General features: G+C 38.1%; 2 protein-coding genes and 1 long non-coding RNA gene across 5 annotated transcripts; 2 read left to right on the forward strand and 1 right to left on the reverse strand.

The window, feature by feature from the left end:
• Positions 1 to 8,128: 8,128 nt before the first annotated feature.
• On the reverse strand, positions 8,129 to 12,846 carry LOC144381622 (uncharacterized). Its single transcript, XR_013447204.1, has 2 exons — positions 12,717 to 12,846; positions 8,129 to 8,387 (listed from the first exon to the last, which is right to left on the reverse strand). It is a non-coding gene; the product is annotated as an uncharacterized LOC144381622 (long non-coding RNA).
• BBS5 (Bardet-Biedl syndrome 5) lies at positions 12,771 to 34,890 on the forward strand. 3 transcript variants are annotated; one of them, XM_036072005.2, is made up of 12 exons: positions 12,771 to 12,903; positions 14,998 to 15,080; positions 20,952 to 21,017; positions 21,706 to 21,755; positions 21,886 to 22,013; positions 23,993 to 24,128; positions 26,264 to 26,359; positions 27,785 to 27,847; positions 29,488 to 29,622; positions 32,722 to 32,805; positions 33,733 to 33,756; positions 33,910 to 34,890. In XM_036072005.2, exons 1-12 carry the CDS (start codon positions 12,845 to 12,847, stop codon positions 34,009 to 34,011), a joined length of 1,026 nt encoding a protein of 341 aa, XP_035927898.1. In that variant the 5' UTR covers positions 12,771 to 12,844; the 3' UTR covers positions 34,012 to 34,890. The 3 variants fall into 3 exon arrangements, with proteins under 3 accessions (XP_035927898.1, XP_035927901.1, XP_035927900.1); XM_036072007.2 differs by lacking the exon at positions 12,771 to 12,903 and adding an exon at positions 12,975 to 13,165; XM_036072008.2 differs by lacking the exon at positions 14,998 to 15,080 and having other exon boundaries at positions 12,777 to 12,903.
• Positions 34,891 to 38,228: 3,338 nt separating this feature from the next.
• On the forward strand, positions 38,229 to 54,888 carry KLHL41 (kelch like family member 41). Its single transcript, XM_036072004.2, has 6 exons — positions 38,229 to 39,346; positions 43,210 to 43,367; positions 43,491 to 43,598; positions 47,613 to 47,798; positions 49,454 to 49,600; positions 54,409 to 54,888. The coding sequence occupies exons 1-6, from the start codon at positions 38,237 to 38,239 to the stop codon at positions 54,518 to 54,520; spliced, it is 1,821 nt and encodes a 606-aa protein (XP_035927897.1). The 5' UTR covers positions 38,229 to 38,236; the 3' UTR covers positions 54,521 to 54,888.
• Positions 54,889 to 58,428: the final 3,540 nt, after the last annotated feature.

Below are 58,428 nucleotides of genomic sequence, written 5' to 3' on the forward strand. Positions count from 1 at the left end.
TGGAGGCCCACATTGGGCTTTCTGCTCAGTGGGGAGCCTGCTTCTCCCTCTCCCTCTGCTGCTCCACCTGCCTGTGTTCTCTTTCTCTCTCAAATGAATAAATAAAATCTTTAAAAAAAAAAAAAAAAAAGATTCGCATGGTCTACCGACTGAGCCAGCCAAGCACCTCGAATTTTAAGTTTTCTTAATAAAATGTGTTATCTCTTTATCTGTATCTCTTATCTGCTTGCTCTCTGGAATCATTTTAGAGAAGATTTAATAGTCAGTAAATAAATAAATCCCTGCTGTTTGTAACCTGGGTTCTGCCTGAAATGATCAAATGATAAAATTTGCTTCTTTTCCAAAATTCTTTTACAATAGGGACGACTGGGTGGCTCAGTCGGCTAAGCACCTGCCTTCCCCTCAGGTCATGATCCTGGGGTCCTGGGATTGAGTCCGCATCAGGCTCCTTGCTTGGCCAGGAGCCTGCTTCTCCCTCTGCCTGCTCTGCCTGCCATTCCCCCTGCTTGTGCTCTGTCAAATAAATAAATAAATAAATAAATAAATAAATAAATAAATAAATCTTTTATAATAGAAATTATAATTAATCTAATTAAAGAAACGTGGTATTTTTTACTAAAACTTGCAGATTCTTTTTTAGTCAATTCAACTTATTTTTCATTTTCATACAAACTGGTAAAATCATTTAGCTCACTGGTTACTTGGGTCCAGCCCCTGAGAGAGGAAGCTTTGATAAACTAGTCCCAGTTTATTCCAGGAACGCGGTTAAATTGTTTCTGGGACTTTTGATCAGGAATGAACAATACTGAAGAGTCAAAAAATCACTGATATCATCTGTAATAGGTGTTTTGTGTGGGCTGGTGAGGTGCAGATAGAGCTTCAACCACTTACCCCAATTCCACCTCCCCTGAGCTTAGACTGTGCTTCATATACTGCTCATCATCCACCTGACTCTCATTTCATCAGAAGGCTGACATTAAAAACCAGTGACTCAGTGAGAGAGGAATGAGTAAGAAGCCCAAAACATAAATAGAATCCTATTATGCTTGCTCCTCTTTCACATATGCCTCTGGAGTATGTGAGTGACTAAATAAGTGAGTGAGTGTAAAAGCATTTGAATCTGAGTAACAAAATAAATAACTATAGTACTGTATTATAACTCAAAGTGCAAGTTAAATATCCATGAGTTCATACTGACATGAGTAAATGATTGAAAAAATAAATACATGGAAGAAAAGGGAAAATCTTTCTTACAGAATTCCAAATAATAAATGTAGATATTTTCACCTCCACGATATGGAGCCTAATCTTCCTCCCTTTAGGTGTACGCTGGACTTAATGACTTCCAAAAATTGAGCAGGGAAAGAGAAAATAGTGACTTGATGGTGGAGAAACCTGGTGCAGACCCCACCTTAGCCAGGTGATCAAGGCTGGCATTATCGGTAATGTCATGTTGATATCATCTACCCCCTGATCCCATACCTACATCACAGAACTATCTAAATATATAAGGAAATTTAATCTTAAAAATATATTTAAAATCTCTTTTGTTTCTTTACACACTTGCCACAATTTAGGGATAGGTATGAGTGTGTGAGTATATTCAGGAATATACAGAAGAGGTTTGAGAGGAAATAGACCAAAGTGTTAACAATGGGTACTTCCAGGGAGAAAAGTGTTCTTGGAGGAAAGGGGACAGATGAAGGAGCACTTTCATTCTTTATTCTACATATTTCTGCATGGTTTTAAATTTTTTCACACTTTTGTGATTTTATTAATTTTAAAAAATAGAAATGGTCAAAAAGAAAGAGCTCTAGGGAGAAATTTGCAACTTTACACTCCATAGCTCTGGTCTCCTTCCAAACATGAAGAAGTGCTCTCATAAAGCATCTTTTGAAGATCTTCTCTGATTTGTCATTCTCTACTTTCATTGATTTTCAAAATACTTAATTACAACAATATAATTTAATGCTATTCTTAAATTTGAATTCTCCTTTCTCAACTCTAAACTCTAGTGTCTTTTTCCAGCAAGAGTGTTAAGGCTTAGTTAGATGGTGAGTGCCTATATGTCTGTGGGTGTTCTATGTAAGTGATGAATCACTGAATTCTACTCCAGAAACCAATATTGCACTGTATGTTAACTACCTAAAATTTAAATTAAAAAAAAAAAGAGTAGCTCCCAGGACTACTAATCTTTGCCCGTTCCCAGCTAAGGCAAGTGGCAAGTGGGTGAATAAGAGAATACATGTCTTACACACCAAAGAATCACTGGAGTTAGAATATGAAACCTATGAGAATGACTATAAGAAAGGGACAGAACATCACATCTTCATTGAATTCCCAAGATATCATTATTTTCGTATGTGAAAGCAGGTATTAATCTACATGAACTGCAGATGTCAGCACCATCACCTTGACTCTAACAGTAAGATTGGGTAAAACATCCTCTCCACATTCTATTCAATATCCAAGGTGTCTGTGATATGTCAAAGGGTTTGTCTTCTCATGGTTACCTACAGCTCCAAGCTTTGACTTCCTCTGAATTAATTGGTTAAGATTATGGATGGCCCCTTCTTAAGAAACCCCATCCCTGTTCTGAGCCACGAAATTTGGCATCACTTTCTGATTCCTACCGAGGGAGAAATACTCACACAAAGCCTTTGTGTTTTAAAGTTTTGCGAGATGAATGGGGTTTACATCACAATTCTACAGATAACTTAAAATCCAGAGTTAGATGTCCATGCCATTCAAATGACCTGCCATTATGTTGAAATCACAATTTCTACTTTAGCCTCCCTCCAGGCTTCTCACTTTTCCTCTCCCTCTCTTCCCCCCTCCCCTCACAATGTGAGTATCCTAAAGGTATATAAGCTGAAAGCCTTTTGGAAAGCATTTTTCGTACTGTTTACTTTTTTATTAGTACAGATAATATTAGAGCTTACAAAATGGATTTTTCTAAACTTTACTAGTTGTTACAATCAGCAGAGAATAGAAATTCTAAGAAATAGGCAATAACTTTTTTCTTCTTTCTATACCCTCTTTAATCTTTAAAATTAACCTGATCCTTAATGTACTGTAAATAGCCCCAACATCATAAGATTGTTTTTATGTTTTGGACTTGCATGAAAGAACAGTAACGATTAAACCCATTCCATTCATAATGTTTATGCTTAATGCTGTGAGGAATTGCTATTTTATCAGCCCATTGAGCATTGAAGCTCAATTTGAGTGTACAAATCATATTGTAAAACAAAATAATAACCTTCTAAATGTGTTACTATGTACTATTAATGGCATGCTATAAAATAACTTTGGGTACCATAGTAAATCTACTTTGGAAGTGTGAGTTAAAAATGTTTGTAAAATGTTTTATAAACATAATTAATAATGAAATACAAATAATTACAGACATTTTCCTTGTTCTTTTTTATACAGAAGATACACAGGAATTATGATGTAGATCAACTTAGATCAAGGCCATGTATGTGTGCAATACAATTGTATTATAGTATGGATATAAATGACTATACTTAGTTTTGGTAAGGTGGCTGCCAAAGAAATGTCTATCGTTTTGGTGACAATGGTCAATATATAGCGGTTTACCCAGTTTTTAGGGGAGGTTGCAGTAATATACATAAATATGAATTTTGGAGTATAACTTGATAGTCTGATAGGTTTAGATTGGGAAGGATGGTGTACACAAGGAACAGCATAAAGAAAAGTACAGGCACATACTGGGAATCAGTTCAATGGTTCAGAATTCCTGGCCATTGGTAAATAATGAGAGGCAATGCTAGAATTTTGGGGTAATCTGGCTTGATAATGATAATGATAAATAGAATTCATCCTTTTATTTATTTTTTTTTTAAAGATTTTATTTTATTATTTATTTGAGAGAGAGAATGAGATAGAGAGAGCACATGAGAGGAGGGAGGGTCAGAGGGAGAAGCAGACTCCCCGCGGAGCAGGGAGCCCGATGCGGGACTCGATCCAGGGACTCGATCCAGGGACTCCAGGATCATGACCTGAGCCGAAGGCAGTCGCTTAACCAACTGAGCCACCCAGGCGCCCTAAAATTCATCCTTTTAAAGTTCAGGGAAGAGGTGCCTGGGTGGCTCAGTCGTTAAGCGTCTGCCTCCGGCTCAGGCCATGATCCCAGAGTCCTGGGATCGAGCCCCGCATCGGGCTCCCTGCTCCGCAGGAAGCCTGCTTCTCCCTCCCCCACTCCCCCTGCTTGTGTTCCCTCTGTCGCTGTGTCTCTCTCTGTCAAATAAATAAATAAAATCTTTTAAAAAAATAAATAAATAAAGTTCAGGGAAGACACACTGACGTATGGTGAATGGAACTAGGGTGATTCACTTCGGAGTCTTTGGTTTGTTTCCAATTTGACCAGATCAGTGGAGCTGTTAACATTGGGAAGAGAAGAGGCCTGATACCTCCTATTACTAGTAGCATCAAAACAGAAGGGCTATAGCTATTACCATGAGAACTAGGTAGGAAGACACAAGGTGAGGAGTAGATAGCCTTCCTCTCTTCCCTACTCTACTCTTTGCTGTCCCCATTAAGCTGAGATTCGCCTCCTCTGCATAATCCCAACCTTTTACACTAAACTCATCTCAATCTACCTGAGCAAGAATACATCTACTTTGGATGTGGCACGTTAAGAAAATGAACAAGTTTTGGGGGTGCCTGGGTGGCTCAGTCAGTTAAGCATCCGCCTTTGGCTCAGGTCATGATCCCAGAGCCCTGGGATTGAGCCCCACATTGCACTGGGCTCCCTGCTCAGCAAGAAGTCTGCTTCTCTCTCTCCTTCTGCCTCTCCCCCAGCTTGTGCTCTCTCTCACTCTCTCTCTCAAATAAATAAATAAATAAATAAATAAATAAATAAATAAATAAAAAAGTTTTTAAGCATGGCATACTGTTCTTGACCGCATATATTAATTGCTGATGAATATTCACAAATTGAGAATTTTTATGTTTCACCCAGTTGCTAAGCAGTACATTCCTTTTCAGTGATATAAGGAAACATCATTTCTTAATGCATCCTCTATGATGTCTAGGAATGCATCTGACAGAACATCTTATAAATAAACCATGTTTCATTTTATTTTGCATAGGCTTAAAGTCTTTATTTTTTTTAATTTTGTTATGTTAGTCATCATACATCATTGGTTTTTGATGTGGTGATCCATGATTCATTGTTTTCATATAACACCCAGTGCTCCATGCAGTACGTGCCCTCCTTAATACCCATCACCGGGCTAACCAATCCCCCCCTCCCCCCTCCCCTCTAAAACCCTGTTTGTTTCTCAGAGTCCATAGTCTCTCATGGTTCATCTCTCCCTCCAATTCCCCCCCCATTTTTCCCTTCCTTCTTCTAATGTCCTCCATGTTATTCCTTATGTTCCACAAATAAGTGAAACCATATGATAATTGACTTCCTCTGCTTGACTTCTTTCACTTAGCATAATCTCCTCCAGGCCCATCCATGTTGATGTAAAAGTTGGGTATTCATCTTTTCTGATGGCTGAGTAATATTCCATTGTATATATGGACCACATCTTCTTTATCCATTCATCTGTTGAAGGGCATCTCAGCTCTTTCCACAGTTTGGCTATTGCGGACATTGCTGCTATGAACATTGGGGTGCATATGGCCCTTCTTTTCACTACATCTGTGTCTTTGGGGTAAATACCCAGGAGTGCAATTGCTGGGTCATAGGGTAGCTCTATTTTTAAATTTTTGAGGAACCTCCACACTGTTTTCCAAAGTGGCTGTACCAACTTGCACTCCCACCAACAGTGTAAGAGGGTTCTCCTTTCTCCACAACCTCTCCAACATTTGTTGTTTCTCTCCCTGTCCATTTTTGCCATTCTTACTGGTGTAAGGTGGTATCTCAGTGTGGTTTTGATTTGGATTTCCCTGATGGCTAATGATGATGAATATTTTTTCATGTGTCTGTTAGCCATTTGTATGTCTTCTTCAGAGAAGTGTCTTTTCATATCTTCTGCCCACTTTTTGATTTGATTATTTGTTTCTTGGGTGTTGAGTTTGAGAAGTTCAGATTCCACAACTTCTTTATAGTATGAACATCTTTGTTCAACAAAAGAACAAAGGATTCCATAAACTCAGTATTTCAGTATATACATTAGTTCAAAATAAAAATTTTTATAGGAACATTAAAACCATCTAGTAGCTCTTTTACATTTTAAGACAGCTTATAGTAAATGCTACTCAGGGACTCGTGACATGTATTTAATGATTGTCTTCACATAGAAGCTAAGGAATAGACCAGAGTTAAGGAACAGATCAAACACTTGGAAAAGCACAAATATAATTACTTCTTCCTCTAAAGGCTTTTTGCTTAGTACCCATTTTCTAGTAGTTGGACTTGGAAATTCATTTCTAAGTGCAATAATTTTATTTTGATAGAAATACATTTCAATCAACGTTGATTGCCACCTAATTGAACAGAGTAACATATTTGCACTAATGCATATTTTGTTATATAAATTCTAGATTTTATATTTTTTAAATATTAAGGTTATAAAATATATTTTGGCCTACTGAATGTCTTCCTAGTAAGATGTGTCTTCTTGGCAGAAAGAATACTGGGGTATCCAACATATTATGAACACGCAATAAAAAGTAGAAACTAACACCTTGAAGGAAAGATTATCATTACCTATGAACTCTCAACATTAATAAAAGTAATCATTTTAAAAAGGAGATGAGTGGAGTAGAGGAAAGAAGAAATGAGTCAGTGACATAAAGGTAACAATGAGTTTTTATTCACGTTTTGACTTTACTGTACTTCTTTGTTACCCGAGCTATGTACTGTCTTTCACTGGGCTCAAGGTCATCATATATTCCCCCCTCCCCACGCCCTCATGCCCTTAAGTTTGCTTTTAGAAATAAATATAAATAGGTATTCTTTTTTATGGAAGTACAATTGACATACAACATTATATTAAAATAGGTGTTCTTGGCCAACCCTAAAGGCCCTCATTGGCAACCCTGTTGGGACCCCTCTCACTCTTGAAAGCTTTTTCTGTATCTTCACTTAATAAACTTCTATCGCTTTACTCACACACACACACACAAAAATAGTTCTTGAAAGAAGTGAGCAGGCAAGAGTAGATCAACAAATAATACTAGAACAACTGGATATCCATACACAAAATAAAGGAACATTATGGGGAACAAAAATGAACCTCTACATTTCCTCACACCATATGTAAAAATTAACCTTCCTACCAGATCATAAACTTATATGAAAATCCAAAACTCTAAGACTTCTAGCAGAAAACAGAAGAAAAAATTTGCGATCTTGGGCTGGACATAATTTCTCTGAGAGGATACACAAAAAAACATTATTAAATAGGAAAGAAAAAAGTGATAAATTCCATTAACATTAAAAACTAAAAACTTCTGTTCTGTGGAAGACAAACATTAAGAATGAAAAGGCAAGCCAGAGATTGAGAGAAAATATTCACAATACACATATGTAGCAAAGGACTTTACTCTTACAAAATTCAATTATAAGAAAACAAACAACCCCATAAAAAATGTGAAATGACATAAACAGGCACTTTATAAAAAATATTTACAAGTGCCTGGTAAGCACATGAAAAGATGCTCAACACCATTAGTCATCAGAGAAATACAAGTTAAAACCACAATGAGATACTACATACCCACTAGAATGGCTAAGATGAAAAAGACTGACAAGTAATGGAGATGCATTGTTGGTGGGAATGTAAAATGGTATAACTGTTTTGGTAGTTTTTTAAAAAGTTAAACATACACCTATCATATAACACAGCAAATCCACTCCTAGGTATATTTACCCAAAAGAAATGAAAACTTGAAATCGGAGGGGGAGACGAACCATGAGAAACTATGGACTCTGAGAAACAAACTGAGGGTTCTAGAGGGCAGGGGGGTGGGGGGATGGGTTAGCCTGGTGATGGGTATTAAAGAGGGCACGTATTGAATGTAGCACTGGGTATTATATGCAAACAATGAATCATGGAACACTACATCAAAAACTAATGATGTAATGTATGGTGATTAATATAATAAAAAAATAAAATAAATAAAATAAATTTTTAAAAAAGACTTGTGCATGAATATTCTTAGCAATTTTATTAATGACAAAAACTGAATATGACCCACATGTCCAACAGGTGAAACAAAGTGCAGCATATCTAAAAAATGCAATACAAGGGGCGCCTGGGTGGCTCAGTCGTTAAGCGTCTGCCTTCGGCTCAGGTCATGATCTCAGGGTCCTGGGATTGAGCCCCACATCGGGCTCCCTGCTTGCCAGGGAGCCTGCTTCTCCTTCTCCCTCTACTGTTCTCCCTGCTTGTGCTCTCTCGCTCTCTCTGTCAAATAAATAAATAAAATCATTTTTAAAAAAAAACGCAATACAAGACAGCAATAGAAAGGAATGAACTGTTGACACATTAACAATATGGTCCTGGGTGGCTCAGTCGGTTAAGCATCCCATTCTTGGTTTCCGCTCAGGTCATATCTCAGGGTTGTGAAACTGAGCCCCGCGTCAGGATCTCTGCTCAGCACAGTCTGCTTGAGATTCTCTCTCTTCCTCTCCTTCTGCCTCTTCCCCCTCACACTCTCCCTCTCTCTCAAATAAATAAATAAATTTTTTTTAAAAATGGATGAACCTCAAAACATTATGCCAAATACTGGATGTTGTATGTAAGTGATGAACCACTAAATGCTATACCTGAAACTAACCTTACACTGTATGTTAACTAACGGGAGTTTAAATAAAAACTTGAAAAAGAAAAAAAATTATGCCAAATAAAAGATAACCAGATACAAAAGAGTACATATACTAGTCTTATGTAGTATATATATAATTTATTACACCATTTATATAAAATTCTAGAACATTCAAAATTAGTTTACCAGTATGGCAAATTTCATGTTATAATTATTTTATCACAATAAAATAATGAAAAAGAAAAACAATCTACAGTAATAGAAAGCAAACAAGTGATTTCCTAGGACCTGGAGTTGACTGCAAAGCACAAGGAAACTTTTGGGGGTGACAGAAATGTTCTATAGCTTCATTATGGGAGTGACTACATGGATGCATACACTTGTCAAAATTCATCGAAGAGCACAGCTAAGTAAAATAGACGCATTTTTTAAAAGATATTATTTATTTATCTGACAGAGAGAGAGTATAGGCAGGGGAAGGGGGAGAGGGAGAGCAGACTCCTCGCTGAGCAGGGAGCCAGATGCAGGGCTCGATCCCAGGACCCTGGGGCCGTGACCTGAGCCGAAGGCAGATGCTTAACCGACTGAGCCACCCAGGCGTCCCATAGATGCATTTTTGTATGTAAATTATATATTTTTTTAAAGATTTTATTTATTTATTTGACAGAGAGAGACACAGCGACAGAGGGAACACAAGCAGCGGCAGTGGGAGAGGGAGAAGCAGGCTTCACACTGAGCAGGGAGCCCGATGCGGGGCTCGATCCCAGGACTCTGGGACCATGACCTGGGCCGAAGGCAGATGCTTAACGACTGAGCCACCCAGGTGCCCCTGTATGTAAATTATACTTAAGTAAAATTTATTTAAAAATTTTAAAACAACAAAATTTAAAAAATTTTTAAAACACACACATACACACACAAAACTTTCCTTACAAAGGCAGGAGAAAACGAAAGTCTGGGAAACAAAGTATATGAAGTTCCAGTTATAAGCACATTGAAATAAGTCTTCATTTCAGTCTCTGTTACAAAAGTCCTACTGTGATGTCAGTGTATTAATTTAATATTGCTGCACAATAAATTTTCACAATCTTAGAAATTTAAAACAACACAAATTTATTGTCTCACAGTTTCCATGGGTTGGGAGTCTGGGCTGAGTTCATTGCTTAGGGTCTCACTTGAAATCAAGGTGTCAGAGGGACGTGATCTCATTTGAGGCTCAGGGTTCTCTTCCAGGCTCATTCAGGTTGGCAGAATTAGGTTCGTCGTGATGAGATGGCTGGAGTTTGTTTTCTTGCTGGCTCTCTCAGCTCCTAGAGGCTGCCCTCAGTTCCTAGCCTTATGGCTTTCTCACAACTTGGCTACTATTTCAACAAATCCAGCAGAAAAATCTCCTTTAAAGGTTCACCTGATAAGTCAGGCCCACCACAGATAGCCTCCGTTTTTGATGAATTCAAAGGACATTAATAACATCTGCAAAATCTCATCTTTGCCACATAACATAATCTCATGAAAGGGCTGATATCCTATTATATTCATAGATTCTTCCATGTTCAAGAAGAAGAAGACAAAGTCATCTATCATGACTAGATAAGGTATGCACATAAGGAGGGCAGGAATCTTAGGGGCTATTCAGAATTCTGCCTACCATCGTCTGCCCTCTGGCACTCAATAATTCATGCCCCTCCCAAAAGAAAAAGAAGTTCACTCCCTCCCAAGGTTCCCTTCCCCTGCCATTACACTGGCAGCTCAAAATCCATGATCTCATCATCTAAATCATCTATATGTGGTACAAATAACGCTCCTGGGTATAATCCATTAAGTACAGTTCCTCGAAGCACAATTCCTCTTGGCAGACCTGGGAAACTAAAGAGACCAGTTGTCTGTCCCCAACACTCCCATCACAAAATGGTGGACCAGGCATAGAAGAACAGTTAGATATATTTCAGTTCAAAACTTCCATCCTTGCCTTTTCATGAAAGGTATAACAAACTTGCAGGTGAGTAATTTTATCAGCCTGCTTCCTAACAGAATTTTGCTGGGTCTTAGCCTCTGCTGTTTGTTAGAGTAGCACCACCCTTGATTCTAAAACCTGTCTTAGTTCTCTGTTGTTGCATATAACAAATTACCACCAATTCAGCAGCTTAAAACAACAGACATTTACTATCTCCCTGTTCCTGTAGATCAGAACTACAAGCATGGTTTATCAGGTTTTCTGCTTATGGTCATTCCAGGCTGCAGCCCAGGTATTTCCTGGAGCAAAGGGCTTATCAGAAGAATTGCTGGAGAAAGATCTGCTTCCAAGCACATTCAGGTTGTAGGTAAATTCCCATTCCTTGGACTTATATAACTGAGGCTACTGGCCCTAAAGGCCATATCATAGCAACTGGCTTCTTCAAGGCAAGCAGGAGAGTCTTGCTGCAGTCAGCTAAGATCAAGTCTTACATAACAACATAATCATGCAAATGATCTCCTGTCACTTTTACATCCCATCACTTTTGCCATATTCTATTGGCTAGAAGCAAGTCACAGGTTCTGCCCACATCTAAGGAGAGAGGATTATACAAGGGCATGACTCATTGGGGGCCACCTTAGTATGTTCCTTTGTCTCCATTATTTTCTTCAACCTGAGAAAAACTCCTATGGTCTTTCACATTTCTAGTATTTGGCACAGAGCCTAACACAGAGGAGCTCTAGATAATTTAAAGCTGCAGTTATCAAACCTATGATTTCAGGACCCCTTTTATACTCTTAAAAACACTATTGAGACTTCAAAAAAATTATTGAGGACCTGAAAGAACTTTTGTTTATATGGGTTATATGTATTGATTTTTAGTAAAACATTTAAAACTTCATTTACTGATTCATTAAAAAGTAGTAAACTCATTATATGTTAATGTACATAACATTTTTAAAGATTTTATTTATTTACTTGAGAGAGAGAGAGAGAATGCACACAAGCCAAGGGAGGGAAAGAGAAGCAGACTCCCGGTAGAGCAGGGAGCCTAGCACAGGACTCCATCCCAGGACTCCGGGATCACGACCCGAGTTGAAGGCAAACGCCCAACCGACTGAGCCACCCAGGTGCTCAACGGACATAACATTTTTTTAAAATAATTATATTATCCAAAAAAATGTGAGAAGAGTAGCATTGTAAAACAAAGATTTTGCAAATCTTTTTCATGCCTGGCCTAATGGAAGACAGCTAGACTCTCATACCTGCTTCCACATATAATTACACATCATACAGCCTCTGGAAAATGCCACTGTACATTCAATGAACAAATAAGTTACGAAGGCAAAGAATGTCTTCATATTATTGTGCATATAGTTTGACCTTATAGGTGTCCCGAAAGGATCTTAAAGAACTCCAGGGATCCCCAGACCACACTTTAAAAACCACTGCTTTAAAGAATTGTCATAGGTTGAGGGAAGGAAGGCGTTTTAATTCATTCGAAAAGTTTCCCAGTGCCTACTCTGCGCCAGCTACCGTTCAAAGTAAACTAGATAGATCAGGTCCTGTCCTCGGGGTACTCAGGGTACGGTGACAGAAAGATCAGGGACCGCCTCTGTTGACATCTGAGCTGAGACTTAAGTGAAAGAGGTCACGCCATGCAGCGATCTGGGGAAAGAGAGTTCCTGGCAGAAAAAGGGGGCCCTGCCTCTCTGGAAGGTAGGCAGAAGGATCGGGTCGGAAGAGGTCGGACAGGTGGGCAGGACCAGATCTGGCGGGGCCAGGTAAAGAATTAAGAGTTTTAAGTCTAAATTTCTTGACTGTAGCAAAATGGGGGAAGAGGGTGGAATGGCTTAAGGATGTGTGTTTGGAGCTAGGAAAGTCACTCAGAGGTCAAGCACATGCTCCTGGGCCGCGACCAGTTTGGCTTCTCCGAGCCGCCCAACCCGGCCTGGAGCGTCAAATCCGCTTAATGACGCGACTGGGGGCGGAGGGGGTGGGGAAGAGCGCGCCCTACCTCAGGAAGTTTGGATCTCGGCGCCCGCCGTAGACGTCGTGGCAGAGGCGGCCCGTTGCCTGGGAGCCAGTGAAACGCCACTCGGCCTCCGCCGCTGTGGAGAGTGCCAGCGTTGGTCCTCGGTCACCATGTCGGTGCTGGACGCGCTTTGGGAGGACCGGGATGTCCGCTTCGACGTCTCCTCGCAGTGAGTCGCTCCCGGGGCCTGTAGAGGGCGCCGCAGCGCGGTTTCAGGAGGAGCCTGCGCCCCCAGAGCTCACGGCCCTCGCGAGAGCGGGAGGAGGTTTGATCCTGTGGTCTGCGCCCCGGGAGACCCCGGACGGGCCCGACCGCTGAGGGAATGCATCTCCATTAACCCGTTTCAGTCCAGTGCGATCCCCGGCCCGCCGGGGAAGCTGAGCCCAAATACGTCCGGGACCATGTAGCGCTTGGGCGTCCAGTACCCCCAAGTGAGCTTGGAGTGCCGGTTTCCTGTGGTGGAGGGACGTTGGGCAGGGACTTAGGAGACGAGGGTTCTGAAACTGGGTCTGGAATAGCGATACACCTTGTGGGCCCTTAGGCTTCGCCATCCTAAGCTTGAGCCTCTCTGTCTGTAAAACAAGGGAGGTAGGAATAAGGATTCTCCAAAATTCCTAACCACGTAGACTTTATTTCCATGATAAGCTTTCATTCAAATCACCAATGGAAAGAAGGAGCTACTTTTTGGAACCTCTCAACAGAAACTCTGGGGGTTTTGGGGGGGGTTTTGTTGTGTTTTTTTTTTTAAGTTCATGCTTTAAAGAGAGAATACTTAAAATCCTCCTACCCAAAGACCAGGGGAAAAAATGCCCATTGAGATATTAACTGTTGGAAGACCGTGAAGCTAAGATTCTAGGGTTAATGGAATGAATGAAGCTTCTTAGCCATTTCTTACGATTCCTTATTATGACCAAAACCTTAGAAAATGAAATAATTTCCCAGGCTTAGTTGTGGCTAGATATCTAATAATAACATGATCTTAGATCCTTTAAAAAGTTGTGAGGGAAGGGAATTTATAAAATTATAAACGATGGTTACATATTGCACACATTCTATGATTTTTTTTCTATTGTTCTTGGAGGGTTCTTAATCCAAGCAAAAGTCCATTTCATGAATAATTCCATTTTATTGAACATTTATCAAAAGCTTACTGTGTGCTAGTTACTGTGCTGATAGCTAGAGATACAAAAATAATAGAAAATTATTATCTGCCCCCCATTTTAGTGCAGGAGATACACATAGACAACTAACTATTTTTAAAAATGTGGTAAATACCATCCTGAAAAAAATGAACAAGAAGCTGGGGTATCATAGAACCAGAATAGTTCATTTTGCCTGGGGAAGGCCTTGAAGAAGAAATAATATTTGAGTTCAACCCTGAAGATTGGACAGGGCCTTGTCAGGATAGACAGGAGGAGAGTATTCCAGAAAAAAAAGAAAACAAAACAAAACATTAGGAGCATAGTCTTGGAAGTATAAACGTCATTGGCTGGAAGGCAGGGTCGGCAGGTAGAGGATGGAGGAACAAACAGGTAGATTAGCCAAAATGTTTAGTTGAGGATTTTGGACGTCATTTTCTAGGCAGGAAAACTCTTAAGCAGGGAAGTTATATTATGATTATATCTGTATTTTCAGTAGGTAATTGAGTCAGCTGTATGGAGAATGTGTTAGAAGGCTTTACCACATATTCTGCTAGGTTTTTGTTTAGAACACATTTAGAATGTATTCTGTCAGTCAGCAAACTATATTTCACTCTTTATTTCCTTTTATCTTCTGTATCTAATTGTTTGCCAAGTCCTGATGATGCTTTGCTTTAACTAGCTCCTTCCATAACTGCCTGACTTCCTTTCCTCTACTCAGAAACCTCTGAGGGCTCTCCATTGTCCAGAGGACAAGGCCCATACCTATCCGACTAGCATTCAGAGGTCGTGGCATATATTTCTCACTACCTCGTAACATGGATCTTCTTCCCTAGCCAGGCCCATCTTTCCACATTCCCATATCATTTCTTTTTTCTGGTCTTTAATCATGGACTCTCCTCCCTCTCTCTCTGACTTCTCCAAATCCTACCTCTCCTATTTCAGGCTTCTCTACATGTCCCTGGTCACTCCAGGCCCCAGTGGTCTCCATTTTCCAATGCATGAGCATTTGATACTATTTCATTTATACTGTTGGCTGTTTTATGTGCATAAGTCTCTTCTCTCCTTAACTAGATTGTAAGTGGGTATAGTTGTAGCTATTAAAGCCTTGATATTTACTTTAGACAAATGAAAACAAGACCTGGAGAAGTCCTTATTGATTGTTTAGATTCAATTGAAGACACCAAAGGAAATAATGGGGATAGAGGTGAGTATGTTTCCTAATATTTTTTATATTTCTGGTTTGATTTACAAATGTTAAATCATATTAGCTGGAGAATAAGATAAGCATTATATGTAAATGTAATTGTGACAGTCAAAGAGTTAAATCCACATAAGACTTTTCTCAGACTTAAACAGGAGAAAAGGTGGGTATTAAACCTGTAGCCAGGGAATGCAGATTCTTCCTCGGAACTTTGGTCCTTCAGTAAGTCCCAGTTTTGACATCAGCTTTCTCCAACATAACTGTTAAAACTCCAGGATCCCTGTTTGTAAGGGGCGTGGGATAGTTCTGACTTTTGAATCTGCCTCCCCACACAAAGAATATGAGGTCATAGAACATAAGTAGGTCATAGCTGTGCTATCTGGAGCCATGCTTCCTTTTAAGAAATTCAAGAGTAATTCACAATCCCCCAGACTGACACCTGGAGATGGACATGTGGAGAGCAAATTTAGTGCTGTATTGTGAAGTCTATTTGTAGGTTAAGCACTGAAAAGTCCTGTGAGACATGTATGTATGTCATTGAGGAGCTGCCAGAGTTGGACTCTAGAGTCCGTCTCAAACCAAATTTCCCAAAGGCTGGAACTTTGAAAAGTCCAGGCTGCATACAACAGCTGTACATAGAGCCAGTATCCAGGGACCAGGTCTTATAAGTATCACTACTGTTGTTTTTGGAAAAAAAATAGGGGATGAGTGGGCAGCCTAGTATATCTGAGAAGGTTTTTTAGAGGAAAGGAGGTTTAGGAGGATGGGTCATAAACCTCTTATTGAAAAGAAGAGTAAGTGGGGGCAAAGGAGCAGACCTCTTTCAGGTGAGAAAGATCAGTAAATCCTAGAGTCTGCACAGTAACCCTTATTGGGAGAACATGCTCACTGCAGCCTTTCAAGTGGCCACTTGCTCTCTTAGTCTTTCTTCTGGTCTGCTCTGGGGTGGAATGTGAGCAGCAGGTTTAGTTGTGGGCCTTTCTTCCCTGGGAAGGGCACCTGTCGTCACCACCAGCTACAGGCAGATCCTGTCAATGGCAAGGGCCCATCCTTAAAAGAATGCTTAGATCACGTTTATGAAATGCTTCCTAGTGTCGGGCAGGCCCAGGTGAGAGTGAGGTATGAAGGTTTAGCAGCAAACAAGAAGTCTTAGTAGCAAACAAGAAGTCTTAGTTTGTGCCTTTGAGGACCTTTGAGAGTGGAATAATAATCTCTAGATATCTGGATCTTGACAAACCTGAATTAACTTAAGGAAGCAGGAGAAAATTCGGTTGTTCTCATACAGACTGGCAGGAACTCTTATGTGACAGTCCATCCAGTAGTCCAGACAAAGACTATGGGTACTAGAACATTTTTCAATTCATTGAGTACTCATTGAGTGCAGAATCTTATACTAGGACTTTGGAATAGGGGGGGGCAAAACACCTCCCTGGCCAGAAGTATCCATCACAGTGAGTGCCTGAAATCTTCCTATTCATAAAAATAACTATGTGTACTCACCTCAGAAACAATTCCCCAGAAAATAGAATATTATAGGAGGGTATAGAGCTTCTGGTTAATAAGAAGGTAGAAAAGAGAAGGGGACTCCTGCCTTCTCCTGCCATCTTCCTTCCCAGCAGTTTGAAAATGACCAAATTAAGGCATCCATTAAGTTCAGGAGACCCGTATTAAAACTATAAATACCCCAAAAGATTAGCACATCTAATCCATTTCAGCTGTAAATACCCTGACATGAAATTATCAGATTAGCTTTATACATTGAAGCTGTATGGGAATGAAACAGCCGTATTTCAGTGTTTGAGATTAGGAAAAACAGGGACAGTTATTATTTTGGTGTTTGGAAAGACAGACAGAAAGTCCATGCCTAGGACACTGGGTTTGTAGCGATAGGATGAGGCCTTTCAGCAAGAAAGAGGCAACATAAGAATGATAGAGATTTGTAGGAAGTGTACCAAGAACAGAAAAACAGGTAATCAGACTTGTTCAGTGACTTTACTTACCACTCCATAATTTTTCCTGGAATCCTCTAATAGACAAATAACAAAAAGAATCAAAAGATGTGCTGGGCTGATAGTCCAATTGTGGAGACATGTTACTTACATGAAATGGTGTAAGGAAAACATAAATCAGTGTATCTATAATAACAAAATAAATCATAAAAATTGGTTTGTAAAGAATTAAAATATTAAAAAATAATAGTTAACATTTTGAATGTTTACTCTTTGCCAGTCACTGTTCTGAATCTTTTACATAATATGTGTAATATCATTTAATAATAAAATTAATAATAAAAAATGAAGTGGATGTTGTCACCCTTTTTCTTAATAAGGAAACTAAGGAACAGAGGTTAATTAACTTTTCCAAAGTAACATAGCTACCAAGTGATGAACCAAACAGCCTACATTGCTTTCCAAACTGCTAGGATCACATTATTCTCTTCTCAGAAATTTTCAATTCTCTCCAATCCCAATTCTAAACCCCAACTCCGCCTCCATTACTAACAGATCTAAGTCTGAATTTCTCTCTTTTTTTTAAGTTTTTATTTTAATTCCAGTTAGTTAACATTCAGTGTTATATTAGTTTCAGGTGTACAATATAGTGATTCACCAGGTCCATACATCACAGGTGCTCATCACAACATGTGCACTCCTTAATCCCCATCACCTGTTTCACCCAAGGCCTCCCCACGCTCTTGGTAACCATCAGTTTGTTCTCTATAATTAAGAATCTACCTCTTGGTTTCTCTCTCTCTATCTCTCTATCTCTTTTTTCCCTTTACCTGTTTGTTTTGTTTCTTAAATTCCACTTATGAGGGGCGCGTGGGTAGCTTATTCCTTAAGCGTCTGCCTTTGGCTCAGGTCATGATCCCGGGGTCCTGGGATCGAGCCCCACATTGGGCTCCCTGCTCGGCAGGAAGCCCGCCTCTCCCTCTACCACTCCCCCTGCTTGTGTTCCTGCTCTCGCTCTCTCACTCTCTCTCTCTGTCAAATAAATAAATAAGATCTTTAAAATTAAAAAAAAATTCCACATATGAATGAAATCATACGGTATTTGTCTTTCTCTGACTGACTTATTTTGCTTAGCATTATACTCTAACTCTGTCCACGTCATTGCAAATGGAAAGATTTCATTCTTTATGGCTGAATAATATCCCATGGTTTATATATACCACATCTTTATCCATTCATCAACCAATGGGCACTATATCTTGGCTATTGTAAATAATGCTGCTATAAACATAGGGGTGCATGTATCCATTTGAATTAGTGTTTTTGTATTCTTTGGGTAAATACTTAGTAGTGTGATTTCTGGATCGTAGGGTAGTTCTATTTTTAACTTTTTGAGGAACCTCCATACTGTTTTCCAAAGTGGCTGCACCAGTTTTCATTCCCACCAAGAGTGCATGAAGGTTCCTTTTTCTCCATATCCTCACCAACACATGTTGTTTCTTGTGTTGTTGATTTTAGCCATTCTGACAGGTGTGAGGTGGTGTCTCATTGTAGTTTTGATTTGCATTTCCCTGATGGTAAATGATGAATATCTTTTCATGTGTCTGTTGGCCATCTGGATGTCTTTGGAGAAATGTCTGTTCATGTCTTCTGCCCATTTTTTAATTGGATTATTTGTTTTTTGGGTGTTGAGTTTTACAAGCTCTTTACATATTGTGGATACTAACCCTTTATCAGATGTCATTTGCAAATATCTTCTCCCATTCCATAGGTTGCCTTTTGGTTTTGTTATTGTTTCCTTTGCTGCAAAGAAGGTTTTTATTTATATTTAGCCAGTTTATTTTTGCTTTTGTTTCTAAGTTTGAATTTCTTGATCTAGCATTGAAGAACTTCTAGTTTGTCCACAAACAGTCTTTCTTGGTTGCGCCACTGGCTTACATTTGTCACTACAGGTCCAGCACCCATCACCCTTTCCCCCTTGCCCTGGAAAAATGACTTGTATAGACTACGTCTAGGGGCTCCTTATGCATTCTAGCTTTGGGTTGGAAGAGCCATGCCAGAAGATCAAAGGGAGGCAGGAGAGTGAGGTCTGGGTATTTATTCCCCTGGTTCTTTCTTCTCAAGATATTCAGCTGTGCAGGACTTCCAGATTTGGCTAACTGTTCCCTGTCCTTGTCCCACTGGGCTTGGGGTGGTAACAGGTTTGCAGCACTCACTTATGGTTCCTGACACCCACCCATACCTTTGTCATAAGTCCTTTTATAAATAAACCTCAGTTACTCTTAATTTGAGTGTGCCATCTGTTGTCTGTTTGAGCAGTGTCTACTCTTCTGTGATCTTGAGTGAATCTTATACTCTTGCCATGCCGGGTTATTTATTTTTTGTCAAACATATTATGTTATGTTCCACAGTTTCTCTTCAGAAGGCCTTCCTTTATTTTGGTAACTGCCTTATATCATCTCACTCTAGCATTCATACAAGCTTAGTTTCTCTGATTTTGGATATTCTAGAGGTTTTCAGGGAGGAAGAAGTATTACTTGGCTATAGATTACTCATCAAAAGAATTCTGTGGTTATAATTTGTTGAAGAAATGTTGGTTAAAGTTAAGTGAGCTTTATTCAGGGTATCACAAAGTTATGCTAAAATGTTAATTACAAAGTCAAACAGAGAAAGACATGTATCATATGACCTCACTGATATGAGGAATTCTTAATCTCAGGAAACAAACTGAGGGTTGCTGGAGTGGGGGGTGGGGTGGGAGGGATGGGGTGACTGGGTGATGGACACTGGGGAGGGTATGTGCTCTGGTAAGCGCTGTGAATTGTGCAAGACTGTTGAATCTCAGATCTGTACCTCTGAAACAAATAATGCAATATATGTTAAGAAAGAAAAAAAGAAGAAGAAGAATGTAGCAGGAGGGGAAGAATGAAGGGGGGGAAATCGGAGGGGGAGAAGAACCATGAGAGACGATGGACTCTGAAAAACAAAGTGAGGGTTCTAGAGGGGAGGGGGGTGGGAGGATGGGTTAGCCTGGTGATGGGTATTGAGGAGGGCACGTTCTGCATGGAGCACTGGGTGTTATGCACAAACAATGAATCATGGAACACTATATCTAAAACTAATGATGTAATGTATGGGGATTAACATAACAATAAAAAATTAAAAAAATAAAAATAAAATTAAAAAAAAATGTTAATTACATTATAAATCTGTAAGACAGTTTACCATGCTCAGATTTACTTGACTTTTTTTTCTAAAGCATTTATAGGGACTACGGTTTCATAAGACACACTTTGAGAAATGAAGTTTATCTAACTCTATTTCAGTGTAAGAACATCAGTCTGAAGTTAGGAATGAAAAGCATAAAGCCTTAAGCAGACTTCAGCCTGGTCATAACTTCATATGAGCAAAAATTTTTTCCTTATTACAAAAAAAATGGGTTTGTAAGTGTGGCTCATGTAAATGAGAACTGTTAAGAGAGCAGTCCTGTGGCAGAGATTAGTGTATATATGAAAGTCCTTTGAGAAGTATGATTTCACTAAATGGCTTTGTAGTTATTCTATCCCATACTCATTCTCAGTTGTGCACATATGACCTGCCAGGACTCCCAGAACAGCTTCCACCAAGACAAAAATCCAAGACACAGTTCTCTCTGCTAATTTGAGTCAAACCAAGCTGTTGGCATTGAATACCTGTATCCCTTCTGTAACTATCAGATTTTGTTTCTCCAGGATTCTGAATCATGCATTGCATACCTTACACAGGATAGATACGAGCAATAAACATGTTCAGTTGATAAATGTATGAGAACATCTGTGGGGATTACTGCTATAACTGAGCTAGAGGTTCCATGTCTACCTCTTTCTGTACTGTAAAAATGGATCCTTACTTAAAGTAACCTATTTTTTTGTTTGTTTGCTCTTAGGTAGACTCTTAGTAACAAATTTAAGAATTATCTGGCATTCTTTGGCATTACCCAGAGTCAATCTTTGTAAGTATCTTTGTTAGATTACACTAAAGAAAAAAAATACTTTGTCAGGTGAACTTGCACAGTGGCTTTTGATAACCAAAAAAGCTATACCATGAAATATGCGGAAAACTTAAATTGATAAAAACTTTAGCAATCTTAGACTAACCACAGACTGTACCATTTTGCAAAAAAAATATTTTTCAGTCCATTTTGTCTCTTGGACATACACGAGATTAGTGCTTTTACACTGAATGGTTTTTGTTCTTTGCTTATCTTTGACAACTTGCTGTGACCTGTTTCAACTAATCCCAAAGAAGGAAGATCTAAATTGTAATAAAAGTGTAACCTTCCATTGTGTTAAATTTTGTTTTACTTATTTTTTAAAATCATTTTAGATTGTCCAGCTAGACTTTTTCTCTTGAGGTACTGGTGCTAAGATGTTCAGTAAATAATACTGTATAGGTTTTAGAGAAGCAAACTTCCTTTCTTTCTTCCTTAGAGAAGCTTTGAATGTTGTTTGTCCAAAGAAGCAGAATTTACTTTTAGTTCTTTTAATTATTTAACTTAAATTTGTAATAATTTATTAAAATGTTTTAAAGTTGTACTTTCCATATATTTAATTTTTAACACTTAAGGTTCTGTATGTAGAGGTTTTTATCTCTCAGTTTATTATATCATGTTCTTGAAATTCTTTGCTTTTGAATTTTAGCTATCGGTTACAACTGCATATTGAACATTACAACAAGGACTGCTAACTCTGTAAGTCTGAAAAACTTATTGAAATATATATAGTGAAGAAACATTAGATATTTGAGATTGGACTTTGTTTTCAGTGTAAATGGGAAATTGCTCTTGAAATCTGAACTTTTAAATAAATTTGTCCTTACAGAAATTACGAGGCCAGACTGAAGCTCTTTATATACTAACAAAATGTAACAGTACTCGTTTTGAGTTTATATTTACAAATTTGGTTCCTGGAAGTCCTAGACTTTTTACTTCTGTGATTGCAGTACACAGGTATGGTAATACTTTATGGATTATTGAATAATTTTAAGGCAATTCTATGATACAGAGGTTTAGAGGATAAAGTGTATAAGTGTGGTACTATTTTCCTCCAAGCTCAGAAAATTGCAATATCCTGAAGATAGATAGAAGAACATATTGCATTATCATTTAATAAGCACTTTGAAAGTATTTTTAAAACAATAAGACTACTGAAGATTCATAAAAATTTCTACTTGAAGATTCTATTAAATTTTTAAGCTACCAGGGTAGTTAACAGTGAAATAGAGAGTTCATTCAATATAGATAACCAAGTTGGATAATTCAATTAATGAATTTAAAAAGATTATTTTAGGGGAACCTGGGTGACTCAGTCAGTTAAACCTCCAACTCTTAGTTTTGGCTCAGGTTGTGATCTCAGGGTCATAAGATTGAGCCCCACCTCGGGCTCTGCACTCAGTGCAGAGTCTGCTTGAGTTTCTCACTTCCTTTCCCTCCCTCCCCCCCTCCCCGCACTCTCTCTCTCTCTAAAATAAATAAATCTTAAAAAATATATATTTTAGGGGCACCTGGGTGGCTCAGTTGGTTAAGTGACTGCCTTCAGCTCAGGTCACGATCCTGGAGTCCCAGGATCGAGTCCCGCATCGGGCTTCCTGCTCCTCGAGGAATCTGCTTCTCCCTCTGACCCTCCCCTCTCTCATGCTCTCTCTCTCTCTCAAATAAATAAAAATCTTTAAAATATATATATATATATTTTATAGATGTATATATATATATTTATATATATATATATTTTATATTATATATATATATATATATTTTACTAACAGTAGAAGGCATGTCTGGGTATTTTCCCTAAGGAGTTTTGTTGTTGTTTCCTTTGTGGTTGTTTGTTCATTTGTTTGCTAAATTATTTTCACTACCTTAGCTCTTTTTTTTTTAAAGATTTTATTTACTTGAGAGAGAGAGCACAGAGGGAGAAGGAGAAGCAGACTCCCTGCTGAGCAAGGAGCCCAATGTAGGGCTCGATCCCAGGACTCTGGGATCATGACCTGAGCCGAAGGCAGCTGCTTAAGTAACTGAGCCACCCAGGGGCCCCCGCTGTCTTTTTTTTTTAATTCTATAAGGAAATGCAAGTTGACATTTTCTCATTTCCAAGAGAACTCTCAGTCATTTAAGCATCCCAACTCTTGATTTTGGCTCAGGTCATGATTTCATGGTTGTGAGATTGAGCCCCATGATGGGCTCCACACTCAGTGGGGAGTCTGCTTGAGATTCTTTCTGTTCCTCTCCTTCTTCCTCTCCCTCTGCCCCTCCCCCTGCTTGTGTGTGCTCTCTCTCTCTTGCTCTCTCTCAAATAAATAAATCCTTAAAAAAACTAATCAAAACTAATAATAAATACAGAACTTTCTTCTGTATTTATTATTTATCAATAGGAAGGCATGGAGAGAAAACAAAGAGGGATTTTATATATATTTTATATATATATATAAATTGCATGCAGATACACGCTGTCCTAGGGTCCCTTTTGGAGTTGGTACAGATTCATTCCAATTTTCTGTATAGAGGTAGCTGTGAGCACAATGTTTGTAGTTGCAATGAGAAAAGTAATTGGACTCCCAATTGTGCCTTTGACTAAAACAGAAATGGAGGGAAGCATTTTGATAGGGAAAAATAATTGCCATGTCTGTTATATGCAAGCATTGTTTTTCAGCTTAAAGAGAAAATGTTTCCTCTCATTTATGCTGTATGATACACGTTGTCTTAAAAATTAGACCTCTAAAAATAGGTTACTGAAATACTACACTAAAATGATAAAGTCTATAAAAGACTGTGACACCAAAATTTATTGAAAAGCAAATTTTTAAATTTATTGTGATAATTACTTGAGTGATATACATAAGTATTAATAACTGTATATTTTGGTAGATAAGTAAACATAACCTAGGAAAACCACATTTTCAGTTTGGGTTGGTCTTTGTTCTTTTTTATAGAGCATATGAAACTTCTAAAATGTATCGTGATTTTAAATTGAGAAGTGCACTAATTCAAAATAAGCAACTAAGATTATTACCACAAGAACATGTATATGATAAAATCAATGGAGTATGGAATTTATCCAGTGATCAGGTATTGTGCAAAAAGCTAATGAACCTTTTGGGTCAGTACTTTGGTAATCATTTTTCCATTGTCATTGAGTTTGAATATTCACTTAACTCTGTTAAAATTAGCATTATATCTCCTGATAAGCTAGTATTATAGCTCTTGATATGAAATAATATTCTGATTTTCATATTTTTATGGTTTTGTGTTCTTTTTAGCAACATTTGTTGTACATAGAATTTACAGGTGGAGTGGTCCTTAGAGATTATCTACTTCAGTGTCCATTCACTTATAGACTAAAAACTCAGGCCCCAAAGAATTAAGTGACTTCACACATCTAGTTCATCTGAGAACTGTGTTCTTCCCCACATGCTGCACTACTCTCAACATCTTGATAACTTATGCTGATTGAGGATAGCCATGAGGTGGACAGTCATGGAAGACTTTTAATCTGGTCTTTTAGGGGTGCCTGGCTGGCTCAGTTGGAAGAGCATACAACTCTTGATCTCGGGGTTGTGAGTTCAAGCCCCATGTTGGGTGTATTTTATTTAAAAATAAAATCTTAAAAAAAAAAAAAATCTGGTCCTTATGGAATTAAACGTATAACTCATTTGGTGATTCCTACATCCATTATCATAACTTCTCATTTGCTCTTGAAGTTATGACCAGTTAAAACATCTAAGTTGGAATAAGTAACACATCAATTTCTAAAGAAAAATTTTCTCTTACCTAAGAATAGTTTCCAGCCTGTGTGTGTGTTACACCCTAGGTTAGACTGATAACCTCTGGGGTAAAGCTATAGCATTTGAATGAAGAGCTTCTTGCTGAACATTGAATCATAAACTTAAGTTGCAATTAAATTTTGTGCATTTGAAAAGTTCTAGTTTTGGGGTGCCTGGGTGGCTCAGTCATTAAGCGTCTGCCTTTGGCTCAGGTCATGATCCCAGGGTCCTGGGATCGAGCCCCTCATTGGGCTCCCCACTACGCAGGAAGCCTGCTTCTCCCTCTCCCATTCCCCTGCTTGTGTTCCCTCTCTCGCTGTGTCCCTCTCTATCAAATAAATAAATAAATCTTAAAAAAAAAAAAGAACTAGTTTTAAACAGTGATAATGGTTCTGTAGTATATAGACAGCTCTACATCTGAATAAGTCCTCATCAGGAATCAGCAAGCTTTTTACTCTAATGGTCCAGATAGTAAATATTTTAGGCTTTGCAGGTCATACCATTTCTTTTTTTTTTTTTTTTTTTTTAAGATTTTATTTATTTATTTGAGAGAGAGAGACTGAGAGAGAGAGCACATGAGAGGGGGGAGGGTCGGGAGGGTCAGAGGGAGAAGTAGACTCCCTGCCGAGCAGGGAGCCTGATGTGGGACTCGATCCAGGGACTCCAGGATCATGACCTGAGTCGAAGGCAGTCGCTTAACCAACTGAGCCACCCAGGCGCCCGCAGGTCATACCATTTCTGTCATAACTTCTCAGACTTGCCATTGTAGTGTGAAACCAGCCATAGGCAACAAATGAGCATGGCTATGTTTCAATAAAACTTTGTTATGGACACTGAAATTTGAATTTCATACAGTAGTCATGTATCATGAATTATTATTCTTTTGACTTTTTTCCAGCCATTTAAAAATCTAAAACTTGGTTTGTGGGGCCAAGAAACTTGGCTTCCTGGCTTGTGGGCCATATAAATTAGGCAGCAGGCCAGATTTGTCCCACAGACCATAGTTTACAGTTTTGTCTTTCTCTTACCACAACTTCCTTGTCTTAACTTATCCCAGGTTTTGAATAATAGTTGTAATAAGATCTAACACTGCAGAATGCTTACTATGTGTCAGACACTGTGATAAGGGCTTTATTTATAGGGGTTATTTTATCAGATCTCCATTTTACGTTTGACACAATGCACCAAGAACAAATTTTTGCCCATGGTCAGGCAACTGATAAGTACTGATGGTATAATGATTAGAGTCTAACTTCAGAATCCAGGCCCTCAGTCATCTAATTGTTCTTCGATCCAGTGAATAATGAAGTCATTAATACTCCATGATACTCAATTCTGGTATTCTCTGCTACTGTGATAATCAGAATCATTCTGATGTTTAGAAAATAAAGAGTAAGTAGTCAAGCAAATGATCATTGATGTATCTCTTATCTTTTACAGGGAAATTTAGGAACCTTTTTTATTACCAATGTGAGAATTGTGTGGCATGCAAATATGAATGACAGTTTTAACGTCAGCATACCATATCTACAAATTGTAAGTGCATGCATTTTGGTGACCTTATTTTAATGTAGAATAAATAATTTCTGTTCATTAGTTAATAGAACTTTCAGGATTAGATGAATTCTGTCTCCCTCTTTTTAAGTGGCAGCAGTGTAGCTGAGAGCAGACTTTAAAATGTTGATAATTTATAATTTCAACATAGAAAAGACCCAATAGTACTTACATTCAAGGGAAACCCCACCATTATCAACTCGCTATTAAGAGAGAAATATACTGGATTTAAAAATTTTTAATAGTCACCATACAGGGGCACTTGGGTGGCTCAGTCAGTCAAGCATCTGCCTTCAGCTCAGGTCATGATCCCAGGGCCCTGGGATCGAGCCCTGCTCCAAGGGAGGCCTGCTTCTCCCTCTTCCTCTCCCCCTTCCCCTCCTTGTGTTCCCTCTCTTGCTGTGTCTCTCTCTGTCAAATAAATAAATAAAAATCTAAAAAAAAAAAAAAGAAAGAAAACCATAGAATCTGATAGGAAGAAAGTGATTTCTGGCCATCTAAAGAAATACAAGAATTTATAATCCTGGCTGGGAAGATATGACAGAGTCTACATAAGCATTTGATAAACTGGTGTTTGTATTGTTCATTGCTGTTTTATATGGTTTACATGTGTTAACAGCTTGTCTGACCTAATCTCTATTATACTAAAAAATTACTGAGTAGTAAACAACCTTGTGCTTTTTATTCTTCAGATAGACACTTTTTGTTATTTAAGAATACAGTTACCGGGGGCGCCTGGGTGGCTCAGTTGTTAGGCGTCTGCCTTTGGCTCAGGTCATGGTCCCGGGGTCCTGGGATCGAGTCCCACATCGGGCTCCCTGCTCTGCGGGAAGCCTGCTTCTTCCTCTCCCACTCCCCCTGCTTGTGTTCCCTCTCCTGCTGTCTCTCTCTCTGTCAAATAAATAAAAAATCTTTAAAAAAAAAAAAAAAGAATACAGTTACCAAATATGGCCTCTGGAATGAATTCAGCCTGGTCCAAACAACTTGCAATCTGATATCACAGTCTGTCACTAGGACAGTCATATTCATGTGACTTTTAAAAACTAACCCAGCCTTGGGAACCACAAAAAACACTGGCTCTCCAGTACTAAAAGATTGCAGACCTTTGGTTTAAAATACTCAGAAAAGTTGTAGACTCCCTGATTGTGGGGGATATTCGAGTCAGATAATTTTGTGCATATTTCAGAGATGCCTTCTTTGTATTGCCGTACAAGTTTGCTGCCTCTTTCTAGTATGAACATTTTCATTTACTTGATCTCTATGGGAGTATAATGAAGGAAAGAGGGAGAATCTTTAAATTATGAAAAGCAGTTACTGTATAGAAGTTGAAAAACTTGTTTGTACTAAAGAATCACTACTATCCGATAATAAAAACATGCATTTTCTTCTTTTCCATTTTACATCTAGCGTTCAATAAAGATTAGAGATTCAAAATTTGGTTTAGCTCTTGTCATAGAAAGCTCTCAGCAGGTAAGATATTTTATGTCTGTATTAATCTTTAATAGGTTTTTTAAACTATGTGACAGTCTATATTTTTTGTTTTATTTATATAGTAACCAGTTTACATCCAAGAGGAATATTAGCTTGTAACATGTTAAATAAAGAGTTTAAAGTCATATAGTAATTGTCCACATAGGAAAAATCTTTTTATGTTTCCTTGTTGGGCAGACATAACCATTATTATCATTATGATTATCATTTTTAATGACAGAGTTAAGTCACTGTACTTTTCATGAATTCTCTCAATCTTTACACAACCCTATGATACAGTTACTATTTTTCCCCATTTTACATTCAAGGAAACTGAGGCTTGGAGAAGTTAGGAACCTTGCCCACAGTCTCACAACTAGTAAGTGGTGGGAATAGGTTTTGATTCAGGTCTGACTGACTCACCAGAATGTCATTGAGAAACACAGATATATACAAATATACACACACATGCACCCTATTTGAGATTTTAGACTCTCACATGCAGATTATACTATATCTAATTATAGTTGCTGTGCCCCATTAGGCCAGGTCTTTGCAGAAATACATTTGAATAAAACATTTACTTATTTGTAAAATCAGCGCTCTTCAAAATTCTAAATATAAATATGAATGTCTAGTCACACCTTTCCCCTGGCCTGCAGATTTGTAGCTTCCATTTACTGAGTGCTTACTATGTTCCAGGAACTGTATCAAATATCATGTGTACATTATTTTATTTAATACAACAATTAGATAACTTTTATGGTTAGAAGATTGAGGCTTGGATGGGGTAGCCGAGTGATGGGTATTAAGGAGGGCACATGGTGTGATGAGCACTGGGTGTTATACGCAACTGATGAATCATTGAACACTACATCAAAAACTAATGATGTACTATATGTTGGCTAACTGAACATAATAAAAAAATAATAATAAATAAATAATAATAACAAGAAAAAGAAAATTGAGGCTTAAAAGATTAAGAAAAGTATGTTTCCCAGCATCATATAGCTAGTAAATTTGTTGTAAAACCAGAATTTAAACTCAAAAGTATATGCTCTCAACCTAAAGCATATGCTCTCACCTTTCACAGTATGCTACTTAATTTTTCAACACTTTTCAACAACAACCTGTCATGGTCAGGTTTCTTTCTAATTCTTCAAGGAATTAGCCTCAGCTAGGCCATTCCCTTTCTTTTAATATATGGTCTATTCCTTTTCAAGGTCTAGCTCAAGAAAAACTTAGTTCCATTGGCCTTCACAATCTATAGTCTATTTTTTTAAATCTTAAAATATCATCTTTGATATTTACAGATGAAATGATGTGATATCTGGATATGCTTCAAAATAATCCTGAGTGTGTAAGGGGAGGAAATTTGGGGAAAGGGGAGGTTAAAGATGGAACAGAGTTGGCCATATGTTGCTACTTATTGAAGCTGGATGATGGCTACATGGACACTTATTGTACCCTTTTTTCTATTTTTGTATATGCTTTATGTTTTTCATTACAAAAGTTTTCATTAAAAAAATCAGCTTACCTATGGTGCTCTGAAATAAGGACATTAGAGCTATAGTTTTTATGTACTGTAAATACCTATTCCTCAGGCTTGTTTTTTGTTTATTCATTATTTTTTCTTACAGAGTGGAGGATATGTTCTTGGCTTTAAAATAGATCCTGTGGAAAAACTACAAGAATCAGTTAAGGAAATCAATTCACTTCACAAAGTCTATTCTGCCAGTCCTATATTTGGAGTGGATTATGAGATGGAAGAAAAGGTAATTTGTTCAGCATATAAAATACATAGTTTGCTGAGTTGCTTTTACAGTCTATAAAATTCAGATATAAACACATTGTATACAGTTTAATTTTGAACTATGTTTAAAATGATGGATATACAGACTCTGCTCAGAGAGCATGACCCCTCAGCCATCACTCATTTGTGCCATCTACCTGTCTTCTCACTGGCTGCTTCATCATTCATTCCTGCCCTTCTAGATGAGCAGTTTATCCAGAGAAGTGTCCATGTGCAAGGCTCCTCTGATGTGGACAGACTTCAGTCTCTCACTCTCTTTTATTTTTATTCCACTTCTGCCTCCCAGTAGCATTTGGGCAAACCTCACAGGCCTCACAGACACCACACCCACCCTGCTCTCCAGGTACATCAGCTCTCCTTTGACTTTACTCTTCAGCCTCTCCAGCTGGGACCCCTGTCATCTGGTCTGTCACTGGTGTCCTCACCAGCCACTCCATTAGAGATGACCTCACTTTCTGCTCTGTCAGCGGTATTCTGGCCAGAGGTTCTGTCTCAGGTGCCCTCACTGACCACTCATGACAGGTTCCCTTGCTGTCTGTTCTTTTGCTGGCGCCCTCACTGTACCCTACGATGGTGCCCTTGCCACCCACTCTTTCAGCAGCGTCCCTGCTGGTGCTAAGCATGTTGAGCCCTATCACATAGCACATATATTATCTATATCTCCTCTGCTCTTAGACTGCAGGGTGTGACCGGAGAAGATCGGGAAGTAGGGCTGGGCAGCTGAGTTCAAATTCACACCCTCTGACTTCAAACAGACCCTTGTTGCCTGGTAGCGTTCCTTGCTAGTTTTTTCTCTCCCTGTAATATTCTCTATATATCCCCCTTCCCTTCCAGCTGAAACTTCTCTCTGGGTTGCTGACACTATATTATATATACACTCATGTTTTTCACATCTTTAACCATCCTTTTCTGTTTTCCTCCCAACCTGCACTTCTTTCAACACTCTCCCTTTCATTCTGCCTTCTCTGTATTTCCCTCAGGAATATAAGCCCTCTTCCAGTTTCCTCAACCTATACTTCTGTAGATGACTCCCACATCTTTTATTCTGATCTTGACACATTCTCTCAGACGAGCATGGTTCTAAATATTCCTGAATATTTTCATGTAAATGAGCATTCCAAACAACATAAATTGAATTTCTCATTTAAAAGTTTGTCCTAGTAATTTTCCAAATCTGTAAGATACACTGGGACTTGAGTATCTCAAACTTGGTATACATAAAATGCTATCATTTTTCTCAAAAGCACCATCCTGCTCATCTATCTATTTATTTTCTACTGATTTACTTTTAGCATTGGCAAAGTCAGCTGTGCTCAAAACCTCAGAGATTTCATTTTTTATTTTCCTGATTGTCTTATTTTACACATTCAATCATACAGTCTCCTCCCTTTTCCTATCCCTTTCTTTTCACTCAAACCACAATTACCATTATTACTCTTGCTTGCATAATAATATTGTAAAACATGCCTGGTCCTTGGAACCTGGCAAACCTGACTTTCGTCCCAATTTCACCATTTATTTGTGATGCTAGGCAGATTTGAGCTTCAATTTTCTCGTTATAAAATGAAGATAATCTGGGTGCCTGGGTGGCTCAGTCAGTTAAGCGTCTGCCTTTGGCTCAGGTCATGATCCCAGGATCCCGGGATCAAGCCCTGTGTTGGGCTCCCTGCTCAGCGGGGAGCCTGCTTCTCCCTCTGCCCTTCCCCCCTGCTCGTACTGTCTCACTGTCTCTCTCTCTCACTCAAATAAATAAATAAAATCTTTACTTTTAAAAAAAAAAAATGAAGATAATCTCTCTCACAAAGTTATTGATGACATTCATGAAATGCCTGGCACATGAGAGACACTCAGTATATTAGTTCTCCTACCCATTGTCTCTCTACCTTTCATTTCTTTTCTTTTTTTGGCCCCCAGTACGTAATAATAACCAGCCATAATAACCCACTCTGTCATCTCATATAAGGCCCTACTCCAAAGCCACTTCTTCAGGAAGGTCTTCCCTGACCACCGTCTAAAACAGCAGCCTCCATCATTTTTTTGTTCCTTATCCCTGTTTGCTTGCTTGCTTTATTTTTGGTAACACTCATCAGTCTTCTCCACTATAAATAATCTCCATGAAGTCAGGGATTTTCATCTATTTAACCACTGTATTTCCAGCAGTTAGAACTAGCACATAATAGGCACTTTAGTGAATATTCATAGAGGTTGAATGACTGCATTGAACACCTACTGTTCCCATTCACTGCTCTAAGAACTTTATACGCATCATCTCTTTTAATCCTCCCAACCATACTATAAAGTATAGCATTATTATTATCCTTATCTCACAGTTGTGGAGACTGAGGCTTAGCTAGGTTAAGTTACTTGTACAGAGGGGCGCCTGGGTGGCTCAGTCGGTTAAGCAGCTGCCTTCGGCTCAGGTCATGATCCCAGAGTCCTGGGATCGAGCCCCACATCGGGCTCCCTGATCAGCGGGGGGCCCGTTTCTCCCCCTCCCACTCCCCCTGCTTGTGTTCCCTCTCTCTGTATCTCTCTCTGTCAAATAAATAAATAAAATCTTTAAAAAAAAAATTTGAAAAATGAATTAATATCAGCACCACATTTTATTCTGCTTTACCATTGGAATATTGCATGCAAATCTTAGTTCTTTTACTTTTCACAAATTCTATTTAATGACTATTTTGAAGAAAATTGAAAATTTGCTGTATCCAAACTTAGTTTTTTTAAACTATGTGAAAGAAAATCAAATTAAGTCCATTGAGAGTTTTTCTTTAAGGATATCTCCAAGTATCATATTAAGTTTGTGTAAATTTGTCATATTAATACTTTTGATGATATTGACTTCAGATTTAAAAGCTTAGGTTTAACTGATTTATTACTCATTAGTTTTAATAGAATATAAATTATACAATGATTTTTCTAAGACTTGAGTAGTTTTCAGTTGTTTTATCCTTTTACAAGTATTTACAATTCTCACAGCACAATTTACTAAAATTAATTAATATTGTCTCCTTGATGCATTTTTTTTCCTTGATGCATTTTAATATCTACTGATTTTTAGCCACAGCCCCTTGAAGCTCTGACAGTTGAACAGATTCAAGATGATGTAGAAATAGACTCTGATGATCACACGGACGCTTTTGTGGTGAGCATGACAAAGAAGAGCTACTAAATTTCTTATGATTTTTTTTTATCTGAGTCATGTTTAAGTAATGGCTTAAGTGCATAAAACACCATAGAACTTGAGACTTTTGAGAGTTATCTTAAACATGAGTTGGAAAGTAATTTTTTTTTAAGTTAAAGATTTTTTCTTTGTGTGAAATTACTTCTAAATTACCAAACTGGGAAATAGTTTTAGAACACTATTATTCAGAGGATTTCAGATCTATGAAAAATTTTTTATACCTTAGAATAATAGAACAGGTTAAATAGTTAATTAAATTAATTTAAAATCTATACTTTTCATTATTAATCCTTATGAGATGGATGTCCTTTCAATTTATTGGTATATTATCTTAAAAAGTGTATTTGAACTATGAGCTTTCCTGTTTCCAAATTTGTATTATTCATAGCCAAAATAATACTAATGCTTTCTATATAGTGTAGTGTATGAATCTGACCAGCATACCTCTCTGGGAATAAATATTTTTTTAAAAGTGTGAAAATAGTATAAAATATTTAATTATAAACTACAGCATTTGCTGACACATTGAAGCACTGACTGTTTTGTTTTGCCAGCACCTTCTTCTAAACCAAAAGTAGGGATGAAATTTTATAGCTTCTAAGTCATTCTTTTTATCTCCTTTCAAGTTAACAATGCTAATTGTATACTAAATTACAAAACACATTTTTGGAGCTCAAAGCATAACTCTTATAGTCATTACTAATGATTGACAGAAGAAGTGAAATCTACTACTAGCATAGTAAAGAGAGGTGTGAAGACCATTAGACACAGTAACAGAATGTAAAATACATTTAGTTACACAATTGTTCTGTAAATTAATTACTTGTTCCTTGGTCCACTGACCTGTTATATGTCAAGTATGTGAAATATAATTTCTTTGTCTTATAGGCTTATTTTGCTGATGGCAATAAGGTAAGGACATTTTATCTATAGTATATGAAATAAAAACTTTCTATATTCCAAAATTTAGTATTCACAACACTTATGTGAAACCTATTTTTTGTTTTTTTCCTCTTCCTTGCCCACCTTCTCTTTTCCCATCTCATCCTCTTATCTCCCAAAAAGCAACAAGATCGTGAACCTGTATTTTCAGAAGAACTGGGGCTTGCAATAGAGAAATTGAAGGATGGATTCACCCTACAGGGACTTTGGGAAGTAATGAGTTGATCTTGAGTTGAGCTGGATTTCTATTTAAAGATATCTCAAGATTAAAGATACTAGGCGCCTGCTATAAAGCATGGAATAGTTTCTACTTTTACAGAAAAAGCTTTTAAGAAAGAGTTTTTTAATGATTAAGGAAAAACTCATTTATCTAAGATTTTATTGCCACTTTTCTAAAACTTATATTTAAAATTGTAATCAAAATGTATCTGGTTTGGTGGCGCCTGGGTGGCTCAGTCGTTAAGCGTCTGCCTTCGGCTCAGGTCATGATCCCGGGTCCTGGGATCGAGCCCCGCATCGGGCTCCCTGCTCCGCGGGGAGCCTGCTTCTCCCTCTCCCACTCCCCCTGCTTGTGTTCCCTCTGTCGCTGTGTCTCTCTCTGTCAAATAAATAAATAAAATCTTTAAAAAAAAAAATAAAAAAAAAAAATAAAATAAAATAAAAAAAAAATGTATCTGGTTTGTAAATATGTTTATTTTGTACCTAATGCTTGTAAATTATTAGTCTGCAGATAATAAATGACTATCATGTTGGGTTTAATAAAGAATTTATACAGCACCATTTAATGTTTTGAAAGTGTTATTTAAAAGAATAAGACTATTCTTATGGAGTAATCAAAATACTGCCTTTTTAACTGTAAAAATCTGGTTTAAATAAATTATCAAATAGTTCCAAATGTAAGCCAACTCTAATATAAATTGTAGCCCTTAAACTTGTCATGTTTAAGTGACCATTTCTGTAAAACCTAAAAATTATGGTTAACTCTGGAGTATATCAACTCCTATGTAATGTTTTGGGCACTATCTTATAGTTTTGGCAAGAATACATTTATTTTGTAAGGAAATAGTTTTAAATAGTTTGTAAATAAATTGTTCATTTATTGACTTTCTCTTTGTACTCATTGAAACCTCTTTGAAGTTTTCAAAAAATAGGATATTCTGATTTCTTAGTTAGCTGTGATTTGGGAACCTCTCTGGCATCCGTGTTTTTTGCCACTGCTTTGGTATAAAGAAACATTGTAAGGAACCTTTGTCAAATCATTGAAATCAGCCAAAGGAGCCCTCTTTCTCTAGAGGGAAAGGAGTGAGTGTGTAATAACATATAAAATAAGATGCAACTGTATGTACAACCATAAACACATAGTAAAACCAAATGCTAGCGGGATGCCTGTGTGGCTCAGCCAGTTAAGCATCTGCCTTCAGCTCAGGTCATGATCCCAGGGTGCTGGGATCAAGTCCCACATCGGGCTCCCTGCTCAGTGGGAAGCTGCTTCTCCCTCTGCCTGCTCTGCCTGCCAGTCCCCCTGCTTGTTCTCTCTGTCTCTCTCACACAAATAAATAAAATCTTGAAAAAAAAAAAGGGAGGGGGCGCCTGGGTGGCTCAGATGGTTGGGCATCTGCCTTCGGCTCAGGTCATGATCCCAGGATCCTGGGATGGAGCCCCACATCCGGCTCCTGGCTCAGCGAGGAGCCTGCTTCTCCCTCTCCCTCTGCCTCTCTCCCTGCTTATGCTTTAACTCTCTCTCTCGCTGTATCTCTGTGTCTCAAATGAATAAATAAAATCTTAAAAAAAAAAAAATTAAAAAAAAATGCTAGCCAAGTGCTAACCTGAGTTTAATTAAAATCAATGAAGAAAAGCTATACATTGGTTTCTTTATTTAAAAAGGAAAGGATTTGTACATTTTTAAGAGATGGGGTTATAATAAGCAACCTACATTAAGGGGGGAAAAAGGTTGTTTGAAAAATTTACACAGATCACAAAATGCTGCCAGGAATATGTTTAAATAGTTTTTGAAGCAAAACAGACTTTATAATTGCTGACTAGTAAGAAATCTCAAATGTCCTATCATGGTGTTTGCATCTGACTCAGTAATCTTTTCAAATGTTAGTTGTTACGAGTAGAGAGAAATGAGTCATTTATTGTTTAAACAAGGGAGCAGCTGTTAGTTTTTTCTAGTGTGTTAAAACCTTTAGTGACATCTATAAATGGAAAAAAGAGTCAATGAGCTCTTCTTTCAGCTGTTGTTTTAGCAGCTGACAGTACCTTTGACTTCACTGTGATGTAAAATAAGAAAAAAACCTTTACTCATAGATAGAGACCTTGAAGTTTAAAAATACACAATTCACTGATCTGGGGGCATTTATTCATTCGACAAATATTTACAGAGCACACGAGGCCCTGGGGCTATAGCACTGAACAAAGCAAACCAAAAAAAAATTCCTGTCTTCAAGGAGCTTATATTCTTTTGATGTTTAAAAATACCAAACTTCGGGGCGCCTGGGTGGCTCAGTTGGTTAAGCGACTGCCTTCGGCTCAGGTCATGATCCTGGAGTCCCTGGATCAAGTCCCGCATCGGGCTCCCTGCTCGGCGGGGAGTCTGCTTCTCCCTCTGACCCTCCCCCCTCTCATGTACTCACTCTCTCTCATTCTCTCTCTCTCAAATAAATAAATAAAATCTTTAAAAAAAAAAAAAATAATAAAATAAAATAAAAATAAAAATACCAAACTTCGAGGGGCACCTGAGTGGCTCAGTCGGTTAAGCGACTGCCTTCGGCTCAGGTCATGATCCCAGGGTCCTGGGATCGAGCCCTGCATTGGGCTCCCTTTGCTCAATGGGGAGCCTGCTGCTCTCTCTCCCCCTGCTCATTCTCTCTCTCTCTCTCTCAAATAAATAAATAGAATCTTCAAAAAAAAAAGAATACCAAACTTCGAGGGGCGCCTGGGTGGCTCAGTTGGTTAAGCAACTGCCTTGGGCTCAGGTCATGATCCTGGAGTCCCGGGATCGAGTCCCGCATCGGACTCCCTGCTCAGTGGGGAGTCTGCTTCTCCCTCTGATCCTCCCCCTTTCATGCTCTCTGTCTCCCATTCTCTCTCTCAGATAAAAAAAAAAAAAAAAAAAAAAAAAATCTTAAAAAAAAAAAAAAAGAATACCAAACTTCGAAATTATACAGTATTTCTGCAGCCCCACTGAGTTCAGAAAATGTGACAGTATAATTTTGTAATAAAATAGTTCATGAAGAGGTATATATGATGGTCATATGCATATAAACAAAAGATCTTTTTTTTTCAAATGACTTCTGCATTCTGTAATTAATAGAGTGTTCTATTACAGTCAGCAACTTAGATTATTATTTCAGTTATATATTCTTTTTTTTCCTTGAATAAGCTTGTTTTCCAAATTATGCAGGTGATATAGCACTTCTTCCTGATTTTGCTGTGTTCTGTTGATAACATTGTTTTCATGGAGTTTCATCTGTTCTGTATTTTAACTTTTTATTTAATTTTTTTTATCTTCACTTAAATCACAGGATATCTTTAGTAATCATACGTGATTTTTTTCTTTACCTAGTGTTGACTTTTAACTATTTCTATTTCTTTCTGGACTTGATTCATTTTAACCTTTTGCCTTTATGCTACTTGTTTTATAATTGTTTGCCACATCAGATCCTTTGTAGAGAAAGGCAGGGTATGAATAACTTAAATAATTTTATAATGTAATTCAATACCAATTATAGTTTTTCCACTTAAGAAGGATAATTTAGAATGTCTTAGAAAATTAGCAGTTTCTCTGCATTTATTACTTCAATTATGATGGGGTATTGTTATTAAAGGTTTTTGTTTAATTATATTAATAGTACATCAATAGAAGTCTTTAGGTTTCCTACTTCTAAAAGAAAATTGTAAATACCACTGTTTTAAGTAGAAAATAAAAATTTGTATGTAACAGTAATTGGAAAAGGGGTTTTGCTTGTGAGTATTCAAATGAACTCACCTCATATTCTTGACCTTTGCAGCATTAATTCAGACAGCCAAGGAGTTTGCCACTAGACCATTTTTAGCGGACTGACTCATTTTTATGATTCAGTTTTCTGTCAGTTCAATAAACACTTTCTTTAAACATACCTTTATTGGCATATGTTCTCTAATGCTTTATGTATCTTAAAGCTTCCCACTTCATTTCAATCTCTTGTTTCTTAGCTGTTTCCTTAGTGATTAAGAGTTCCAGTTGTTCCCTTCAATCTAGAACAGCTGCAAGAACAACTCTTCTTTCCAAACTAGCTCTCCTGAATTCCCGTTGTTAGAGTTGGTGTCTATATTTAGCTGGTGGGATTAAATTGCAAAGGCTTCAAGCTGGGCAAAGCACACTGATCTGCCTTTTTACAGCTAGACCTGTGTGCTGCAAGGAGCTAAGGCCTTCAGTGTCCCCTTCCTTACCCAGGTTACCCACAAAATGGATTCCCAGCGGGAGCTCACAGAGGAACTGCGGCTTTACCAATCCACCCTTCTTCAGGATGGTCTAAAAGATCTCCTGGAAGAAAAAAAATTCATCGATTGCACCCTAAAAGCAGGTGACCAAAGTCTTCCTTGCCACAGATTGATTTTGTCAGCTTGTAGTCCTTACTTCCGTGAGTATTTTTTATCTGAAATTGATGAGGGGAAAAAAAAGGAGGTAGTATTAGATAATGTGGATCCTGCTGTACTGGATTTAATCATCAAGTACCTGTACTCCGCCAGTATTGATCTCAACGATGGAAATGTACAAGATATTTTTGCCCTGGCCAGCCGCTTTCAGATCCCTTCGGTGTTCACTGTCTGTGTTTCTTACCTTCAGAAAAGACTTGCTCCTGGTAACTGTCTAGCCATCTTAAGATTAGGACTTCTTCTTGACTGCCCGAGACTCGCCATCTCTGCCCGTGAATTTGTGTCTGATCGCTTTGTACAGATTTGTAAGGAAGAGGACTTTATGCAACTATCTCCACAGGAACTGATCTCAGTCATTTCAAATGACAGCCTAAATGTAGAAAAGGAAGAAGCAGTATTTGAGGCAGTGATGAAATGGGTGCGAACAGACAAAGAAAACAGGGTTAAAAACCTTAGCGAAGTGTTTGATTGTATCCGTTTTCGCCTTATGACAGAAAAATATTTTAAAGATCATGTTGAGAAAGATGATATAATTAAAAGCAACCCAGAACTCCAGAAAAAAATCAAAGTTCTCAAAGATGCCTTTGCAGGCAAACTCCCAGAACCCAGCAAAAATACAGAGAAGGCTGGGGCTGGTGAGGTGAATGGGGATGTTGGTGATGAAGATTTACTTCCCGGTTACCTGAATGACATTCCCAGGCATGGAATGTTTGTCAAAGACCTCATCCTCTTGGTTAATGACACAGCTGCAGTGGCTTATGATCCCACAGAAAATGAGTGTTACCTTACTGCATTGGCTGAGCAGATTCCCAGAAATCATTCTAGCATTGTTACCCAACAAAATCAAGTGTATGTGGTAGGAGGACTATACGTGGATGAAGAAAATAAAGATCAACCTCTACAGTCCTACTTCTTCCAGGTAAGAAGGGCTATTTTTATAAAAGTAGAGGCATAAAGAAAACTGTTATTTACCATCCCGTTAGCTGATGTGTGAATTATTCAGGCTGCTTGTGTTTTATTCTACTTGATATCCTATTCCAGTCCCTTGCACTTTTGCCACTTCGAGAGCTGACAGAAATATTTAAATCAGTTAATTTCACTTCAGAACCTGAAGAATGAGGTTCTAATTAATGTGTAAGTGATGACTCAAGATTTTCTTTATACTCTTACCCCAAATGTCAAGTTTATAGCTGATGGTGACTATGATCTTTCAAAACCCAGTGCTTTAGTAAAACTTAAATTTAATCTTGTACCTCTTTTCTGAAAAATAGGTTAATATATTTCCCTAAATCATAGTACTTTACACATTACAAAAATGATAATTGATCAGATTTTCAGCCTTTTTCCAGGTTTTCTTGAACCGATCTGAAGTTCTTAAAGGTAGCATTTTACGTGTCATTTATATCTACTGCCTAAAATATAATTTTGTTGAAAATGAAGAGAACTTATGTACTTAATTTACACACTTTCGGTTACCTTCTGGGAAAAAAGTACCTATACCAGTGTCACTAACTTGAATTCATTAATTATATTTAGAAATTTTTATTTATGATGATTTTTTTTTTAAGTAGGCTCCATACCCTGTGTGGAGCCCAACACTGGGCTTGAACTCACAACTCTGAGATCAAGACCTGAGCTGAGATCAAGACTTGGATGCTTAATGGACTGAACCACCCAGGCACCCCATTAATTTTTATTTATGACAAGTGACCCCATGTATTTGGATCAGAGTTGTACTTAGACATTATTACAAGTTAATCTGTTTTGTGAAACCACAGAAGTGTCCGAGAAAACAAATCCTCCAAACTAATAGATTCTTTGTGGTTTATTTGAAGAGAGTTTGTTTCATATTATCAACATGTTATATTTTATCAGTTTATGAAGGAATCAGTGGCTTAACCTTTATCTTTAATAATGCCAATACCAGGGGCGCCTGGGTGGCTCAGTCGTTAAGTGTCTGCCTTCGGCTCAGGTCATGATCCCGGGGTCCTGGGATCGAGCCCCGCATCGGGCTCCCTGCTCAGCGGGAAGCCTGCTTCTCTCTCTCCTACTCCTCCTGCTTGTGTTCCCTCTCTCGCTGTCTCTCTCTCTGTTAAATAAATAAAAAATCTTAAAAAAAAAAATGCCAATACCAGTACTTTGTAGCTTACAGCTAGCTCAGAGGAGTTTGTTTAGGTCATAGCTACCCATAGCCTGAGGTTTATGGGCACTTGAGTTGGAAAGGCCAAAGATAAGTGTAGAATGTCATATCACAGTCACTGTGTGCTCTGAGAGCGTGTGACATGCTGTGCATTCACAAAAATACTACCTTTAACCAGCTTTTTCTAATCTTGAAAAATGTAATAATACATGTTAATCATGATTCTTAATTTTCAAAGTTCTGTTGAAGAGTGTTAACTACGAAATATAAAAATAAAATAGAAGCCATAATCATAAGTATTTGAATGCATGCCAGAAAATTTCCTAAGCCCTAATTTTAAATTCACTGAAATTTCAGAAAAGCCAAATTCAAATTAAAAGGCAATAATTATATCTAGGAAGTAAAAATGACATCAAAACACAGATTGACAAAAACAAAAAACAAAAAATACAGATGGACAGATATCTAGAAATCATAGATCCAAGAAATACTTAGTCTTTATTCTCTTCCATCTTGTTACTAGTCTTACTTTTATTGGTACAGCTTCTCATTTCTGTTTTAAGAAACCTGTTTGATGCTCTTTATAGCTACAAAAACAGTTATACAAAGTTGAAAAGATCGACTTCCTGTCATTGCCCTTGCCTTGCTCCTTTAAAAAGGCACAAATATGGTGCCTGGGTGGCTCAGTTGGTTAAGCGACTGCCTTCGGCTCAGGTCATGATCCTGGAGTCCCTGGATCGAGTCCCGCATCGGGCTCCCTGCTCGGCAGGGAGTCTGCTTCTCCCTCTGACCCTCCCAACCCTCCCCCCTCTCATGTGCTCTCTCTCTCAGTCTCTCTCTCTCAAATAAATAAATAAAATCTGAAAAAAAAAAAAAAGGCACAAATAGTGAACAAGATGCCAGGATAAAAACACCTGACTATAAAAAGGGTTATTTATGACTCACAAGAAAATGCATGTATGAGAATATCAGGTTTTATATTGTATTTTTCTGCTTGGCCACATCTGTTTAAAATGTATTAAGTTAGGAATAATATGATCTTTGATTATATGCTATAAATAGACAATGAGAATTTTTTACCTGGGTAAGAGAGGGGATTTTTTTCATAAATTAATAGATTCATCAAATCTTTGAATAGCACCCCATCTTAAAGTAATCTTGGTCTAAACCCTGATCTGAAGGATGAAGAAACTAGAGCCAGAGAGGTTAAATAGCTTGACAGCTCGTCTGTGAAAGAGCCTGGTAGGCAGTCTCCTGTTACATTTGCTGTAGTAAGTGCCCTCACTGGGGCTGGTGTGGGATGTGGGCCGTACTGTCCAACATGGGCAGTGCACCCTCCAGTCTGAGATGACGATGGCTACTGTTCCCATTTAAAAAACAAACAGGGTATTTATACAGCTTCTATTTGAATATCACTTAAAAGCTCTGTGAGCATTTAGTATAAAGCCTGTCACAGAACCAAGACTTCATAAATGTTCATTATTTCTACTGGAGTACACACCGTCTTGATCAAAGGATTTGTTTTCAAAAATGAAAACATTAGGGCTCGCAATCTAGATGTTAAAATTCGTGAATGCAGAGCTAACAATACATATGTGAGGAGTAAACTGCTCATCATATCTAGTCTTAATTAGTGCTTTGCTTTAACCGGAGTTACTGGCAAGATATACACAGACTTCTACAGAGATCCCTCCCTTGACCGCAGCCTTTAATATCTGCACCTACTCTTGGTATCCAGTTATTCTCGGGTTTATTCCTTTTTCTTCTGCTACACAGAAGTAGCACTACAGAGAACAACAAATCTGTAACCGCACTCCCTCATGAAGCAGTGTTCTTGTGCCTTGGTGTCCTAAAATGCAAACTGGAAAAATCTTAAAATGACCAGTAGTAAATGCGGGAACCGACACCAGCCATACCAGAATGCCCTGTGGGAGCATGCGCACTTAGAGAGCTGTCTCAGGCTTGCACAAGTGGCAGTAGCAAAAACAAGCAAGTTGCTTCCTAAGATAATGTTTTTTTCAAAAAAAGAGACAAGGGTATTTCAAATGACTTCCAACAAAAGGCTGGGAGGTTATAGCTGTTAACACCTGCCTATGTCAGAAGTAATAAAGCGAAACAGAGAGAACCTAAACAAATTTTGAAGAAAAGAAAAAAGATGTTGCCTAACATCCCAGTTGTCTGTGGACTGAGCGACAGGTCCAGCTGTCCTGGGTGCTGGCTTGGGGAGCGTGTTAAATATAGCATTCGGGGGTCACTCACATACTGTGACCCTCCCTACAGTGACAACCTCTCTTTCCTCAATTCCCTAAAAGTATTACGATGCCTTTTTTGAACCTGAAGAAGGCAACAGGGGAAGAAACTTTGACAAGGAACCTCACAGTTCTAACTGACCTCTAGTGACTCTGTTCTCTCCTTCTTTTCTGCAGATTTTGGTATTTTAAGTAAGCCAAGTAGATGTTCTCCTTTTTCTTGGTAGTCCAGAGGGAAAATATGATACTTTCAGATTGCAGTTTTATTTCACCTGCAATATTTTTGACTATCTCCGTGTATTCTACACAACACGTAAAATATAGCATATTTCTCGGTACAACTGTAACTTTTTTCTAACAAGTTCCACAATTCTTCACATGTTTTTCTTTCAGCTTGATAACATAGCATCTGAGTGGATTGGACTTCCGCCTCTGCCTTCAGCCAGGTGTCTCTTTGGTCTGGGAGAGGTAGATGACAAAATCTATGTAGTTGCAGGCAAAGACCTTCAAACAGAGGCTTCGCTGGATTCAGTATTATGCTACGATCCCGTGTAAGTTGACATGATGTTCCTGTTTCCTAAGCATTTGGGTATATGAATGCCTAATACATATTCATAATTTTAGACCCTGGTACTAACTGAAAGCACAGAAATTCTATCATCTTTTCATTGCAGGGCTGCAAAGTGGAATGAAGTTAAAAAACTGCCTATCAAAGTCTATGGCCACAGTGTGATATCACATAAGGGGATGATATATTGTCTAGGAGGAAAGACAGATGACAAGTAAGTACCCTAAAATCCCCTTATGGCTTACATCCAAATGATTTTTTTAAACCTTTGTGTTTTTTTAAGTGAACTCTACCCCCAGTGTGGGGCTTGAATTCACAACCCTGAGATCAAGATTTGCATGCTCTACTGACTGAGCCAGCCAGGCACCCCTCCAAATGATTTTTTACCGAGAGAGTTCTTTCCTCCTTTCATTTGAATCTACATACTGAAATGGGACTGGGTTCTCACCCGTAATATTGTGGAAGTTAAAGTTTCAAAATAAAATTTTGAAAAGCTATTGGAGGATATTATAAATTATTTCTAAGGGAAACTGAAGGGAAATTTAAATAAAATTTAAAAGTTGCTAACATGGGATCCCTGGGTGGCTCAGTTGGTTAAGCATCCGACTCTTGATTTCGGCTCAGGTCATGATCTCAGGGTTGTGAGATGGAGCCCTGCATCGGGCTACACGCTCAACACAGACCCTGCTTGAGATTCTCTCCTTCTCCCTCTGCCCCTCCCCCTGCTCTCTTGCTCTAAAATAAATAAAATCTTAAAAAAAAAAAAGTTGCTGAAGTGAACTTGTAGATTCCAGGATATTGCTAGGAACTAGCATGATATCTCCATCATAAGCATTCTTACAGTGAAAAAGCAGCATTTAGGAGCATAATCAAGTCTTTAATTGAGCTAATTTTTAATTATATTTCACTACATTAAAACCAGTGGGTTTTTGGGACACCTGGATGGCACAGTAGGTTAACCCTCGGACTCTTGGTTTCAGCTCAGGTCATGATCTCGGGGTCCTGAGATCAAGTCCCTACTAGGGCGCTCCTAGTTGGGCTCCCCAAGTCGGGCTCCCTGCTCAGTGCACAGTCTGCTTGAAATTCTCTCTCCCTCTCCCTCTGCCCCTCCTGCTTGTGCTCTTACACTCTCTCTCCCTCTCTAAAATGAATTAATAAATCTTAAAAAAAAAATAGTGGGTTTTCTTATTCTTTTGGCCATAACTAAATAAAAATTAAGTGTACCTCTGTAATGTAATACTTAAAATATAACTGCTAAGGCAATAGTGCATAAAAATATTACAGATTTATACTTTACATTCATAAAAGAGAATTTAGATAGATGAGTTTGAAACTGAAAAGCATGGGGACTGAAAAGAGGGCAGTTATTTCCGAAACAATGTTTCACTGACTTACTGCTGGACGGAGGTGATATTCAAAACATTGAACAACTGGTCACAAAGAGGCAGTGATCAAACAGAACTACTACACCCGGTTCACTCACTCGTCCCCAGTCTCTTGTGAGGAAAACAGGATAAAAATCATATAACTTGATTTCTAGGCACTTCTCAAGGGATAGATCATTAGGAAAAAGATTTTGTAACTCAAAGGGAGAAGTGAGTTCAGAGTGCTCCAGAAGTCAGTTAATTAAACCAGTAGCCCATCTGGTAAAATGAAGATTTTCACTTTAAATAGAATTAATTTCCTGCCCCTGAAAACTGCCTAATTTGGCTTGTCCTCATTTGCGCAGATTCCTTAATAAATGAAGATGTCAATCCTGGAAAGGGAACCAGAATTAAGAAATTACATGGACAAAGCAGGAAAGGAGAGTAAAATATGGAAATGTGCTAGAAATAAAGATCTATATTCTGAGTGAATAATTAATGGTCATTATTAAATTAAAATGACAAATAGCACAGGAAATGTGATTTTAAAAAGCAATGGGAACCTTAAAAAACAAACAAAAAATGAAAAAACAAAACAGAAACATACTCATGGATACAGGAAACAAACTGGTGGTTACCAGAGAGGGGAAAGGTTGAGGATGGACGGATAATATTGTAATAACTTTGTATGGTAACTAGACTTACCATGGGTGATCATTTCATAATGTATAACAATATCAGATCACTGTGATATACACCTGAAAGTAATAAGATGTGGCATGTCAGTTATACTTCAATTAAAAAATAAAAATAAATAATTGTTTAAAAAAAATAACGGGCTTTTATACAGTCTATCCATATTCAAAGATAACATATTTTGAAATTTTGATATTTTCCTTAATCCCAGCTATTCCCATCAAATAAATATTTAAAGGAAGGCCATATTATAAACTTAGTGCAAAATCTTATTTTGGATATTTTTCCTGAGTAAATGGAATGGAAAATGTGTATTAAGCAGTGTTCTGACTTTGGAAATGTAGTGACCCTGCCAAATGATTTAAATTGTTTCCTTCAAGTGGTATTAGTAACTAGGAAATTGATATGTCAGTAAAAGCATACAGGTCTTGTCAGTAAGAATATATTAATCTTGAGAATATGATTAACCAAGACTACATTGCTTGACGAATGCCAAAGTCAAGAACTTTGAAATGAGTCATTATCTAAAAGTAAGCACTGAATTGCAGTAGTTAACACCACTGAATTTGAGGAACATGATTTTGTAATCATGCTCTTGTCAAGAAGTTTTAAAGTAGGGCACCTGGGTGGCTCAGTTGGTTAAGCGACTGCCTTCAGCTCAGGTCATGATCCCAGAGTCCTGGGATCGAGCCCCACATCGGGCTCCCTGCTCAGTGGGGAGTCTGCTTCTCCCTCTCCCTCTGCCACTCCACCTGCTTGTGCTCTCTGTCAAATAAATAAAATCTTTAAAAAAAAAAAAAAGAAGTTTTAAAGTAATACTTATAGTCAAATATTAGAGGAAATGCTTCTACTCCAAATACCTGGTCTTTCATAAGACTAAAGAAAAAAGTTGTCCTCACAGAAAGTTAGGGTTTTTGTTTGTTTGCTTTTTGGCTTTACCAAATATATCCAGGGGCGCCTGGCTGGCTCAGTTGGTAGAGCATGTGATTCTTGATCTTGGGGTTGTGAGTTCAAGCCCCACACTGGGCATAAAGCTTACTTTAAAAAAGTAAAAACTGGGGCACCTGAGTGGCTCAGATGGTTAAGCGTTTTCCTTTGGCTCAGGTCATGATCTCCAGGTCCTGGGATCGAGCCCCGTGTTGGGCTCCCTGTTCAGCAAGGAGTCTACCTCTCCCTCGGCCTCTGCATCCCCCCACCAGCACATGCCCTCTCTCGAATAAAATCTTAAACAAAAAAAGCAAAAGCAAAACAAAAAACCCCACAAATATATCCAGTTAATCAATTATTATTTAGCATTTTGAACTCCCATCACTAAATTATGGATAACTTTAATGAACCATAAGGAACATGCTAAGAATAATTCAGATGAGTACAGGTTTTCCTGGTAGCATTTAGCATGTAAAAACTGTTCTCATTACTCATCTACTCAGATGACTAGTTGCCTAATCTATAGTCCCAGATTTCTTTTTTTTTTTTTAAGATTTATTTATTTATTTATTTGACAGAGAGACACAGCTAGAGAGGGAACACAAGCAGGGGCAGTGGGAGAGGGAGAAGCAGGCTTCCCGCTGAGCAGGGAGCCCGACGCGGGGCTCGATGCGGGGCTCGATCCCAGGACCCTGGGATCATGACCTGAGCCGAAGGCAGACGCTTAACAACTGAGCCACCCAGGCACCCCTAGTCCCAGATTTCTTAAAATGCATTGGTATATCAGTATATACTAAAATGAAATGAGCCATCATATTACATAGTTAAATTTAAAATACTTTCATACCTAATTATTTTTTTAAATTAACTGATTCATTCCTAGGAGATTCAAATAATAAGATAAACTTAACATTTTTGTTACTTGGCACAATAAAGGGTTTATGAATTTTTTTTAACTCTATTCCTGTCTTCCATTGAATTTAGCAGGAGATAGGATTAAAATCTACTCTGCCTGGGCAGTTGCCAAAAGGAAAGTTATCCTATCTTCCATTAGTATAATTAAGTTCCCCACATTTGGAATTGTCCTTCACTTGTGTCATATGTTCAGATTAAGAATACTTCCAAGTTTTTCTAACTCTGTTTGATGTGTTTCAGATGGGAAGCAAAGCTAAATGATTAGTGAAATTGCTTCCTTCAGAAAAGGAAGGTTCTAACCATTTTGTTGTCTTTTATGTTTACAGAAAGTGTACAAACAGGGTGTTTATCTACAACCCCAAAAAAGGAGACTGGAAGGATCTGGCTCCAATGAAAACCCCCCGTTCCATGTTTGGAGTGGCAGTGCATAAAGGCAAAATTGTGATTGCAGGAGGTGTCACTGAAGATGGTCTTTCAGCTTCAGTGGAAGCTTTTGACCTCACAACCCATAAGTGAGTTGCTATATCTTACTACAGCGTATGAATCACTCTACTTTCTAACTTTGGATGAAAATTAAGCTTTCTAATTAGGGCATGGGGAGAGGAGAGCAGGGAGGCAAGGATTAAGAGAAAGCATCTGGATCTGGGTTTCTTCTGCTCTTACTGGGTGTGAAATGCCTAACATTCTGATGCATTACATGTGTTTGCAACTTGGAACACATAACCCTCAAGTTAATGCCAGAATGTCCAATTCATCCTTGTTATTAACTTTGTGAATTTAGTCACGCAAAGGCAATACTTCTGAATAATCATATGCATGTGGATGGGTATACATGTCCCCATACGGGTTATTTGATTTGAAATATGTAGTTTGTTTAAGGATGGAAAGACCTCCACTTAGCTTGTGATGTTTGTAAAACACGAATGCTTCAGAAATTTTTTTATGCTCTTTGTAATTTTCTTAAAATATTCATATATAAGCTTTTACTCGCTTAAAGTTAATGTGAAAAGATACTTGACAGATATTCTTTATGTAAAATCAGTCTTTTTCAAATTTTTGAGCTCACTCATCTGGGTAAGTATATAGTTTTTATACTCATAGTTTAGCAATGAAGAAAAAATTAGAGCACTGTCATTACTTTTTTAAGGAACCATGTAATGCCTGATTACAAAATAGACTTTAGTATCTGAAAATCACCAAGGAATTTTTATGGGAGAGGATTTAATGATCATTAAAAATCATCTTTTTTGAAAACTATATAGTATGGATAAACACTCATAAGAAGTTAAAAAGAAGCACACAGAATTGTAAATACTTTGTTCTTAGTTTTTTTTATAGGTATGTATAGATGTTTATATTTAAATTTGTATGCTTTTTGAGAAATAACAAAATTACACTAAAATGTTCCTTATGATTATTCTGGAGGCTATGATCATGGGTGGTATTTGTTTTCTTCTATACCTTTCTGTATTTCCAGGTTTTCTACAATGTACATATACTACTTTTATAGTTAGAAAAACAGATAATATGTTTAAAAGTCCACTTTTAATGCCAGAGTAATAAAATAGAGAGTTGCCAAAATGATTAACTCATTCTAGACTCTTGATCCTTCCAACTAATTTGATTGATTTTATCATTAGTTGTCATGTGGCTGTTAACATTAAAAAGTTCCCTTAAATCCTTTATTTAAAATAAAAGATGATGTATAAGTCATTAAAAAGAAAATTACCAACCCTAATTTCTAAACTAGGATAATATAAGGTTAGTCAAATGCCTTTATTGCAAAGGATTTAAAGATTTCTTGAGAAATGACAGAAATCAGTTTCTCAAAATTTATATATATGCATTCAAATGAAATCCAACACCGTAGGACCTAGGAGGCCTAGAACTGCCACAAAATGCCCCCTGTTTATAGCACCATTGCTGAATATGCTAACTGATGAAGGTGAAATTTTCTGGGACTGACATATTGAGAGCTTTATATTTAATCTGGCTACATCTTTCAAGTAAAGGAATATTTAGGTATTTTTCAGTAACAAACTCAAACTTCTAATTTTAGATGCCTTTGCTACTTGAATTTTTAAATTAAAATTTTATATAATTATTCAGTAAATACATTTGACATTTCCTCAGGTTTTACATTGACTCTATTTTCAATAATTCCTAGATGGGAGGTAATGACTGAATTTCCCCAAGAAAGAAGTTCCATCAGTTTGGTCGGCCTCGCTGGGTCCCTGTATGCCATCGGTGGTTTTGCCATGATTCAACTGGAGTCTAAAGAGTTTGCACCCACTGAAGTCAATGACATATGGAAGTAAGTTTTTTTGACTCCCATTTCTGGACCAAATATTCAATCAAATAACTGATAATGGATAAAATAAACAATTCTGCAGTAAAGAGTAGGCCAGACTTTCCCAGCATGTATGCTTCTTCTTGGTAGTAAACACTTTTCGAACCTAACTGGACTTCTGCATATGCCACTTACTTGAGGATCAAGTACTGCTTCTAATTGTGCCTGGGGAAGGACTCTTCTGGGTCTGTAAATCAGGAAAATGAGCAAAATGAGACATGGACTGGTGATCCCTTAAGCTCCATTCTAGCTCTAAAAGTGTAATGCTCTAGGCATCTGGTAGAGCAAAGGCTACTTCCAAACCTTTCTACTAGAGAGTACTTTATTTCCTAAGAAAAGAGAGTTCTGAAGAAACATTTAGCTTCTTGAGTTTTCCATGAATTCATTAATTCTATTTTGAATCTAATTTAAGTGGTTTTCCAGTTTTTGAGGATTCAGTTACAAAAGTTTTTCAAAAAGAAAAAAGTGAAAAGTAGCAATCCATTTTACCTCCCAGATAGGTGCTGGGCAGATGTCCCAAGTATGACACTTGCAGTTGTTATTCAGTTGAATATTTTAAAGTTAGGCTTAAAACGAATGTAGTATTTCTACAGTGTGTGGGGGGTGGAAAATTTTACCATCGTTTCTAATGCTGTGACTATCGCCTGGAGACCAGGGTATGTATATACAAGAAGTCTTGGGAGCAGAAGTGTAGGTTGTGTCCTGCACGGAGAGTCACATAGTTGGGCAGGGCATACACTATGCAGATGTCTAGTTACCTTAGGATACCGCATGGTCTGCCAAATGGTGCCTGCTGCTTTCAGCCCAGGAACTGTGCTTGCTGAGAAAAATTTATAGGAGGTAGATCTCAGTTGCCTGAGGTGAGCATTAGCGAATTCATACTGTACACTCAACCAGAAATTGCCAAACTCATGCTTAAAGGCCAGTCCTCACTCTCAAGGATGGATGCCCTTACCTGGTCTGTCACCAGATTGTCCAGAACCTCAGACATACTCAAAGGACGGTCTATGGACCAGCAGTGGTAGCATCTCCTGAGAGCTTAGAAATGCAGAATCCCAGGCCCCACCCCAAACTTAATCAGAAACTTCATTTTAACAAGATTCCCAGGTGATTTGCATGCACATTTAAATTTGTAGGTACAGCTTTAGAAGAGTGATCAATGAAGGCATACCACCAAGGCTGAGAGTGGAAGTGGTATTGGTTCTACACCTGACCCAGCACATGCCTTATTCCCTGGTGAACGGGAAGGCTGAAAGGCCCTGGCTTAACCAAGCAATTATTTTATGCATCAAACATCATTTCCTAGTGTTGTTGTAATAGTAACTAGTTGTGTAGAGGGCAAGAAAAAAAAGTGGCTATAAAGGGAAGTTGACTATTAACTCATCTGCCCCCAAAAAAGGAGGAGGAAGAAAAAGAAAGTAGAAATTTCCAGGGAAGAAAGAGGTGAGACTTAGGGAGAAGTTGAGATGGAAAAAGACTGGAAGCAGTAGGAAAAAAAGAATGAAATAATGGAGGGCTGAGAAGATCAGGTTTTTGGAAAACAGGGATAAATACCAACAGTGAATAGGCAGTGATTCTTTTTTTTTTTTTTTGTGATTTTTTAAAAAAATTTTTTGTTATGTTAATCCCCATACATTACATCATTAGTTTTAGATGTAGTGTCCCATGATTCATTGTTTGTGCATAACACCCAGTGCTCCATGCAGAACGTGCCCTCCTCAATACCCATCACCAGGCTAACCCATCCTCCCACCCCTCTCCCCTCTAGAACCCTCAGTTTGTTTTTCAGGGTCCATCGTCTCTCATGGTTCTTCTCCCCCTCTGATTTCCCCCCCTTCATTCTTCCCCTCCTGCTACATTCTTCTTCTTTTTTTCTTTCTTAACATATACTGCATTATTTGTTTCAGAGGTACAGATCTGAGATTCAACAGTCTTGCACAATTCACAGCGCTTACCAGAGCACATACCCTCCCCAGTGTCCATCACCCAGTCACCCCATCCCTCCCACCCCAACCCCCACTCCAGCAACCCTCAGTTTGTTTCCTGAGATTAAGAATTCCTCATATCAGTGAGGTCATATGATACATGTCTTTCTCTGTTTGACTTATTTCGCTCAGCATAATACCCTCCAGTTCCATCCACGTCGTTGCAAATGGCAAGATCTCATTCCTTTTGATGGCTGCATAATATTCCATTGTATATATATACCACATCTTCTTTATCCATTCATCTGTTGATGGACATCTTGGCTCTTTCCACAGTTTGGCTATTGTGGACATTGCTGCTATAAACATCGGGGTGCACGTACCCTTTCGGATCCCTACTTTAGGCAGTGATTCTTAACCCTGGCTGCACATTTAAATCACCTGGGATGCTTTTAAAATATACCAGCACCTGGACCTCAATGCAGGCCAGTTAAATCAGGATTTCTGCAGTTAGGTCCTAAAACCTTCTCAGGTGATTCTAACAGGCAGCCAGGGTTGAGAAACACTGATGTTAGGGAATGGTGCCGTCAATCAGCTGATCCCACATGAGCCTGTACGCTTCCCTGGTGACCAAAAGCCAAGTTGTTGCAGCAGGAGCACGTTGTAGGCAGCAAAGGAGAGCATCTCCGCTAAAAGTAGCCCTTACCTTGCTGAGGGGAGCCTGAAAAAGGGATCCTCTCTGATGATGGTGTATTTTGCAAGTAGGGCAGTGGTTCCCAAGGTTCACCTAGGGAGCTTCAGAAAGTACTGTCACCTCTGTCCTACCTTACTGACTATGATTTAATTAGTCTACAGTATAGTCTGGGCTTTGAAACTTTCAAAAGACCCCTGGATGAGTCTCATGTGCAGACAAGTTTGGGAACCACCAGACTGGGGAAAGGCAAGAATGCATTCATCACTGTCTGCCTGGCTGTAAAATTTTTAATTTAGGTACGGGTGTTTTCCGCGCAGGTGATAAAATCTAGGGCAATAATTCTCAAATCTTGCTGCATATTAGAAATCACTTCGGAAACTTTAAAAAATGATCATGCCCAGGCCATATTCCATACCAGTTAAGTCGATCTCTGGGGGTGAGAGCCAGGCATCAATATTTTTAATGCCTCTAGGTGGTTCCAAATGTTCAAGTCAAGTTTGAGAACCAGTGATCTGCTGTGGTTCCCAAGGCAGCATCAGCACCACCTGGGCACTTGTTAAATATGCAAATTCTCAGACCTTACCTCAGATCTACAGAAACTCTGGGGATGGGGCCCAGCAATCTGTGTTTGAGCAAGCCCTCCAGGTGACTCAGATGTGTGCTAACATTGACAGCAACTGACCTGCAGAAAGGTGGCGGCCCACTTGTCCTCAACTTCCTAGTGAATCTACCCACACATGCAGAGATGAAATTCAAAGACGAAAACTATCGGTATACCGGTATACTACATTCTAAACCTATAGACCCTCTTGGTGTGATGTGTAAAAACATTTTTTTTCATTCTTGTATTTTTTATTGAAATCTTTCCATTATTTAGGATTGGCCAAGCTGAAAGTAAAAATATAACTGCTAGGAAGCAAATGCTTTTAAGACTCATTTAACCTCCTATTGCTTAAATGTGGTCACTTTTTCATTAGGTCTTTAAAACTATTCCTTATCTCTTAGTGTGTTGCCCCAAATTTTGTAGAGATAATCAAGGGTTCTTCCCTTTATTAGTGGTAAAATATTTTTGTCTACTTTTCTCAACATAAAAATCACTTAGTGCTCAGTGCAAATATTAAGATTAAATTTGGACCACTGATGAAATTAAGTCAGATAGCACATATCTTACATAGGTATTAGCCAATTTTTTTAATTTTTTACTTTAAATCTTATTCATCATTATAGAATGATTTGGGGGTATTTCCTATGGGTCAATTATTGATAGCTTCTGAAGGAGGGGAGGATACTAAAATGCATAAGATGTTATTTGCCCTTAAGTACCCTTGAGCTTGTTGAGAACATAAATATAGGGGAAAAAATTAAAGGAATGATAACTGCTATAATAGATACTATATAAAGGACAACATGAGAAACGAGGGGAAACTACAAACTCTGCTTGAGGAAGGCGAGAAAGGCTTCAGAGAAAAGGCAGCGTTTCGGAATTCCTCAGGCAGAGAAGGCATTCCAGGCACCAGGCAGAAGAGAGGCACACATATTTCAAAGCAATTCAAGTTGCCTGCATCTTTATAACCATGACTAGTCCCCGGAGGAAACAACCTAATGTTAGTTCTCACCTAACACCAAGTGCAAAATCTAAGAGTAGTCCTCACACAGGACATTAAAGCAGGAGGGGAATGGATTCTTCTGGAGGGATCCCTACTGTTAGGTGCCATGCTCCACACAAGTATATTGGAACAATTGAAATTATAATCAAGGCGACTAGCCATCCCTGTTCTTCCCAGTTCTTACTCTTAAGGTAGAGTCTGCTGACCTTGACTCAGAGACCAGCCATCATAATCGGTCCAAAGGTGAATAACTGATTGCTTAACTGTTGATTACTCCTCATCTCTGAACAGTCTTTGATCCCCAGAAAAGGCTTAACTGCCTAAGCATCCAGATTAAATACCATGGCAGGAAGTTCAGACATATCCTCATTCAGAGAAGGCATATTTGGGGAGGAATTCAAATGCTACTCTACCAGTCAGGTGCATGCTCCTCTGGACAAGAGCCAGTAGGGTTTTCTCGAAAACCCTTATTTGTATATTTAATACAAGGAGACCTACAGAACTATTTAAAAACTGCTTATTGATTACTTTTCTTTTCTCCATCAGGTATGAAGATGATAAGAAAGAATGGGCTGGGATGTTGAAGGAAATACGTTATGCTTCAGGAGCTAGTTGCCTAGCAACACGTTTAAACCTCTTCAAACTGTCTAAACTATAAACAGGGAGGTGAAAAAACACAATAGAATGGGATGTGTTTTGTTTGGAAATAGGGCTTTAATTTATTCTGTTTTCAAAAGCCTATGCAGAGATTCATGTAGAAATTATTCACTAAATAAATGTCCATGAGGTTAGCAGTGGGCATCAAAACCTCAAAGTCACTGAAATCTTTGGTGTAATGATCATTGTTTAAAACCATTTTCTAGTAAGAAATTAAATATTAAGTTGAATGGATTATTTCTTTTGTTAATCTGTCTCAATCAATTGTAAAGGTTTCTGAATTTGAGTTGTTTACTAATTCTTTCATTTGCATTGTTACGGTAACTTCACACTCATTTTTTATTATAAATTAAACTGGAATGAAATATGTACATCTACATTTTAATGTTTAAAGTATCAAATATCACTTTCCCTTGTGCTTCAAGATATGACAAGAATCCTATGTATTATGTTAAAGATGACATGCCATGAAAAAACTTTGGAAATGCTTTTTAAGAAGTATAATAAGTGGGTCTCATCTGAAGGAGAAAAATCTCTAAGTCGTCAAATTCAAGGGGTCTTTTTTCTCCATTCCTTTTGTGATACTAGTATATTGTTCATGATTTAAATCAAATTTAATTTTTTTTTTTTTTATTTAAAACCAGTAAACCACAGTCTTCAAGCTCCTAACTACAGTATCTGTGGTAGAAGGGTTAAGGATTGTCCTTAGGAAATGAATTGATTCTTTAAATTGCTGGGCATTGGTTGGGGCCAGTGAGGGTACTGGAGGAGGGTGTGTATTTGTTGGTTTAAGTTTTATCTATTTTTTCCATGAAAGAGCTACCTATTCACAAATTTTTGATAGAAAGAAAGGTGACTGTATCATTGCATTTTCTGGAATGTAAAACACCATATTCAAGATGTCGTTCTTAGTGTACACACTAAGTTGACATCTCGGTCTGTCCACAACCATCACATTCAACTCTGCAATCATCAACCAAGCATCACTAGTGGGTTTCACATGCTTTCATAGACATGTTTGACTTCTATCGTTACACATCTTATTTTCTGAGAAACCTGACTTGGAACTAATTTGGAGTGTTCAAGCAATTTCATAAAGAACAGGTGAGTGTTCATACAGCTTTATTGTCTCTATGGAAACATCCAATAAAAACCAGTTTTACTTTGGATCTCTGAAGTAGAATCCTAGGTACTTTTCTGTATTGACAAATACTGCTCTAGACTATACCACGATTATACAATCAACAAATCCTGAGGGTGGGAAACTCCACAGGTTGTTCAGCAGAAAAACTGGAAGAGAAAGGGATGGTGGGAGATGCTTATAGATTAAGACACACTTAAAAGCGGGGGAGGTGCCAATTATGGTGTCTATAGAGATGCAAACCTGAGTGATAAGAACTGTTAGAGGAAGTGCTTACTATAAAAGCAAGAGAGTGGTTACTATTGGGCAGAGAGTGCTGATCTATACAGACATGAGATTAAACTGTAAAAATAATACTTTGCAATGATGAAAATGTTCTAGAATCAAATAGTGGTAATGGTTGCACAAAAGTGAATATTTTAGAAACCACTGCATTGTATATTTTTAAAAGGGTGGATTTTATGGTATGTTAATTATATTTCAATGAAAAAAAGAATGCTTTAAAAAAATGCTTTTAACAACTCCAGTTATGTAAATAGAAAAACCATCAAATACAAAATATAAGAGTATATATATAAAGAAAACCATTCGAATCAGGCAGCCTAGAGGAAGACCAGTAAGAGATGTGGTACATGAGACGTCAGAGTATGTGTAACAGTAAGTGAAAGGTACAACAGGGTCATTTAATCAAGATTTCCATGTATTCAAAGTATACTATAACTGGGTTTTCATTTATATCCAAAGGAAACAATTTATAATCCTCATCGGTCTAATCATTTTATTCTAAAAGTTGCTGAGTAAAATATTTTAACCTATTCAGGGTTTATTTCTCATAATTTGCTTGGGAAAGAGAACACATTCATGAATATAGAAGACAAACACTTAGAATTTAGCATTTCAGCTAATACAAATGAATATCATAAGGAAATCCAAAATGAGGGAGAATGGTTAGGGGAGACATCTTTCATTTGCTTACTGTTTTGATCCTGTTTTTCACAAAAGGTTCTGTGAAGTTTACATGTTGCAAAATGATTATGTATTGGATTTCACATCATGCAAAGTAATGATTTTTTTTTTTTTTTTAAGATTTTATTTATTTGAGAGAGAGAGAGAGAGTGCTCACAAGCAGGGAGAGTGGCAGAGGGAGAAGCAGGCTCCCAGCTGAGCAGGGAGCCCGATGCGGGGCTCAATCCCAGGACCCTGGGATCATGACCTGAGCCGAAGGCAGACACTTAACCAAATGAGCAACGCAGGCATCCCACGAAGTAACAATATTTTGAACAAGTACTTCAACTAAACCTAAATCAAATATCAACAGACCAAAATCTATGCAGGACACATGTTTTATAGCTATGCTTAAGACTCAAGGCACTCTGGCTACCAGCTTAAATGAACTTAGATGGTCATGAAGTCAGAAGACAGCAAGTTTCAGATGCTAATTACCTACATTCCCACCAGGTGGCCTGAGGATAGTTACAACATGGCTTTCTGCCCAGCACAAATACATCACTATTGGAAGAAAGGTTAGGGATTATATCACATAGTAGACCCTTAGTAACTATTTTATTGAATAAATGTGTTGTAAGACAAGAGAAAATCATTATTCCCCCATCATGGGTAGGATCAGACCAGGTCAAGATCAGTCCATTTCCCACTCCATATCTCTTCTTCCATTTATTTAAAAAACAAAACAAAACCTGTCTCCTCCCACTTTCTATTAAACCAGTCAGGCTTTCACACATACCCCTTTCCCAAAACTCCTCTTTTCAAGGTTACCAATGATCTTCATGTTGCTAAATTTAATGGACATTTCCCAGTCCTCACTTTACCTGAGCCATCAGCAGTATCTGATACAACTGCTCACCTCCTCCTCCTTGAAATGCTTTCTCGACTTGGCTTCTAGGAAGTATCACTACCTATGACTTTCCCTCCTACCTCACTGGCCACCCCTGCCCAGCCTCCTTTGCTCATTTCTCTTCTTCTTGACCTCATGTTGGGGCACCTGGAGCTGAGTCCTCAGACTTCTCCTCCATTCACACTCTCCTCTAATCACATTTTAGTGATTTCATCTACTTTCATCACATTAAATACTGCTGACAACTTCCAAATTTATATCTGGCCCTGGACCTCTGCCTTCTCCAAACTCATTAAAATGCCTATTTGATATCTCCACTTAAGATGTTTAAAAGGCATCACAGGGACGCCTGGGTGGCTCAGTCGGTTAAGCGTTTGCCTTCAGCTCAGGTCATGATCCCAGGGTCCTGGGATCGAGTCCTGCATCAGGCTCCTTGCTAAGCAGACTGCTTCTTCCTCTGCCTGCCACTCCCCCTGCTTGTGCACACATACACACACTCTCTCTCTCTGACAAATAAATAAATAAAATCTTTAAAAAAAATAAAAAGGCATCAAAACTCAACATGTCTAAAACCAAACTCATGATCCTCCCACCCAGTGCACCCCCTACTTCTTCCTCCCGTAGACTTTCCCATCTCAGTCAATAGCAATAACATCCTTTTAGTTGCTAAGGACAAAAACTTAGAATTATCCTTGACTCCTTTCCCTCATACTTCATATCCAATCAGTGAGCAAATTTTGTTGCCTCTGCCTTCAAAATACATCAAAAAAATCTGAGCACTTCTCATTACTTCCACGGCTACTACTCTAAGCCAACCATCTATTTTTTACTTATTTATTTTAAGTAGGCTCCATGCCCAATGTGGGGCTTGAACTCAAGACCCTGAGATACAGAGTTGTATGTTCTACTGACT

This window comes from Halichoerus grypus, chromosome 4, assembly GCF_964656455.1.
Source record: "Halichoerus grypus chromosome 4, mHalGry1.hap1.1, whole genome shotgun sequence".
Lineage (NCBI taxonomy): Eukaryota > Metazoa > Chordata > Mammalia > Carnivora > Phocidae > Halichoerus > Halichoerus grypus.

Excerpts from the sequence above, each read along its gene's own strand:
- BBS5 (XM_036072005.2), top strand. The coding sequence starts at position 12,845 with ATGTCGGTGCTGGACGCGCTTTGGGAGGACCGGGATGTCCGCTTCGAC. Across the intron at positions 15,081-20,951 it reads AGGAAATAATGGGGATAGAG|GTAGACTCTTAGTAACAAAT; the intron begins GTGAGTATGTTT and ends GTTTGCTCTTAG. Across the intron at positions 29,623-32,721 it reads ATTATGAGATGGAAGAAAAG|CCACAGCCCCTTGAAGCTCT; the intron begins GTAATTTGTTCA and ends ACTGATTTTTAG.
- KLHL41 (XM_036072004.2), top strand. The coding sequence starts at position 38,237 with ATGGATTCCCAGCGGGAGCTCACAGAGGAACTGCGGCTTTACCAATCC. Across the intron at positions 39,347-43,209 it reads TACAGTCCTACTTCTTCCAG|CTTGATAACATAGCATCTGA; the intron begins GTAAGAAGGGCT and ends TTTTTCTTTCAG. Across the intron at positions 43,599-47,612 it reads GGAGGAAAGACAGATGACAA|AAAGTGTACAAACAGGGTGT; the intron begins GTAAGTACCCTA and ends TTATGTTTACAG.